Source organism: Bos indicus x Bos taurus, chromosome 18 (genome assembly GCF_003369695.1).
Source record: "Bos indicus x Bos taurus breed Angus x Brahman F1 hybrid chromosome 18, Bos_hybrid_MaternalHap_v2.0, whole genome shotgun sequence".
Classification (NCBI taxonomy): domain Eukaryota; kingdom Metazoa; phylum Chordata; class Mammalia; order Artiodactyla; family Bovidae; genus Bos; species Bos indicus x Bos taurus.
This window is the reverse complement of record NC_040093.1, coordinates 37,622,787-37,694,875: the sequence shown is the minus strand read 5'-3', so window position 1 is coordinate 37,694,875 and position 72,089 is coordinate 37,622,787.

The following is a 72,089-nucleotide window of genomic DNA, read 5'->3' as shown; positions in this document are numbered from 1 at the left end:
ATAGCTGGTTACAAGAAAAGGCACAGGAAAGTCACACTAGGGAACAATAATTCACCTTGTGTGATTATCAGAGAGCAGTAATGGGGAAGTTTCTAAAATGCCAGTGTACACAAGATATTGTTGTGGTAAGATTAATGAGCCTGGGGGAGAAATACCCTTCACGAAGGCTGACAGTTGCCAAGTGCTCTGACATTTTACCGTGTGGCCACAGTCTCTCACACTCCTTCACATGCTTGTCCTCCACTGTAAGATCAGAAAGGCAAATGAAGACAAGAGCAGAAGTTCACTCTTCTTACAAATTCAGATTTTTCCCAGTCTAGCTTCTGGGTCTCTAATTGCTACTGCCAATAATGCTTGGCTTTCTTGCTGGTCTTTTGTCTGTCAGGCTCCTCAGGAAAGGTTTTCAGCCCTGTAGAAGCAGAAGATTTCAAAACAACAGAGCTTCTCTATAACTAAGCATCTTTATGAAGTGTAATGTAGCTTCTAGTTTTCTTCCTACTGCCTCAAGTGTTTAACCTGACTTATTTTTTTCCCCAAAGTTGACCTATTTATCCTTTGGTCATTCACTCTTGCATCATCTTCCTGCCATCCAAACTTGGCATCAGCCCAGAATACAGTCTCCTAATTCTTCTTTCCTGTGGTCACCTATCATCAGGTTCCCAACTTTTTGGCATCAGGGATCAATTTCATGGAAGACAATTTTTCCACAGACTTAAGTGAGGTTGGGCTTCCTGGGTAGTTCAAATGGTAAGGAATCTTCCTGCAATGCAGGAGACCTCGGTTCGATCCCTGGATTGAGAAGATCCCCTGGAGAAGGGAATGGCAACCTACTCCAGTATTCTTGCCTGAAGAATCCCATAGACAGAGGAACCTGGAGGGTTACAGTCCATGGGGTCAAAAAGAGTTGGACACGACTGAACAACTAGCGTAACGTGGGCTCTGGGAGATGGTTTGGGGATGATTCAAGCACCCTACATTTTCTGTGCACTTTACTTCTATTATCATTACATGTCAGCTCCACCTCATATCATCAGGCATTAGATCCTGGAGGCTGGGGACCCCTGACCTACACAGACAAGAGTATGTAGCTTCTCTTTTCTTCTGACTCTCTTTTCCTCCCCCTGTTTCTGATTAACAGGGGAGAGTAAGATAGTGTCCAAACTATACTATGATGAAGTGACAAGCATTTCAGAATTACATGAAATTATCACACTTCTCGTCCCCAGACTGGGATTTGTAAATGCCCTTGGAAATAAGGAGATGGCACCCCACTCCAGTAGTCTTGCCTGGAAAATCCCATGGATGGAGAAGCCTGGTAGGCTACAGTCCATGGGGTCGCTAAGAGTCAGACACAACTGAGCGACTTCACTTTCACTTGGAAATAATATATGGATTCTTTCTTTTGACACATGTTCTTACTTTTTCTTCCCCCTGTGCTTTGGTCTAAGCACACATTTCTTTCTCCTACAATCTAAACACCATGGCATCTTAATAACCCTTAAAATGAATGTATTTCATGCAAGCAAGCAGCTTGGCACAGAACAAGGTGCTTCCTTATTCAAGGGGTCAATTTGCATAAATGTTGAGCACTGCATTTTAAGATTTCTCTCACCATTCATTCCACCCACAGAATGACTCTCACAGCCCTCTTTGATCAACTTTCCTCAGGTTGGGAAAACTTTCAGGATCTTCAAATAGGTGACTTGGTAGGTCAGCAACTGGATTATTGCTAGAAGTTGAGTCCCCTTCATTTCCAGTGGCAGTGTTCCTGCCACCTCTGTCCCTCCCTCCCTTTTTCTAATTCTGCCTTCTGCTTGCAGGACTGTCTCTTGCCCTTTGAGGTTTTCACTCCCCACAGCATTTTATCCCAGGATAGAAAGCCCCCTGTATCCTTTGAACTATATATTGTTGTTGTTCAGTCTATCAATTGCATTTGACTCTTTGTGACCCCATGAAATGCAGCACACCAGGCTTCCCTGTCCTTCACTATCTCCCAGAGTTTGCTCAAATTCATGTCCAATGAATCAGTGATGCCATCCAACTATATCATTCTCTGTCATCCCCTTCTCCTCCTGCCCTCAATCTTTCCCAGCATAAGGGTCCTTTCCAATGAATGGGCTCTTCCTATCAGGACTTGCAAGTCCTTCAGGTGGTCAGGTCTCCTAATCTTGATGAGCTTCTCTGGTCCCTTTAATCTTGCCTGAGGTGGTTTCTTGGCTGCCCCTCCCTTGCTTAAAAACTGTTTGAAACCACCCATTGGAACTCAGGGATGGTCATGGAGGCAAGAAATGGGAGACAGAAAGGTCTCTGTGCCTGGGAGCCCCATCAGCCCTGTTTGGTTTCAAAATTTCATTGGATCATTCGTATCCTTCTTGACTTCTCCTATGTCTCTTTCCTGTGCTTGTACAGAATGTAGACCTGTCTGCTTGAGTAGCTCCAGTTTGAATATAGACATTTTTGTCGTTACAGAAAAAACAATTTTGATGCACAAGAAGATCTCTGGAATGGGGAAGTGAATACTTCCAAGGACCTGTTTGTAGGATCCCCCAACATTGTATATGTTAGCCCCCTCCCCTGTCCCCAGCCCTCATGGATTACCTCTAAATATGTCTGTGCCTATAGGTTCTGCTTTCCTCTGCTGCTCAGTGAATGCCAGAACTGGGGCAAGAATAATAACAATTGGAATTTTTTAAAAATATATTACTCATGTCAGATACTACTGATGATTTAAAACATTTTATCTTTTAATTCCTCTTTTAATTCTTCATATATGAGAAAACTGAGGCTCAGAATTTTGTTAATCCACCCAAGGTGACAAGGGGATGACGTGAAAGAGCCAGCGTTCAAATTAAGTCTAATTCTCAAGGTCCTTGTTCTTAACATTAATGTCAAAGCAACATTAGAAATGCTTGTCCAACTGCAACGAGGTCTTAAAGGAGAGAACTGCTTTTTTGAACATACACTAAAGGGTACTGGGAGAAATATCACTACTGAATGAACATCTGAAACATGGCAGATGCTCCATACATATTTACTGGGTAAATGAAACCTAAGGCAGTCCAATAAAAAACAGAATTGGAAACAAATATAGGAAATTTAATCTGACAGATTTCTCTTAATCCCTTGGCAAGGGAGTGTGGTTTGTGGATCAGTATCATGACTTCTCCTAAAACAAGTTCGCTAGGAATGCAGACTCTCAGGTCTCACCCCAGTGGCAGGAAATACACACTTGCATTGTAACAGGATCCTCTGGTGAATTGTATGCAAATTAAAGTTGCAGAAGGACTGGCCAGATCTTGGTCAGAGACTTGGAGTCAGAATGTCTTTGGACGTCCCCTTAACTACATTAAAAAAAAAGAAAGAAAGAAAATGGACCTCTAGCCCGCCAGGATCCTCTGTCCACAGAATTCTCCAGGCAAGAATACTGGAGTGAGTTCCCATGCCCTTCTCCAAGGGATCTTCCTAACAGAGAGTGAACGTGACATCAACAAGTGATTTTTTTGCCAAAGTTTTACTCCCTTTCCTTTGTCCCACCATTAACAAAAGGGCATCTTCACATACATGGGAGTGATTAGGTACGTTGGAAGGGGAAGGAATTGATGTAACAAGAAACAAGAAATCTCTCTCTCAGGCTGTATGAGATCTTCAAAAAAATTCTCATGAAAGATAAAGAGCCATACAACCAATAAATAGTTTACTATCTATGTGGCCCTCCCTTTTGTTCTTTCTATTTATATTACCTGAGAAATTTAGGTAACTTTGGTAAAGAACACATGTCTGTTGGTGGGGGTAGTCTTTTGCTAGTTTTCTAATTATATAACTCACAAGCTTAAAAAAATTAACATGTGTTCAGTATCCATACTTTTAAGAAAACAACAATTTCATTCAGAGTCATTGACAGAATACACAAAGACAGTGTAATCTTGGGCTGAAGCAAAAACAGACAAAACTTTTCTATATTAATGCTCAGTTGATAAGGTCTTTTCTGATCCCTAAAATAATATTGCTAGACATGAAACAGTGAATTCAGTTCTGGCTGTAATACTTAAAAATATGGGCAAATTGGAATTCCTTTAGTGGTGAGGTACCAGGATAGTGAAGATGAAACTGAAAAAATGATGGAAGGAACTAATACTATTTCAGAAGAAGACAGACTCTAAAAGAGATGCTTATATGGCATATACTATAAAAAGCAGAGACATTACTTTGCCAACAAAGGTCCGTCTAGTCAAGGCTACGGTTTTTCCAGTGGTCATATATGGATGTGAGAGTTGGACTGTGAAGAAGGCTGAGCACCAAAGAATTGATGCTTTTGAACTGTGGTGTTAGAGAAGACTCTTGAGAGTCCCTTGGACTGCAAGAAGATCCAACCAGTCCATCCTAAAGGAGATCAGTCCTGGGTGTTCTTTGGAAGGACTGATGCTGAAGCTGAAACTCCAGTACTTTGGCCACCTGATGCGAAGAGTTGACTCATTGGAATAGACCCTGATGCTGGGAGGGATTGAGGGCAGGAGGAGAAGGGGACAACAGAGGATGAGATGGCTGGATGGCATCACCGACTCGATGGACGTGATTCTGAATGAACTCCAGGAGTTGGTGATGGACAGGGAGGCCTGGCGTGTTGTGATTCATGGAGTTGCAAAGAGTTGGACATGACTGAGCGACTGAACTGAACTGAACAGAACTGATGGAGTAATTAGAGAGCCTATGAGTAAATTCACTGTACAGAGGGTTGAAAGACATTTGTAACAGTTACAACTATCCAAGAAAGTCTCTTGCTACAGAAAAAAATTCAGTGAGAGAATAAACAAATAAGGACAAGCATATTGCAGTGCTGGAGAGAGGGATGGTCAGTAACTGAACCTCATTCATCTTTATATCCAGGACTTGTTATTTAGTCAGTAGATGGTCATGAATTGTGTTATTTCTTGCCTCAGCTGGCCCATGTATTTGACCCTCATTAAAATCTCAGAGATGACCAGAGATAGACTAGTCCTTAGAGTTTGCTAATGGATTCACATGTGTTCCTGGTGGCTCAGATGGTAAAGAATCTGCCTGCAATGCAGGAGACACAAGAGACTTGAGTTCAATCCCTGGGTCAGGAAGATTCTCTGCAGAAGGGAATGGCTACCCACTCCTGTGTTCTTACCTGGAGAATTCCATAGACAGTGGAGAGTCATGGGCTACAGTTCATAGGGTCACAGAGAGTTATACATGACAGAGCAACTAACACTCAGATAAATGCCCTACCATTTCATCTATATGTGTACTATTTCTCAAGTTAAATAATTATATTACACCACCATGATTTTCACCATGCCTGCATTGTCTCTACTTATTTTCCTTTAAGTTCCTTTTTTTAAAAATGTAAATAAATGGAAACTTTATATAACTACAAGACAGAAATTAAGAAGTGTTAATAAAGTGTTAAAGACATGTTAATATAAAACTGGAGACTTTATTATGTAATTAGAATACATGAGAAAGGAAGTCACTGTCTCAGTTATTTGATGGCATTCAGTTCTAGTATCCATCTACCATGTAAAATAATTTCATGTATCATGCAGACTTTTGATGAAATGGTCTAAGTCTAGAGCACCACATTTATAATACCCATGGAGCTGAAATCTTTGGATCTGAGATCTAGTGTATAAAAAAAAAATTTGTTGTGATTTGTATTTTGCAGCTTTTCCCTTTCATACCAAACTCCTCTGGTGTTGTCCTTGGCCTGTATTGGGCATCAATTTGTTCCATGTTCTTTATTGTAGCATTTGACTTGAACTGGTGACTTTTTTTTTTTTTCCATTAGCACTTCCATTATGAAAGCCACTGACCTACTATTAATTTATTTGTGTTGTTGCTTTTATATCCCTGAGTCTCCAACATTTCATTCCATTTAAGCCTATTGATGTCACTATCGATGACAAAAATGGTAAGATTCTTTTTTTTTTTCCCTTTGGGGGAGCTTTTAATTTTTAAGTTAATTAAAAATTAGGAGTATAGTTACTTTATAATATTGTGTTAGTTTCTGCTCTACAGCGAAGTGAATCAGCTATATATATACACACACACACACACACATATATATATTCCCTTTTTTAAAAAAAAATTTCTTCCATTTAGGTCACCACAGAGCACTGAGTTTCCTGTGCTATACAATTCTCATTAGTCATTTATTTTATACATATATAAATAGTATATATATGTCAATCCCAATCTCCCAGTTCATCCCATCCCCCTTCTTTCTCCCTTGGTATCCATATCTTTGTTTTCTTGTCTATGTCTCTGTTTCTGCTTTGTAAGTAAGATCGTCTATTCCAGTTTTTTCAGATTCCACATATATGTGTTAATATATGATATTTGTTTTTGTCTTTCTGACTCCACTCTGTATGACAGTCTTTGGTCCTAAAGATTCTTAATTTTTTTTTTTTTTTTTGGCCATATTGTCCCTTGCAGTGGAGATGCAGAGTCTTAACCACTGGACTGCCAGGAAAGGTCCCTTAAGATTCTACTTTTAATACTTACCTGATTTCTCTAGATAAAGTCTGACTAGTTACTGGTAATAAAATTTTGGTTAGGATAGCATTCAGATCAGATCAGATCAGTCGCTCAGTTGTGTCCGACTCTTTGCGACCCCATGAATCACAGCATGCCAGGCCTCCCTGTCCATCACCAACTCCCGGAATTCACTCAGACTCGTGTCCATTGAGTCAGTGATGCCATCCAGCCATCTCATCCTCTGTCGTCCCCTTCTCCTCCTGCCCCCAATCCCTCCCAGCATCAGAGTCTTTTCCAATGAGTCAACTCTTCGCATGAGGTGGATAGCATTAGAGGTGAATCTGTTCTATACAGTTCAAAAATGGACCTATCATGGGAAGTGTAAATTCCATTCTCATGTTAGACTTCTTGAGTCATGTGCTGCGTTGTGTGAGAAAAAGGCAAAATGATTAATGGCAGTGTCTTGCATGCAGAGGGGGATAAATTTTTGTGCTGAACATTATGATGATAAATGCTAAATCTGACATGTGTCTGTGATTTTACCCCATTATGGTTGGAATTCTGCAACTTCCAGGGACTGTGTGATATTACATATAAAACATAGGCCTTTAAATCTGACAAGCTGAGTATGAGTCTAATTTCCCAACAAAGGAACTCCGAGACCCGGTCTAGTTGGTGAATCATTCTGTGCTTTATTTGCTTTCTCAGAATATTGAAATAAAATAGCCTTCATGTGTGGTCAGGAGGCATTTCAACATATGTCCCAATGCCTCTCAACTAAACCTTCTTTAATACCTGTAGAGGGTTACATAGTAGGCCTAAATCCCTGTGTGTCTCATAGTGGGACACAAAGACTAATGTGAAAAGGATCTTGGAAGGATAATTAGAAAATATTAACTACTTGATTCTTTGGGCAGAGGCAATAAAGGAATCTCAGAAAATTAATCCTATGTGAAAAATGAGGTTGCTATTCATCACCTCTGAAATGTAAAAACACAACGGACTGTTCAGAAGGCTGTTTTAAAAAGGGGTGCTTCAGTTCAGTTCAGTCGCTCAGTTGTGTCCAACTCTTTGCGACCCCATGAATCGCAGCACGCCAGGCCTCCCTGTCCATCACCAACTCCTGAAGTTCACTCAGACTCACGTCCATCGAGTCAGTGATGCCATCCAGCCATCTCATCCTCTGTCGTCCCCTTCTCCTGCCCCCAATCCCTGCGAGCATCAGCGTCTTTTCCAATGAGTCAACTCTTCGCATGAGGTGGCCAAAGTATTGGAGTTTCAGCTTTAGCATCATTCCTTCCAAAGAAGACCCAGGGCTAATTTCCTTTAGAATGGACTGGTTGGATCTCCTTGCAGTCCAAGAGACTCTCAAGAGTCTTCTCCAACACCACAGTTCAACAGCATCAATTCTTTGGTGCTCAGCTTTCTTCACAGTCCAACTCTCACATCCATACATGACTACTGGAAAAGCCATAGCCTTGACTAGACGGACCTTTGTTGCAAAGTAATGTCTCTGCTTTTGAATAGGCTATCTAGTTTGGTCATAACTTTCCTTCCAAGGAGTAAGGGTCTTTTAATTTCATGGCTGCAGTCACCATCTGCAGTGATTTTGGAGTCCAGAAAAATAAAGTCTGACACTGTTTCCTTTCTTTCCCCATCTATTTCCCATGAAGTGATGAGACCAGATGCCATGATCTTCGTTTTCTGAATGTTGAGCTTTAAGCCAACTTTTTCTCTCTCCTCTTTCACTTTCATCAAGAGGCTTTTGAGTTCCTCTTCACTTTCTGCCATAAGGGTGGTGTCATCTGCATATCTGAGGTTATTGACATTTCTCCCAGCAATCTTGATTCCAGCTTGTGCTTCTTCCAGTCCAGCATTTCTCATGATGTATTCTGCATATAAGTTAAATAAACAGGGTGACAATATACAGCCTTGACGTACTCCTTTTTCTATTTGGGACCAGTCTGTTGTTCCATGTCCAGTTCGAACTGTTGCTTCCTGACCTGCATACGGGTTTCTCAAGAGGCAGGTCAGGTGGTCTGGAGTTCCCATCTCTTTCAGAATTTTCCACAGTTTATTGTGATCCACATAGTCAAAGGCTTTGGCATAGTCAATTAAAGCAGAAATAGATGTTTTTCTGGAACTCTTTTGCTTTTTCTATGATCCAGTGGATGTTGGCAATTTGATCTCTGGTTCCTCTGCCTTTTCTAAAACCAGCTTGAACATCTGGAAGTTCATGGTTCACATATTGCTGAAGCCTGGCTTGGAGAATTTTGAGCATTACTTTACTAGCATGTGAGATGAGTGCAATTGTGCAGTAGTTTGAGCATTCTTTGGCTTTGCCTTTCTTTGGGATTGGAATGAAAACTGACCTTTTCCAGTTCTGTGGCCACTGCTGAGTTTTCCAAATTTGCTGGCATATGGAGTGCAGCACTTTCACAGCATCATCTTTCAGGATTTGAAATAGCTCAACTGGAATTCCATCACCTCCACTAGCTTTGTTCATAGTAATGCTTTCTAAGGCTCACTTGACTTCACATTCCAGGATGTCTGGCTCTAGGTGAGTGATCATACCATCGTGACTATCTTGGTCATGCACATCTTTTTTGTACAGTTCTTCTGTGTATTCTTGCCACCTCTTTTTAATATCTTCTGCTTGTGTTAGGTCCATACAATTTCTGTCCTTTATTGAGCCCATCTTTGCATGAAATGTTCCCTTGGTATTTCTAATTTTCTTGAAGAGATCCCTAGTCTTTCCCATTCTGTTGTTTTCCTCTATTCCTTTGCATTGGTCACTGAGGAAGGCTTTCTTATCTCTCCTTGCTATTCTTTGGAACTCTGCATTCAGATGTTGTATCTTTCCTTTTCTCCTTTGCTTTTTGCTTCTCTTCTTTTCATAGCTATTTGTAAGGCCTCCCCAGACAGCCATTTTGCTTTTTTGCATTTCTTTTCCATGGGGATGGTCTTGATCCCAGTCTCCTGTACAGTTACAAACCTCAGTCCATATTTCATTAGGCACTCTATCTATCAGATCTAGTCCGTTAAGTCTATTTCTCACTTCCACTGTTTAATCATAAGGGATCTGATTTAGGTCATACCTGAATGGTCTAGTGGTTTTCCCTACTTTCTTCAATTTAAGTCTGAATTTGGCAATAAGGGGTTCATGATCTGAGCCACAGTCAGCTGCTGGTCTTGTTTTTGTTGACTGTATATAGCTTCTCCATCTTTGGCTGCAAAGAATATAATCAATCTGATTTTGGTGTTGACCATCTGGTGATGTCCATGTGTAGAGTCTTCTCTTGTGTTGTTGGAAGATGGTGTTTGCTATGATCAGTGCATTCTCTTGGCAAAACTCTGTTAGTGTTTGCCCTGGTTCATTCCGTAGTCCAAGGCCAAATTTGCCTTTTACTCCAGGTGTTTCTTGACTTCCTACTTTTGCATTCCAGACCCTATAATGAAAAGGACATCTTTTTTGGGTGTTAGTTCTAAAAGGTCTTGTAGGTCTTCATAGAACCGTTCAACTTCAGCTTCTTCAGCGTTACTGGTTGGGGCTTATACTTGGATTACTGTGATATTGAATGGTTTGCCTTGGAAACGAACAGAGATCATTCTGTGTTTTTGAGATTGCACCCAAGTACTGCATTTAGGACTCTTTATAACTATCTAAATAACCAACATAAACTGCATTTGTAGAAATCATATCCTCCAATGAAGGAACTATATTCTTTTTTTTTTTTAACTACAGGTCTTCCTTTCTTGACCCTGTTTAATATTGATATCTAATTCTTAAGAAAACAACGTGTAGAAAGAAGATGAAAATAGAATGTGAATTATACAGTCAGTCTTCTAAAAGACTTTTAAAAGCCCTATGTGTATGCTCTGTATGCACTCACACCAAAGACACACAAACACAGCACGCAGACAAATAGCTTGCAAAAATGCTCCTTGATATTCTGATTATGATGGTTAAGAAAAAATTGAATGTGTTTGGGAATTACTGTTTAGCCATTTAGAAAATGGGATTCAGGATTGATTTAAACAAGATAAGGACCTTTCAGTTCTTTTCCCTCTTGTTTTATATGGTTGCATTTTCTAATAATCATTTCTTTTGGCCCAGTAGTATACCCCAGGTAGATATCTACATGTTTGACATAATGAAACAATGTCATTAGTCTGTTCTGAAAAACTCCCAGTGTAATAATAAGCCAAACAACTTCTCATCCATTGCACACATCTGTGTCCAAAGAGGATGGAGAATTACGTAGACTGGAGCTATTTCCTAGTCCTCAGACTTCCGTATCTGGAAGTCATTTTTCATAGTGTAAGCTATAAATTGAATGGCATAATTTGATGATGGACATAGAACTGTGTATTAGTTTTTATTTTGACAAAATCATTAAACATCAGATAGGTTGAAAAATGAATCACAGAGCCCTAAGCCTGCCTTAGAAGATTGCACTTCATAAACTGAATTGCTCACATGGGCATCATTTTGGTGGGACTTATAGATTTTCTAGCATATCTCTGATAGATAGGACTAATATAACTTCAATAAAAACTCTGGATATGTCAATATAAAATTTTCCCTACCATTGAAAGACGTAAGGTACTCCAACTAATAAATTGGATGACAACCTATTCCTGAAGGTATACTAACATACATATTGGGTTACAACAAGCAACAAAATCATTGAGGTAATAAACCACAGTCACAGAGGAGCCATTGAATGTTTCTCTCTATTGCAAGAGCCCAGCATGATGACTGTAGGCATAATATACCCCCATAATGTTAATTTCCAATAATTAACTTTGCTACATGTGCAATGATTTAGCACTACATATAAACTGTACCTGAATGTCATATATGCCACTTATATTTATGACACTTCACATGAATTGTATCACATAAACTAGTTCAGTTTAGTTGCTCAGTCATGTCCAACTCTTTGCACCCCAAGGACTTCAGCATGCCAGGCTTCCCTGTCCATCACCAACTCCCAGATCCTACTCAAACTCATGTCCATCGCGTCGGTGATTCCATGGAATTCTTCAGGCCAGAATACTGAAGTGGGTAGCCTTTCCCTTCTACAGGGGATCTTCCCAACCCAGGGATCGAACCCAGGTCTCCCACATTGCAGGCTGATTCTTTACCATCTGGGCCACAAGGGAAGCCCAAGAATACTGGAGTGGGTGTACCCTATCCCTTGTCCCAGTGGATATTCCTGACCCAGGAATTGAACCGGGTCTCCTGCATTGCAGACAGATTCTTTAGCAAACCGAGCTATCAGGGAAGCACATAAACTAGTGGTGATGAACAAATCCATTAGGAGCCTTCAACTCAAAAACATGTGAATTATGCACTTTGAGTTTAATGTATATGTCCATGATATATGAGCTTGATATCTAGACATCTAGGTTTCTGGTTAACTGGTAGTGGTGCCCTTGGGTGAGTGAGACCTGTTTAATCAAATTAGGCTTGAAGTGCTAGGTCAATTGAAAAATAGAACAAAGTTAGGCATTTCCCCCAAATTTTGTGGTTGCATGAGACTATATTACTTAGCTTTACAGGCCTCCATATTGTAAACTACAAATTGGCACTTACCAAGAGCATTGCCTCTTGAGAAACCTGTAGGCAGGTCAGGAAGCAACAGTTAGAACTGGACACGGAACAACAGACTGGTCCCAAATAGGAAAAGGAGTACGTCAAGGCTGTGTATTGTCACCCTGCTTCTTTCACAATATGCAGAGTACATCATGAGAAACGCTGGGCTAGAAGAAGCACAGCTGGAATCAAGATTGCTGAGAGAAATATCAATAACCTCAGATATGCAGATGACACCACCCTTATGGCAGAAAGTGAAGAGGAACTAAAAAGCCTCTTGATGAAAGTGAAAGAGGAGAGTGAAAAAGTTGGCTTAAAGCTCAACATTCAGAAAATGAAGATCATGACATCTGGTCCCATCACTTCATGGAAAATAGATGGGGAAACAGTGGAAACAGCGTCAGACTTTATCTTTTTGGGCTCCAAAATCACTGCAGATGGTGATTGCAGCCATGAAGTTAAAAGACACTTACTCCTTGGAAGAAAAGTTATGACCAACCTAGATAGCATATTGAAAAGCAGAGACATTACTTTGCCAACAAAGGTCCATCTAGTCAAGGCTATGGTTTTTCCAGTAGTCATGTATGGATGTGAGAGTTGGACTGTGAAGAAAGCTGAGGGCTGAAGAATTGATGCTTTTGAACTGTGGTGTTGGAGAAGACTCTTGAGAGTCCCTTGGACTGCAAGGAGATCCAACCAGTCCATTCTAAAGGAGATCAGTCCTGGGTGTTCATTGGAAGGACCGATGCTAAAGCTGAAACTCCAGTACTTTGGCCACCTCATGCGAAGAGTTGACTCATTGGAAAAGACCCTGATGCTGGGAGGGATTGGGGGCAGGAGGAAAAGGGGACAACAGAGGATGAGATGGCTGGATGGCATCACCGACTCAATGGATGTGAGTTTGAGTGAACTCCGGGAGATGGTGATGGACAGGGAGGCCTGGTGTGCTGCAATTCATGGGGTCGCAAAGAGTCAGACACAACTGAGTGACTGAACTGAACTGAAGAGCACTGCCAACAACTGAACAACAAAGGCGTTTGCCACCTGCCTCTGGAGATTGAACCCCGCACTGCTATAGCTGTTGACCTTCAACAACAAGGGTGGAGTGAGGCACTCTGCTCCAGGGAATCTGGTGGGACAGGTCTTTAGATAGTTGGATGTTTTTAGGAACAGATTTTATGATCTCAATCCTTGCATTTCCTCATATCTAGAGAAGCACTAAATCCCTTCATGGTGACATTAGATCCTCATGCCTAACAAAAAACCTTTTGTAAAATGAGTGCCTCATGGTATTGAACTCCCCCTTCACCAAAACCTTATATATTGTCTTTCCCCCACTGCTGCTATCTGAGATGCTGCCTCCCAAGCTGCAGTCCTCATTTTGCCCGAAATAAAACTTAACTCACAACTCTCAAGTTGTACACCTTTTTAGTTGACAATATCTTTACTTGAAAATTGAAGATGATAATATCTCATAGGGAGGCTATGGGGGTAAATTTTGAAGCAAGTAGCACAATGCTTGGTAGCTAAGACATGTTCATTTCTTTGCCTCATCCATACAGATCACTTTTTACCTTTATGACACACACTAATATGTCATTGATGGTGTGCCTTATTTACGATCCATTAGTTGATTTTCTCTTTATTTCTGGATAATTATTCCTTTCTCACTTTGTGTTAGGGTTCTCTAGAGAAATGGAACCAATAGGAGATAGATAGATTATATATATATATATATATATATATATATATATCTGGGCTTCATACACAGATAGATAGGACTAATACAACTAATAAAACAGAAAAGCAACCAATATATATATCTATATATATTTGTTTAAGGTAATTTATTCTGAGGAAATTGGTTCACAAGACTATGGAGATGAGTAAGTCAAATCCAAAGGTTATCTGTTGTCAGAATTCTGTTGTTTGAGAAGGTGCTCCTTAGTTGAATTAGGGCACTCAGCCAGTTGGACAAGGCCCACCATGTCAGGGAGGATTATCCACTTTATTCAAATTCTACCAGCTTTAGTGCTAATCTTGTTTAAAAATACCTCACAGAAACATTCAGAAGAATGATTCAGAATAAGGATTCACTCCATATCTGGTCAGCATGGCCCAGCCAAGTTGACACAAAGTTAACTATCACACCTTCCTATGCAGAAACCTATCACTCTATTTCCCCATCACACATTCTTCATCTTTGTCCACAAATCTACTCCTGGACAACTGAGCTTCAGATTTACTAGATTTTGTTAGCTGATATGCATCAAATTATAAAATAATAATTTTTTAAAAATTAAAATCCATATAAAATGCATTTAGTAAGAAGGTAGGTTTTACTTTTATACTTTGTGGGTTCTAGTCAGGAATTTTGATTTTCAGAGGTCTAAATTTACATTATCTGGAATATATTAAAAAGCTCTAAAATACCAGCTTCTATGAAAAATTAGAAGACTTTTTATAGTTTACTTTTCTAGTAATTTGTCCATGAGAAACTTATTTTAAATTGAGTATGCTTTTTCAGCAAACATAGTACCCACTTAAAAGTTATTGCAAAGTCAGAAAAGTTAACCTACCTAGAGCATGCCTTCAGTGAGACAGTTATTTTGTGACAGCTAATTTAACAATTTATTCATTTAAAAATTAATGCATTTTCCTAATGTTATATTTTTAGACACTTAAATATTAATTATTATCTATGCTTTAGTGTTTTTGATGTTAACCTTTTTTTTTTTAACCTTTGAATTTCAAAATTGAGAATATTAGTGAATATCTCTTAGGGAGGTCACAGGGGTTAATCTTTGAAACAAACAGCACAATGCTTTTAAACCTAAAAATCTTGTGTCTTTATTTCCTCAAAACAGAGTATATTTCACCCTGCAGTGACTTGACTTTTTCTTTCAGATTCTGTTTGTGGAACGTTCATAGGTTGTAGGCATCGTGAGGATCATCATTAGAAAACCCCAATTTTATTTTGCTCTGAATTTGAAGAAACCATGTAGCCTGTTCTCTGTTATCTCCTGCAGCCATAGTCCCTGAACAATATAACTCTCCACCCTTCTAGTAATTGAGAACAAAAATGCTATGCTATGCTAAGTCACTTCAGTCGTGTCTGACTCTGTGTGATCCTATAGACGGCAGCCTACCAGGCTCCCCTGTCCCTGGGATTCTCCAGGCAAGAACACTGGAGTGGGTTGCCATTTCCTTCTCCAATGCATGAAAGTGAAAAGTGAAAGTGAAGTCACTCAGTCGTGTCAGACTCTTAGCGACCCCATGGACTGCAGCCTACCAAGGCTCCTCCGTCCATGGGATTTTCCAGGCAAGAGTACTGGAGTGGGGTGCCATTGCCTTCTCCGGAGAACAAAAATAGGATTATCTTAATGAGTAGTCCCTCCTTTATTTCTAAAGATATGTATATAAGTAAGTTTATGAATGTCGGGGTTTGGACTACAGTCTAAAGTAAAGTTTAATTCCTTCCATATGAGGCAATTATCACCACCTGATCTTGTACAAGATCATACAAGAATGATCTTGGTAATCAGCATCAAAGATAAAAGACTGAAATGACTCCTAATTTTTTCTCAGCAGCTGTGATAGTTAATGGCCTCTCAAAATTGACTGCATCCTATTCTAGAAAATACACCCATTCTAAAAAAATGGCAATCCCCAAAACTCGGATTTATTTTTCTAGATTTAGTTTTCCTGAAAGACCACCTCTTGGGGAGGAACAATTTTTCTTCCGTGCTTCTAGGTTTTCTGGATGCTCAAAAAATAAAATTGACATAGAATAATAGATTAGCTTATTTGTTGCATCAGGTCTTAATTGCAGCACTTGCATCATGTGAGAGCTTTTATTGAGGTGCACAGACTCTCTAGTTGCGGTGCACATTGTCCAGCTGTTGTGGCGCATGGGCCTAGTGGCTCTGTAGCATGTGGGATCTTAGTTCCCCAGCCAGGGGTTAAACCCGTGTCCCCTGCATTGCAAGGCAGATTCCTAACAACTGGACCACCAGAGAAGTCCCAACAGATAGAAATTGAATTGCTTATGTACAGGGGCTCCACAAAGACAATGAGACCTAAGGACAAGCTGGGCAATTGATATGCCATCCTGAGCTAAGGAATGGGACAGGGGCCTTGAGCTTCAAAGGGGAGGGTGAATCACAGGACTGTAAGGAGAGAAGGTATTTGGTGATTAGATGTTTATTCTGCCATGCAAATAGGCCATTCAGAGAAAAAGTGATCTCTTGGAAACAACTCTCTTTCTGGGGGCAGGCCCTCTATCTAAATTATTTTAGGTAGTTAAGGGAGAGGTAAACCTTTTTTTGCCTTCAGCTCAAAATAATCTGCATTCCAAAGTGCCACCATTTTGGGGAGGTTCATTCAGAACCCCTTCAGGCTCATGTTAATTGCCAGTCTTGTCTTGCCTGGTAACAAAAATCGCTTAACAAAGTAACTCAATCATTCCTTGCTGCTTCTGCTTTGACTGACTCAAAGTTTAATTAGTCTGTCTCAAAACTTTTAAGTTCAATTTAATAAACCACACTCATGTCAGATGTTCTCAGAATCAAAAGGTGTCCAGGAGGTAGGAATATCCTCAAGTAGTTCCAATTGAATTGAAGAGATAAGATTTCAATGCCCTCTGGGATTCTAACTATGAAGGGAAGAGATGAAACCACAATGAAAAACAACGCACATAAATCTATATTAAATTTAAAGTGTACTAGTGGCCTAAATGCTTAATGGAAATATAATGACAGAGACAAGATTGATTTTCCTCTGTAGTAGGTAGAATACTGTCTCCCCTAAAGATGCCCAGGTTATAATTTCCAGAACTTGCAGATATACGTTACTTTGCATGGCAGAAGGTATTTTGAACTTTGTAGATGTGATAAATCAAGGCACTTTAGATGGGAAGATTATCCATGATTCTTCAGGGTAGGGGTCCAAGGTACTTACAAAGGACTTTCTCAGAAGGTCAGATTCTGAGAGAGAGCTGAAAACTATACATTGCTGACTTTGAACAGGGAAGAAAGGGAACTAAACGATTCAGGCAGACTCTAAAATATGGAAAGACAAGGAAATGCATTTTCCCTTAGAGCTTCCAAATGAGTGCAGCCCCAAAACCTTGATTTTAGCCCAGTGAGACTTCTGACCTACAGAACTCTGAGGTAATAAATTCATATGGTCCTAAATCAGTTTGTGTCAATTTCTTGCAGAAGCAAGAGGAAACAAATGCACTATTCAGGAAAACCTTCAGAGAGAACCTGGCATTTAGGTTAGGTTTTCCATAGATAGAATGGAGGGTGGAGAGAACCATAATTAATACTGTTGAAAGGAGTTTTTTGGTTTTGGCTGTGCAAGGCTTCTCTAGTTGCAGCACATGGACTTAGTTGCCCCACAGCATGTGGGATCTTTGTTCCTTGATCAGGGATTGAAGCAGTATCCCCTGCATTGGTGGGTGGCTTCATAACCATTGGACTGCAAGGGATGTCCCAAAGGAGGATATTTTAATAAATTCCAATAAAACAGTGTCAATGATATTAGACACTGAAGGGCATTTATAGAATAAAGTCTCAGTTCAGTTCAGTTGCTCAGTCGTATCCGACTCTTTGTGACCCCATGAACTGCAGCACGCCAGGCCTTCCTATCCATCACTAACTCCCACAGTCCACCCAAACCCATGTCCATTGAGTCGGTGATGCCATCCAACCATCTCATCCTCTGTTGTCCCCTTCTCCTCCTGCCCTAAATCTTTCCCAGCATCAGGGTCTTCTCAAATGAGTCAGCTCTTCACATCAGATGGCCAAAGTATTGGAATTTCAGCTTCAACATCAGTCCTACCAATGAACACCCAGGACTGATCTCCTTTAGGATGGACTGGTTGGATCTCCTTGCAGTCCAAGGGACTCTCAAGATTCTTCTCCAACACCACAGTTCAAAAGCATCAATTCTTTGGCACTCAGCTTTCTTTATAGTCCGACTCTCACATCCATACATGACCACTGGAAAAACCATAGCCTTGACTAGACAGACCTTTGTTGACAAAGTCAACATCTGCTTTTCAATATGCTGTCTAAGTTGGTCATAACTTTCCTTCCAAGGAGTAACCATCTTTTACTTTCATGGGAGCAATCACCATTTGCAGTGATTTTGGAGCCCCCCCCCAAAAAAAGTCTGACACTGTTTCCACTGTTTCCCCATCTATTTGCTATGAAGTGTTGGGACTGGATGCTTAAAACCATGATCTTAGTTTTCTGAATGTTGAGCTTTAAGCCCACTTTTTCTCTTTCACTTTCATCAAGAGGTTCTTTAGTTCTCCTTCACTTTCTGCCATAAGGGTGGTGCCATCTGCAAATCTGAGGTTATTGATATTTCTCCCGGCAATCTTGATTCCAGCTTGTGCTTCCTCCAGCCCAGCGTTTCTCATGATGTACTCTGCATATAGGTTAAATAAGATATAAATAAGTTAAATAAGAATAAAGTCTATCTAGTGTTAAAATTGTTTTTCATGTCCATTTATTCAATGGAAAGTCATTGGAGATGGGGATGTACACTCACCCACCCACGCCCACATCCACACTTGCACCCACAGAGGCAAATGTGCACACATATATAAACTATTGTATCACCTGTGTACTGCCACTGCAGGCATCTCATCATTGTTCTCCCTTGTTATCATGATAAGCCATTCAGCAGTTGTAGTTATTTTTATATCAGTATTATCATTTTCATTATTATTTTACAACTGAGTTTGTTCAGGCAATACTAATGAAAGGTGCCCGAAAATGGTCAGCCAAATGCTAAGCATTGCCTTCAGTATCCTGGGGTAATCTGGGAAGGAAACAGGCAGAAGTCAAAATATTTTATGTATATGGACATGAGTTTGAGCAAACTAAGGGAGACAGTGAAAGACAGGGAAGCCTGGTGTGACACAGTTCATGGGGTCACAGGGAGTTGGACATGACTTGGAGACTGAACAACAACATTGCTGACTTTATTTTTTGACTTATTTTCTTCATATGTAGAATGAGATTAACAAATACTGTCTCAGATGTTCATTCGTTCATTAGTCGTGTCTGACTCTTTGCGACCCCATGGACTGCAGCACACCAGGCTTCCCTGTCTACCACCAATTCCTGGAGCTTACTCAAACGCATGTCCATTGAGTCAGAGATGCCATCAAACCATCTTATTCTCTGTCACCCCCTTTTCCTCCCACCTTCAATCCTTCCCATCATCAGGGTCTTTGCCAATGAGTCAGTTCTTCACATCAGGTGGCCAAAGTATTGGAGTTTCAGCCTTAGCATCAGTCCTTCCAATGAATATTTAGGACTGATTTCCTTTAGGATGGACTGATTAGAAATCCCTGCAGTCCAAGGGACTCTTAAGAGTCTTTGCCAACACCACATTTCAAAAGCATCAATTCTTTGGTGCTCAGCTTTCTTTACAGTCCAACTCTCACATCTATACATGACTACTGGAAAAACTATAGTCTTGACTATATGGACCTTTGTTGGCAAAGTAATGTCTCTGCTTTTTAATACGCTGTTTAGGTTGGTCTTAGCTTTTCTTCATTATAGACATTAAAAGATGAAGTTCTTTTGATATTACTGACAGGGAGAAAAAAAGGAAAGAAATTTTATTAGACTTGTTTTCCCAGGTGTCACTAGTGGTAAAGAATCCCCCTGCCAATGCAGGAGACATAAGAGACATGGGTTCAATCCCTGGGTTGGGAAGATCCCCTGGAGGAGGGTTAAATAAGAATAAAGTCTATCCAGTGTTAAAATTGTTTTTCATGTCCATTTATTCAATGGAAAGTCACTGGAGATGGGGATGTACACTCACCCACCCACACCCACATCCATACTTGCACCCACAGAGGCAAATGTGCACAACCCACTCCAGTATTCTTGTCTGGAGAATCCCATGGACAGAGGAGCCTGGCGGGCTACAGTCCATAGCGTTACAGAGTTGGACACAACTGAAGCGACTGAGCACACACACACACACACACACACATTTATTACTCTACTACTCAAAGAGTCGGACATAACTGAGCGACTGAAATGAACTGAACTGAACTAAACCACACAATTGCACTCATCTCACAGGCTAGTAAAGTAATGCTCAAAATTCTCCAAGCCAGGCTTCAGCAATACATGAACCGTGAACTTCCAGATGTTTAAGCTGGTTTTAGAAAAGGCAGAAGAACCAGAGATAAAATTGCCAACATCCGCTGGATCATGGAAAAAGGAAGAGAGTTCCAGAAAAACATCTATTTCTGCTTTATTGACTATGCCAAAGCCTTTGACTGTGTGGATCACAGTAAACTGTGGAAAATTCTGAAAGAGATGGGAATACAAGACCACCTGACCTGCCTCTTGAGAAACCTATATGCCAGTCAGGAAGCAACAGTTAGAACTGGACATGGAACAGACTGGTTCCAAATAGGAAAAGGAGTACATCAAGGCTGTATATTGTCACCCTGATTATTTAACTTCTATGAAGAGTACATCATGAGAAACCCTGGGCTGGAAGAAGCACAAGCTGGAATTAAGATTGCCAGAGAAATATCAATAACCTCAGATATGCAGATGACACCACCCTTATGGCAGAAAGTGAAGAGGAACTCAAAAGCCTCTTGATGAAAGTGAAAGAGGAGAGTGAAAAAGTTGGCTTAAAGCTCAACATTCAGAAAACTAAGATCATGGTATCTGGTCCCATCACTTCATGGCAAATAGATGGGGAAAGAAAGGAAACAGTGTCAGACTTTATTTTTCTGGGCTCCAAAATCACTGAAGATGGTGATTGCAGCCATGAAATTAAAAGATGCTTACTCCTTGGAAGGAAAATTATGACCAAACTAGATAGCATATTCAAAAGCAAAGACATTACTTTTCCAACAAAGTTCTGTCTAGTCAAGGCTATGGTTTACCAGTAGTCATGTATAGGTGTGAGAGTTGGACTGTGAAGAAAGCTGAGGGCTGAAGAATTGATGCTTTTGAACTTTGGTGTTGGAGAAGACTCTTGAGAGTCCCTTGGACTGCAAGGAGATCCAATCAGTCCATCCTAAAGGAGATTAGTCCTGGGTGTTCTTTGGAAAGAATGATGCTAAAGCTGAAACTCCAGTACTTTGGCCACCTCATGTGAAGACTTGACTCACTGGAAAAGACTCTGATGCTGGGAGGGATTGGGGGTAGGAGGAGAAGGGGACAACAGAGGATGAGATGGCTGGATGGCATCACCGACTCAATGGACGTGAGTTTGAGTGAAATCTGGGAGTTGGTGATGGACAGGGAGACCTGGCGTGCTACAATTCATGGGGTCGCAAAGAGTCGGACACGACTGAGTGACTGAACTGAACTGAACTGAACTGATGAGCTAGGATTAATGCTATGACTTGTACTATGTTTATTTCTCAACAGAACATATATTTGGTAAAATTTACCCTCTGATTTCCCTAATAAACTTTCTACTCTAAAATCCTAAAGAATAAGAACATTGCTGATTAGGGAAATATTGGCATCTGTTTACAAATCGACATTTAAATTTATAGTAAAAACTTCATCTTAGTAAGCAAAAATTAAAAAAAAAAAGTCCTCTGTAAACAAAAAGTTGCAGATCTTCTCTGGTAGAAAGAACTGATCTTGGGTCACTGGAACTTTTTTATCCCTAGCATATGTTGATTTAGGGAGAATAAAGGAATTTCAAAATAAAACAGAAATTATTTCCCATTGACAAAACCAAAATGATTTATTTTAAAGTATGAATTCATAATTAAGTTGCAAACAACAAGGATAAAAGTTCCAAATTGCTAAACAATTTGGAACAATTCTATGAAGTGGTTTAGTTAGCACTCTGAATTTTGCAAGAGAATGAAAAATTTTATCGAGGCCAGTGGAAATGTTTTGCCTTTCATTTAATATCAGGATTAAAAGGGAATGGAGAATTAGCTAAAATGACTTAAGACAGAATTAAGAAGAGACAACTTTGAATCTGCCTAAGCGTAAAACATGACATGAGAGCAGGAGGAATTCTAATTCTATTAAACATAGTGTCGTCAGAAGGAAAATTGAATTGGTCAAGACTCGTCAGATAATATTAAGTGAAAGAAGATGGCTAATGGCGTGTCACAGAGATCGATGCGTGGCCCACCTCTGCCCACCTATCGGCATGGCTTCCCATTGCAGTAGACAGATGTGTAAACCACAGGAAATTGGAAAATACAGTCAGCTGCCCAGAGAAAGGTTTGAGAAACAAATTCCTTTAAAATGGCAATACACTGCCACTCTTAGCAAGATTTTCAGTTTATAGCAATGAGTTTATAAAACAAAGGAATTTAATACCGTTTGCATAAATGGTTGTATTATAAATGTTCCATTATGAAAACTGACTTAATATTGACCCACTACTTTGTATTCAGACTTACTCAAGTTAATGCAATCTACATGTGGAAATACTAGATATTAACAGATAGGTTAGTCATTTACTGTTAGCTACTATTATTAAATAAGTAATATTAGTCTCCACTATTGCTTTTAATTATTTTGTATCATTATATTCTTGTAAGAACTTCTAAAGATGGTGACATTACTTCTATTCTACATATTTGAAGACTGACTTTTAGGGAGCTTATGACTGATTGATACTTATGCTGCTAAAATGATAGCAGAATTAAGATTCTAATCTCAGTTTGTCTCATCTTGGAGTTTAAGGTTTTTAACAACTAAATGCAAATACACATGTACACACAGAGCCTATCCTGCGTATGTGTGTATATATGTAGATAGGCATGTATCTATCTGTCTGTCTATACATACACTGTTGGTTTGAATTGTTCTTATATATCTTTTAGAACTGCTCCTCACCAGAGCTATTTGAGGAAGTGATAGGTACTATTCTTCAGGTGAGAATAGAGTGGCCTTGGACAAGGAGATCACTCAGGTAATAGGGAGAGATAGGAAGAAAGAAAAATCACTAAGGCTTATTTCTACTATGAGGAGGTAAAAAGAACCAAGGTTGCAATTTAAAGTCCCATGTATCTTTCAAAGCATTCTTAGAGGCACATTAAGCCAAAGTGAGAAATTGATATGAGATCTCACTGACGTAGTCAGAATTTCCAGACTGAGGAAAGTAAGTTCTGAAACTTACCTTCAGTTCTTTGGATATGAAAAAATCTCATTCTCCTCCACTGACACAAAACATTCTTTTTAAATACAAAGCACTTTTCCCAAATGCAGTAGTAATTTTTTGCATATAAGTTCTATGTAAGTATACTTAGGTCTATGAATATACGTCAAGACACATCTCTCTGTAATATAGATGCATAAATTCCTGTAGAGACCTTCTGATGAATGGAGTGATAAGGCAGAAATCTAACAGTGATAGCTTTGGGTTCAAATCCAAATTCTTAGCAAGAATTAGTATTTTACTATGAAAATGGACATGTATGACAAATTTCTTAGGATTCTTAGGAAAAAATAAAATCATTAAAATATACACTACGTCTCAGAGTAATGACAGGTCTTATCATGGTTTAAAGGTTTTCTTTTCTTTTTTCAGTCTTCTTCAAATCGTATAGTTGTATCAAGGGACATGTGAAGAGAGATACAGTGTTTCTTTGTTCAAGTTAGAACTTTGCAGCCTCAGATGATTATTTCAAGTCACCCAAAGGGGAACGAAATAACAGTGTGCATAGAGTGTGTGCTCTCAGTCACTTAGTCATGTCCGACTCTTTGTGACCCCAAGGATTGTAGCCTGTCAGGCCCTTCTGTTCATAAAATTCTCCAAGCAAGAATACTCGAGTGGGTAGCCATTTCCTTCTCCAGAGGATCTTCCCGACCCAGGGATCAAACCCAGGTCTCCCACACTGCAGGCAGATTCTTTACCTCTGAGCCACCAGTGCTATGAGTGCATGCATTAAATTACCTCTGACTTCGATTGTGACTTGAACGAACATGCAACAGCATCTATCTCTGTGCCTGATACATCCTGGACAGACAATATTTTGTAGTTAATACATCTAGATTTATTGGCCATATGTGATATTCTGGCTTGTAAGTACAGGTTTATACCTATGGATACAAAAACAAATATAACATGATTCATATTCTCAAGAACTTCAGAGTATTGGACAATAATGAGAGAGATTCAGTTTAGCAAGTACATCATGTTAAATGTTAACAATAGGATATGTACAAAGTTCTTTGCGGACAACCAACTTTATCCTTTGCAAATGTTGGATATCCTTATCCTCAGACCATGTTATTTCTTAAAATTCTGCATTGCTCACAAGTTAATTCAGGATTAAAGCCCAAATCCTTAACCATAACCTACAAAGCCATATGCATTTGTTTTCTCCATACAGCTCAATGCTTCCCATCTTGTAATCTTTCCCTCTTATCACTCCAATCCAACATTTTTGCTATTTCTTAAATATGACACATATACTCCTATCTTAGGCTAACTGTACCAACTTACTTCTCTACCTTGACCACGTTTTTAGTGACTCACTTGGTTTATCCTCTCAGCTCTTTCAAGTTTTTGCTCAAATGTCACCTCATCAGTGAGGCCCAGTCTGATCACCCATCCAATCCTTTCAGTTCAGTTGCTCAGTCATGTCCAACTCTTTGTGACCTCATGGACTGCAGCACGCCAGGCCTCCCTGTCCATTACCAACTCCCGGAGCTTGCTCAAACTGATGTCCATCGAGTTGGTGATGCCATCCAACCATCTCATCCTCTGTCATACCCTTCTTCTCCTGCCTTCGATCTTTCCTAGCACCAGGGTCTTTTCAAATAAGTCAGTTCTTCACATCAGGTGGCCAAATATTGGAGCTTCGGCTTCAGTCCTTCCAATGAATATTCAGGATTGATTTCCTTTAGGATGGACTGGTTGGATCTCCTTGCAGTCCAAGGGACTCTCAAGAGTCTTCTCCAACACCACAGTTTAAAAGCATCAATTCTTTGGCACTCAGCTTTCTTTATAGTCCAACTCTCACATCCATACATGACTACTGGAAAAACCATAGCTTTGACTAGACAGACCTTTAATGGCAATGATTCTGCTTTTTAATATGCTGTCTACGTTGGTCATAGCTTTTCTTCCACAGAGCAAGTGTCTTAATTTCATGGGAGCAATCACCATTTGCAGTGATTTTGGATCCTCCAAAAATAAAGTTTCTCACTGTTTCCACTGTTTCCCCATCTATTTGCCATGAAGTGATGGGACCAAATGCCATGATCTTAGCTTTGTGAATGTTGAGTTTTAGGCCAACTTTTCCAATCCTCTTGGCACTTCCTATTTCTTACCTTCCTCTGCTCTTCCTTTTGGTCTCATAGACTTTTAAATGTATTTATTTTTATGCCAATTTTCTTTCTTCCTCATTACACTATCAAACTCATGAAGACAAGAATTTTTGTTTTGTTAAGGTTTGTTTCCATTTGTTAAGGTTTGTTTTCATTTCATTTGTTTTATTCATCTAAGCACTTATAGTTGTACCTGGTACCAAGTAGATTTTGAATTAATATTTGTAGAGTGAATGGAATAACTACCTGGATTGTGGGAGTTATGCACAGTTTCACAGAGACAGTTAAAATTGATGTGACTCTTGTGAATGAAAAAGATTACTAGCCAGTTAAAGAAATGCTTTCAGGCAGAAAAAATTATGTGACTATAATGATGTCTTTCAGTTCAGTTCAGTTCAGTTCAGTCACTCAGTCACGTCCGACGCTTTATGACCCCATGAATCGCAGCACACCAGGCCTCCCTGTCCATCACCATCTCCCGGAGTTCACTCAAACTCACATCCATCAAGTTGGTGATGCCATCCAGCCATCTCATCCTCTGTCATCCCCTTTTCCTCCCGCCCCCAATCCCTCCCAGCATCAGAGTCTTTTCCAATGAGTCAACTCTTCGCATCAGGTGGCCAAAGTACTGGAGTTTCAGCTTCAGCATCATTCCTTCCAAAGAACACCCAGGGCTGATCTCCTTTAGGATGGACTGATTGGATCTCCTTGCAGTCCAAGGGACTCTCAAGAGTCTTCTCCAACACCACAGTTCAAAAGCATCAATTCTTCAGCGCTCAGCTTTCTTCACAGTCCAACTCTCGCATCCATACACGACCACTGGAAAAACCATAGCCTTGACTAGACGGACCTTTGTTGGCAAAGTAATGTCTCTAAAGAATGTTACCAGGAATAAATAAGAATTATTTTATTACCTATTTGTATGTATTTGTCTTTTTACTCATTTGTCTACCTACCTAGCAATCAATCCATAAATGTTTCTACTAATTTCCTCAGTTAACTCAGAAGAAACTAGGCAATCTGATAAAAAAAAAAAAAGGCAAAAGTTTTCATCAGACACCTTACCCAAAAGGATATTTAACATTACTGTTCAGTAGGGAAATGCAAATTAAAACCATACACAGATACATTAGACACCTACTGGGATGACTAAAATTGAAATAATTTTATTATTTACCCAACAGAAATATAATCAAATATATGTAATGCATATTTATATGAGATCATTCATAGTAACCTGAACTAGAAACATCTCATAGCAAAGGAGTGATCAAACCACTGCCTCTATTCTGTATGTCATGGCATTCATAAATATCACAAACATAACATTCAGGAAAAAATATTCAAAAGGATACATATGACTCCATTGGTAAATTTTCTTAAAAACAGGCAGAATTAATCTTTTGAGATATTACAGGTGCAGTTTCAATGGCAACCCACTCCAGTATTCTTGCCTAGAGAATCCCATGGACAGAGGAGCATGATGGGCTACAGTCAACAGGGTCGCAAAGAGTCGGACAGGACTGAGTGACTTCACTTTCACTTTCACTTTCCTTTGGGGGCATCATCATTGGCATGGAGCATAAAGAAAGCTTTTGGGTTGCTAGTAATGTTCAAATTTGGTCCACATTGTGATTAAATAAGTATAAGCACTTTTCAAAAATTGACCCATTTATGCATTGTGCACACTTTTTTGAATATATGTTTTATTCCACCAAAATGTATATTGTTTAAAAAGTAATCTACACAATATTCAGAATCAGATTTTATCAGAAAAATGTTTTGAACATTTTTTATTTTCATATAAAAAATTGTAAAGAATATATAAATTTTAGACAGAGAGACATATTTGCCACTTTATTCCAGAAAAATAAAATCTTTGAAGTGTAGTTTCAATGATTTTTGAAAAAACACCATAGTTATTTTCTTTATAAAAAGCATTAGCACTGAAAAATAGAAATTGAGTATGAAAAATGATGGAGAATTTAGTGTCACAGGAAGAGAGTTACATCATTGCAAATTATAAATACCATAATACATTTTTAATCACAAAACTGCTTCCGTCTACCTTCCCTCCATTTAACATCTTTATTTCAAACTGAGTAAAACACTCCAACTGTGAGAACTGTTTTGCAAATCTGGTCTTTTTTTTTCTCTCCTTTTTATTAACTAATGCATAGTTTGGGTCGAAACAATTTCTATCTTTTAAATTTACACAAATTATTTTGGATATTACTAAAGTTAAAAATGCATGCGAATATTAAACAGAGGGAGAGAGAAATAATGTTGCTGAATGTTTCATGATCAGCCTTTCCAGTTCTGCTTGCAAGTAAATACAAATGACACCCTGTCTCTGATTATGGACCACAAGTCTTACACAGTTGGGCAGACTTCGCTTCTTTGTGTTAATTTCTGCCCTGTGTGAAATTCCATAAATGTCACATCTGCCACATGTCCCTTTCTCAGTCTAACATATGCTTTCAGTGAAGCTAAATGTTCATCATTATCAAATGAGAAAATCTATATGGAAGTGCTTTGGAAACTATATAAATTGCTGAAGAAATAGATATAACCTTCTGTTGTCACTGAGGGGTCCTTTGTTTCTGACTTAGCAAATTAAGGCCACAGGGAATTCCTGGAAAAAGGGGAATCCTGTTCATTGGGAGATAAAAGCTCGCTTCACCAGTAATTCTGAGACCAGGTGGAGGACTGAGCCTTTTCAGAGGCAGAATGGTACCAAGGTAGGTTAACTGGTACCATTCACTTTCTTTCTGTAGACTGAGAATGTTTGGAATACAGACAAGAAAACTCAAGGAAAAAGATAGCTTTCTCTTCCAATTACAAGCAGGACATTTTGATGAAAGATACTTATAAACCTTGTTCAGTGGGGTCTTTGCTTTAATATAAAGCTAAGATATGGGTGACAAAAACCATTGAACCCTGAACCAAGGAGACTAGCAGGCTTCATTTTCCACAGAAAGATTACTCTGTTTAATCTGCTTTTCCCGAATGTAAACCTTTCCCCTTTCTCCCACCAACACCCTCCCCATCACAACACATAGAAGTATTTAACACTCAGGAAGGAAGTGATCAGGCAATTAAGGTGTTTAGCTATCATTAGGTGCTCAAACTGTTTCTTCCTGTTATTGCACACTTCCTATCTCGGTAGATGAAATATCTAAAAACAATCATTGCAAGGAAGAACTTTAAGTAAAATCAGATATAAGCAACTAAAATCCTGAGAAGCACTGAAACTTCATGAATAATTCTTGAATAGCGTGGTGTGAATGCTGCCTTGCTCGACTCAGGGTCTTTCAAGATGTTAGTTTCATGTTTTATTTAAGCTCAACATAAATGTTAACGTGGTCCTCATCAGATTCCTTTTATCTAACTCTGAAGATTGATGTGTTGATGTTGTAATACGGGAAGAAGGCCTTGGGGATAGACCTTAAATACCCATCCAGGTATTCTGCTAGGAGTTGTCACAAGTGAATGTATTTTTCAGGAGCTGAGTTGTACAGGAGTTTGTCTCCCTGTACTACCTTGGCAGGGATATCTCTAATCAGTGTTAATCAGTCTTCTATTTTCCAGTGTGTAATCTACCTAAGTTTTATAGAGATATAACTGGTGAAATATTATCAAATGAATTTTTTTTTTCTGGAAAGATTCTGCTAAATAAGTGACTAATAAATTGTATGTAATGCAAACATAAATAAAAGGGAATGTCATTAAAAGTTTACCATAGCAGAGTCTCCACTGTGAAATAAAACTAATCTATTGGCCTATCTTCATTATGAATGGCTACTATTATGATTATTTCATGACCCTACCAGTCAGTAGTCCTCATGAGATATTTAAGCCCCTGAGTTATTTACAAATTAAGCTTTAGACCCCAAGTTATTTGTAAATCAATTAGTTGCTTGTTTCTTAGCTTAATATCTGCTTTGAGGAACACTGTTCTATTTGGTAATTAGGGCCCCTGGCTATTCTGAATGGTGTGTTGCCATTAGATCTGAATAATGAAGAGGAAAACAAAGACGATATTTTCATGATGTCTGTGTTTGGATCATTCTTACTACAAAAGTATTTCATTAGTGTCATGAGTTACTTAATGGAAACCTGATAAGGATCATGCAACTTTTTATCTGACACTTGACAAAACATGAAACTAACATTTGGTTATGTTTATCAATGCAGCATTCACACTAATTGTTTTAAGGACAATTTTTTCAAGATTTCTAATTTTAGAGTCTGCTGACTGCTCTGTATATATCAAGAAAGTGATTCAAAGAGATTCTGAGCAGCTTTTCCCAGAATGCAGTTCAGTAGGTTACACATACAGGATAACTACAAAGTAGACATCCCCTGAAGTTAAATGATTTATTTTGGATGGGTTAAGTGATGTTCCCATAGGCCTGATGCCAACTTTATTAACAATATATTATCCATTAGAGTACCTAGTCAGAATAGGTTCCTTAGTAATCTTGTGTAGAAGAAAGTCTTTGGTCTAATAGTGGTGATCTTCCAGAGGTTATTTAGTTAGAACTAACACACGCATTTTGTCTATGTCCAAATATTTACCACCCTGTACATGACTTACAATGTGGTTTTCATTTGATTGAACTTTAGAAGACTGCAAAGGATTTGGAATTCAATATGTCAAAACAGACCATCTGCCTATGTGTTTGGAGCTAAGGAGACAGTGAATTTTTTGGTTTATGTTCATTTATTATTATATGAGCATTTACCAATTTCTTTTTAAACCTCTTGATTATGTGAAGATGGAAACCACACTCTTATAAAAGGTAGATGAATTCATCCATCTAATGTGCTGCAACCAAGGGCAAGGCAAAGTCTCTTTATCATCATTAACAATAATACATAATAATAATTGCTAATATATATTAAGGATGACTTTGGACTTGGAGAAGGAAATGGCAACCCACTCCAGTATTCTTGCTTGGAGAATTCCATGGACAGAGGAGCCTAGACAGTGGGATAAACACTTGAAGTGCACACAACACATTTAATCATCACAAATGTATGAGTTTGGCACTCTTACAATTCAAACTTTTCAAATGAGACAGCTCAAGTATAGAGAAATCAAGTAATTTGTCCAAGGTGACATAAACAAAAATTTAAAATCAGGGACTTTTAAAATTTGTGTATAGTTGATGTACAATATTATATAAGTTTCAGGTGTATAACAGAGTAATTCACAATTTTTAAAGGTTATAGTCCATTTATAGTTATTATATTAGCTGTATTCCCTATGCTGTTCAGTATATCTTTGCACCTTGTGAATTTTATATGTAGTAGTTTATACCTCTTAATTCCCTATTTGAGCCCTCTTCTTCCCTCTGCCCACTGGTAACTTCTAGTTTGTTCCTTATGAATCTGTTTTTTTGTTAAAGTCACTGATCTGTTTTACTTTTCAGATTCCACATGTAAGTGATATTTGTCTTTCTCGTCTGACATTTCACTTTGCCTAATATCCTCCAAGTCCATCCGTGTTGTTGCAGATGTCACAATTTCATTCCTTTCAATGGCTGAGTACTATTCCTGTGGGGGTGTGTGTACACACATCACATCTTATTTATCCATTCATCTGTTGATGGACATTTAGGTGTTTCCATATCTTGGCTATTGTTGCCAAGATATGGAAATAAGGTTGCCATGAACATTGGGATGCATAGATCTTTTCAAATTAGCATTTTCTGTTTTTTCTCTTCTTTTGGATAAATACCCAGTAGTAGAATTCCTAGTTCATATGGCAGTTGTATTTTTAGCTTTTTTGAGAAACTTCAACACCGTTTTCTATTCGTGGCTGCACAAATTTACATTCCTACCAACACTGCATAAGGATTCCCTTTTCTCCACATCCTCATCAACATTTGTGGTCTTTTTGATGATAGCCATTTTGACAGGTGTTAGGTGATATCTCTTATGATTTTTTAAACATTTATTTGCTCTGGGTCTTAGTTACAGCATGTGGGATCTTCACTGTGACATGCGGGATTCATCATTGTAGCATGCTGGATCTAGTTCCTCGCCCAGGGATCAAACCTGGGCCCCCTGAATCAGGACTAGAGTCTTAACTACTGGACCACCAAGGAAGTCCCTCTCACCATGATTTTAATTTGCATTTCTCTGATGATTCACAATGCTGAGCATCTTTTCATGTGAAATTAGGGATGTTTAACTCCAGTGGAGTGGTTGAACATCTACACTGACACTGTACAATGTCACTTTGTGACATAACCCACAGAGAATATTAGAATTCAGTCTGAAAATGGTTGTGATATCTGAAACCATTCATCATCAGTAGTGGGGGCTCAATAAAAAACTTCAAGAGATCATATTTGAAGTTTTCTTTGAATATATGCTTGATTTGTGGGTCATCTAGGTCACAGACTAGAACAAAAAGGGAAGGGCTAATGCTGGGAGACAGGCAATCTCTTTCCTCATTCCTACTCTTACTAGTGATGTGACCTTAGGCAATTCCCATGCCCTCTTTGAACTGCAGCATCCTCATCTTTTAAAATGAAGAGACCAGACTACATGGTCTAATTCATTTCCAGCTCTGACCTTCTGTTTCTAGAAAATGATATCCTTTACTTTCACCAAGGGACAAAGACATAAAAATAATAATAAATGTGTGTACATACCCTTACAGATTTTGCTAACCTTGCACTCCACTGAATAGCTACTCTATTGCATTGTCTGAAATATAATCATGCATTTTCCCCCGGAGCCCGGGTTGACACATGCTAATTAGAAGGAAAAATGTCTTTCTAAGTGAAGTGGTCCTCTTCATCTTCCACTCACCATATGACTCCTGGGCTCAAAGAAACATTTTATGGGCATTTTTAAATATGCTACTGTTGTAACCTATTGACCTTGTCTTGGGCACTTTATTTTCTGTCTTCAGCTTCAATATTCATTAGTAATACTGTGACAAAAAGGAATATGAATGGCATTAGGAAACTGAGCCTTACTCAACCTAAGAAACTGATGTTAGTGCTTATGTATTGCAAAATAGCATAGATGTTTGATGTTTCCATACAAAAAGCTGGTTTCAAATAATTGTGAAAGCATGTGGAGACTTTTCATGTGAACAGCACATTTAAAGACAAATAACTCTTTAAAAGTAACAACAAAGGCAAAAGGTACTTCCCCACCCCAAGTTAAAACTTCATTAGGTGTCCAATATATTCTTTGGGGCTGGTATGGAGTTTGACATACTAAATGTTCTGACCGTTGTAGTGTATGCATAGATAATATATAGCTCATACAACTTTCATAAGCCCTCTCTGCTGATTCTCTTCTAATATCTCTCTAAAGACATTTGTGGTATCATTCTTCATTTATTTTGCATGCTGCTTTCACCCATTGTGGATAAACATGAATAAAAAATACTGGAGGTATGAACAGTTATCTTTGCTGATGCTTGGTGAGGTTTTAATAAAATATACATGACATCAGCATCTAGACATGTATCTATGAATTAAATAGCAGTGAAGAAATCCAGAGATAATTATGATCTTTTATGAAGATGGGGAAATTAGCACCTCTGTAATATGCGATGTAAAGTAGTGTGGACAGAGTCTCCTACTTGCCCTTGAAACATTTGATAGGAATGCAAATAACCAACACGTAGCATTCTAATTTTGAAGAACCTATTCAGGAATGTTAAGAGATGCAAAAAAGTGGAAAGAAAAGGACTTGTATAATTTACCAGGGAAAATTCTCAAGTAAGTTAGTATAATAATTGGTGCCAAGCCATCTCCCACCTGAAAATGAAGGATCTCAAACGAGAATGCCAGGACCTCCTGGCTTAAAAAAGGATTCCTTCATTTCCCTCACTTCACCAGTGTTCCTCAGCTCTGTATATTCTGTATAAAAAGCAAAACTCTTCATATACCGTTAGCTAAGATATTTATGTATGTTCCTGGGATTCCCTAAATTTATAAAACAAAATCAAATGCACGCCTATAGTTTTTGGCTTAAGAAGAACATAGTCCATTTCCAGCATCAGTCAATTTCAGTGTGCACTAATGTGAAGACATCTGAATCATTAAAGCTAGGCCATGATTACAGCACTTAGCAGACCAAAAATAACCAAAACTTTGTATTGGGGAAAGAGATCATTGCATAATAAAATGTAACTGTGGTTACTTTTGTGTGATCACTGATTTTCTTCATAGTTCTGTATTTGATATACATTAATTTTCTATTATACATCTATAAATAGAAACTTACATAAAATAATTACATTAAAATACATTAAATTTACATAAAATACATAAAATTACATTAAAATTACATAAGTTAATTGAATAACAAGCTAACAAAATTAATGGCAGCTTTGTGACAATAAGTGTATCTTCTTTGATTGCTCAACTTAAAAGCTGTCAGTAAGTATACACCATGCTATTTATTTACATATATATAGGGCATAATGTAGGGCATAATATACATAATATAGGGCAGAGACATTTGTCAACAAAGGTCTGTCTAGTCAAGGCTATGGTTTTTCCAGTGGTCATGTATGGATCTGAGAGTTGTACTATAAAGAAAGCTCAGCGCAGAAGAATTGATGCTTTTGAACTGTGGTGTTGGAGAAGACTCTTGAGAGTCCTTTGGACTGCAAAGAGATCCAACCTGTCCATCCTAAAGGAGATCAGTCCTGAGTGTTCATTGGAAGGACTGATGTTGAAGCTGAAACTCCAATATTTTGGCCACCTGAAGCAAAGAGCTGACTCATTAGAAAAGACCCTGATGCTGGGAAAGATTGAAGGTAGGGGGAGAAGGGGACGACAGAGGATGAGATGGTTGGATGGCATCACTGACTCGATGGACATGGGTTTGGATGGACTCCGGGAGTTGGTGATAGACAGGGAGGCCTGGCATGCTGAGGTTCATGGGGTTCAAAAGAGTTGGACATGACTGAGCGACTGAACTGAACTGAATATAGGGCTTCCCTAGTAGCTCAGTTGTTAAAGAATCCACCTGCAATGCAGGAGCCCCTCATTCAATTCCTGGGATAGGAAGATCCGCTGGAGAAGGGATGGGCTACTCCAGTATTCTTAGGCTTCCCTGGTGGTTCTGCTGGTAAAAAGTTCTCCAGCAATACAATAGACCTGGGTTTGATCCCTGGGTTAGGAAGATCTCCTGGAGAAGGGAAAAGCTACCTGCTCCAGTATTCTGGCCTGGAGAATTCCATAGATTGTATAGTCCATGAGGTCGCAAAGAGATGAACACGACTGAGTGACTTTCACTTTCATATATAACCTGAAAATATTTAGTACATATTACATCCCAGAAACTGTGGAAAATGTCATGTTATGAGTCAACTCAATTCTGTATGGTATTTCTGGAAGAAAGACATTATATCTGTATTATAGGTGAAGAAATATAGATTCAGAGACTTTTTATGCACTTGTAAGCAGCAGTATCACTAGATCTATTAAAATTTGTATCAGATCATTAACATTCTGTTTTCTCTTGGAAGATACCCAAAACCATGCTCTACAGATGTATTCTTCAACCAATAGCTCAAAACCATAGCACGACCAGAAACATGAGAGTTTGTTTTTATTTCTGGAGAAGATTTCTAAAGCTTAACTGGAATGTAATTTTTTTTATATTTCTTAAGCACTTTTACACGGCTGCTACTGCTGCTACTGCTAAGTCGCTTCAGTTGTGTCCAACTCTGTGCGACCCCATAGATAGGCAGCCCTTCAGGCTCCCAGTCCCTGGGGTTCTCCAGGCAAGAACACTGGACTGGATTGCCATTTCCTTCTCCAATGCCTGAAAGTGAAAAGTGAAAGGGAAGTTGCTCAGTCGTGTCCGACTCTTCTCGACCTCATGAACTGCAGCCTACCAGGCTCCTCCGCCCTTGGGATTTTTCCAGGCAAGAGTACTAGAGTGGGTTGCCATTGCCTTCTCTGCTTTTACACTGAAATATGTTCATTTTGGCCAGTCATATGATTGTGGTAGATGGCACATAACTGAACAATTCCAGACATCTGGTTTTGGCTTACTACCTAATGACAGAGGAGACTTTTCTTTTTTAAATCAATGCATCCTTTTATTAGTTCAATTCTGCTTCTTAAAACTTTGATATTTCACTCCTAGCTCTACTATCTGGAGTCACATGAACGTCTTGTGTGGGAAAAATACTTTGATTTAAGTATTTAAATGTTCTAACCATGACCTTCACCATCTCAGATGCTCTCAGGATGTTTAGCGTGGAGATGAAGAGACAGGAGTTATTTTATTGATTCCTCATAAGTTATAGTTTCTACAACCTTACACTCTGTTTAGTTGTAAGAGTCAAGTATTAGGTAGGCTCTGAAGTTGAACTTACTGGCATGAACTAGTCCATGCTATTATGACTTCGGATAAACAACTCATTCATTGTGCTCCCTTTGCTCATTGTAGAAGAGAGATTAAATTAGGCAACCTGCCTTTGTTAATATGGTGAAATTAAATAATTTACCTAGTACATAGTAAGTGCTCAGTATGTTGTTAATATGTTTTTTATTTTTAATAGCCCCTACACATTTTCTTGATTGTCAGAAACCTTCATACAGCATAAACCTTTCAAAGTGTGGCACTTCTTCTCATCTTAGAATGTTCTCTTTTCTCTTTAGTACTATCTTGATCAGGGAGTACCATGTATTCTGGGAAGATAGGGTAAGAATTGAATTGTGTATCAACTCTCTGGATACTCTGTGCACAGCCCCCTGTACATCACTGTATACAGTGAGAGCATTTTAAACACTATAGAGAATGTCTTGTCTCTATTACTCCTATTTGATTCTGAGCCTCTTCAAGATTGGGACCGAAACATAAAAACCTGCCCCCTAAATTGGATAAATATAACATCACTACAGTTTATTAAGTCTGATACTATTAGAAGAAGAAAGTCAAAGATGGTCACCTTCTTTGATTTTCACACTATTCTTCTTTTAATTCAACCTAACCTTTTTATTTTTAGTCAGATGATACTAGTGGCAACTGGAACACCTGTTTCCTATGGCTTTCCATAGTCAGGACACAATCAAAGCTATAAAACAAAGATTTGCACACTATCAGAATCAGTCTTATCTTCTGGAATCTTAGTTGTGGAACAAAACAATCCAAGATTTCTATTACTGATATCGGAGATGATGCCCCTCAAAAAATTGTTAAAGTGTAACAGTAATAACTTCTACCCTGGGTGGTGTTCAGCTGTTCAGGAGAGACACTGGAGGTTAATCTATAGAAATGAATCAAAGGAACAAATGGGAGACTGGAGAAAACTGGGAGACTACAAGCCCCTCTCCAGCTTTGAGATTTTAGGCTATGCTCTGAAATCTTGAATAGTATGCTGTTGTTCAGTCACTTGGTCATGTCCAACTCTTTGCAACCCCATGGACTGCAGCACACCAGGCTTCGCTGTTCTTCACCATCTCCCGGAGCTTGCTCAAACTCATGTCCATTGACTCAGTGATGCCATCCAACCATCTTGTCCTCTGTCATCCCCTTCTCCTCCTGCCTTAAATTTTTCCCAGCATCAAGGTATTTTCTAATGAGTTGGCTCTTTGCATCAGATGGCCAAAGTATTGGAGTTTCAGCATCTGTCCTTCCAATGAATATTCAGGATCAATTCCTTTAGGATTGATTAGTTTGATGTCCTTACAGTCCAAGGGACTCTCAAGAGTCTTCTCCAACACCACAGTTCAAAAGCATCAATTCTTTGGCACTTAGCTTGCTTTATGGTCCAACCCTCACATCCATACATGACTATTCGAAAAACCATAGCTTTGACAAGACGGACCTTTGTTGGCAAAGTATTGTCTCTGTTTTTAATATGCTTTCTAGGTTGGTCATAGCTTGACTTCAAGTGGGCAAGTGTCTTTTAATTTCATGGTAGCAGTCACCATCTCAAGTGATTTTGGAGCCCAAGAGAATAAAGTCTGTCACTGAATGGTTCTAATTAAGTTTTTTTCTAAACATTTGGAAGGGATAATTATTAATAGAGATGTAGACTTTGATAAGCTGGAACACTGCCATTATAGTAAAATACACTCTATAGTAACTCATATTAAAAAACAAAAAAATTCCCTTGACTCAATGTTCCTCCAGCTACCACCACAATACTCTATGATCCTTTCTGGGTAAATGACTTAAAACTGCTTAAACCTACAGGTTTCCAGTCTTCATACTCATGATGTACTCAATACACTCCTCTTAGTAGTTTGGCTTGCACTATACTACTGTTAGTAGTTTGACCAGCTCTCCAAAGATCGTCATCTAGGTATGTCCAGTGGCAATTATCAGCTTCATCTCACTTGAACAAAGCAGCATTCCACACAGTTAATTACATCTTTATGAAGCACTGTCTTCTTTGCCTTCTAAGGATCCTCAGTCTCCTGATTTTCCTCTTACTTCTCTGGATACTGCTTCTCAAGTTATTCTGCTGGCTCCTTCTAACTTACTTCTGATGTTTACTTGGTGAAATCAGGGATAAATCTTTTGTCACTCTGTTCCAAATAAATTTTCAGTTAAAACTGCATCCAGACTCATAACTATACACACAAATGATATGTTGACAGTATATATACACATCTGTCTGTCTATGCCCAGGAGCAGGATTACAGGATCATATGGTAGCTCTATTTCTAGTTTTTTTAAGGAACATCCATACCATTCTCCATAGTACCTGTACAATTTATATTCTTACCAACAGTGAATGAGAGTTCCCTTTACTCCATAATCTCTCCAGCATTTATTGTTTGTAGTTTTTAAAAATTAATTTTAATCGGAGGATAACTACTTTAGAATATTGTGATGGTTTTTGCCATACATCAACATAAATTGGCCATAGGTATACGTCACCCCCAACATCTTGAAACCCCCCGCCCTCTTCCCTCCCCACCCAGAGACATTTTGATCATGGCCATTCTGATCTATAGGAGTGCTATCTCATTGTGGTTTTTATTTGCATTTATCTAATAATTGGTAATATTGAACATTTTTGGTGTCTACTGGCCAACTGTATGTATTCTTTGGAGAAATATCTATTTAGGTCTTCTGCCCATTTTTTGATTGTGTTTTTTTTGTTGTTGTTGTTATTGATTTATGTAAGCTGTTTGTATATATTGGAAATCAATCCCTTGTCAGTTGCCTAATTTGCGAATCTTTTCTCCCATTCTGTAGGTTGTCTTTGTTTTTATGATTTCCTTTGCTATGCAAAAGCTTATGTTTCATTAGGTTCCATCTGTTTATTTCTGCTTTTATTTTTATTGGGCTTCCCGAGTGGCTCAGCTAGTAAAGAATCTACCCGCAATGAGGGAAACCTAGGTTCAATCCATGGATTGGGAAGATCTATTTATTATTTCTATTGCCTTGGGACAGTGACCTAAGAAAACATCACTACACTTTATGCAGAAGGTTTTGCCTATGTTCTCTTCTAGGAAATTTGTAGTGTCATATCTTATATTAGGTTTTTAAGCTATTTTGAGTTTATTTTTGTGCTGGCACTTGGGTGTATTCTAACTTCATTGATTTACATGCAGCTGTCCAGTTTTCCAAACACCAATTGCTGAAAACAGTGTCATTTCTCCATGTCTATTCTTGTCTCCCTTGCCAAAGATTAATTGACTGTAGGCATGTGGGTTTATTTTGGGGCCCTATTCTGTTCCATTGATTCATATGTCTGATTTGTGCCAAAACTATGCAGTTTTACTATAGCTTTCTAGTGTTGTCTGAAGTCTGGTAGGGTTATGCCTACAGCTTTTTCCTCCCCCCTTAGGATTACTTTGGCAATTCTAGGTCTTTTGTAGTTCCATATGAATTTTAAGATTATTTCTTCTAGTTCTGTTTTTAAAAAAATGTCATGGGCAATGTGATAGGGATTTCATTAAATCTGTAGATTGCTTTGGGTTATATGGTTATGCTAATAATATTAATTCTTCTAATCCAATATCACAGGCTATCATCCCATTTCTTTAAATTATCTTCAATTTCTTTTATCAGTTTTTATATTGTCAGCATAGAAGTCTTTCACATTCTTGGTCAGGTTTATTCCTAAGTATTTTATTTTTTGATTCAATTTTAGAAGGGATTGTTTTATATTTTCTTATATTTCATTGTTAGTAAAGAAATGCAACAGAGTTCTATATTTTAACCTTGTATTCTACCATTCACTACTATTCCACTATTGTATTCTATTCTACTATTTCACTGAATTCATTTATCAATTCTAGTAGCTTTTGTGTGGAGTGTTAAGGGTTTTTCTGTCAATATATATGGGCTCCCCTCAGGGCTCAGATGGTAAAGAATCTGCCCGCAAGGCAAAAGACCCAGGTTTGATCCCTGGGTTGGGAAGATCACCTGGAGAAGGGAATGGCCACCCATCCAGTATTCTTGCCTGGAAAATTCCATTGACAGAGGAGCCTGGAGGGGCTACAGTCCATGGGGTCACAAAGACTTGGACATGACGAAGTAACTAACACTATCAATATATATAGTATATTATCTGCATATAATGACAATTTTGCCTCTTCCCTTCTGGTGTGGATGCCTTATATTTTTACTGTCTCATTGTTGTGGTTAGGACTGTGTTGAATAGAGTGGTTGTCTTGTTCCAGATTTAGCAGGAAGGACCTCAACTTTTTACCACTGAGTATTAAGTCGGCTGTGGGTTTGTCATCAATAGCTTTTATTATGTTGAGATATCTTCCTTCTATACCCACTTTGGTAAGTATGTTTATCATGAACAGATGTTGAATTTTATCAAATGCTTTTGTTGTGTATGCATCTTTTGAGGTAATCTTGTGGTTTCATATCCTTGCACAACATAACGTGTAAGTGTTAATAAGTCCCCTCTCCCCATCTTCTAGACCATCATGATTTCTCCTAACTGTTCTCTTGCTGTCCACTCTTTCCTTTGTTTCATTTATTTCCCCTACACAACAGAGTGATCTTTTTTAAGCCATAAATTAGTACAAGAAATGTTGCTGCTGAAGTCACTCCAAAGAATTTCCGTAACACTCCTCACACGTAACTCCTCACCGTCACTACTGGGCTTATGTGGCCTGCTGCTGCTAAGTCGCTTCAGTCATGTCCGGCTCTGTGCGACCCCATGGACTGCAGCCTACCAGGCTCCTCCATCCATGGGATTTTCCAGGCAACAGTACTGGAGTGGGGTGCCATTGCCTTTTCCCTTATGTGGCCTGTGTTCTGCTTATTTCTGGATTTATCACTTATCACATTCCTTAGTCACACCTTTTCAGTATTTTTACCACTCACTGGATAAGACAAGCTTATTGGTCCTCTTCTTTCCTTGGGTATTTACTTACACGGTTCCTTTTTTTCATTTGTAAAACTCACCTACCATCCCTGGACAAACCTGCACAGAGTCCACTTTGCCAGTGCACTGTTGTTCTACAACCTGCTTCATTTTCCCTGACAGAACTTTGACAGTAAATATTCCTCATAACCTGATGATTTCTGATTATATCCCACCAACCAGATTGTAAGCGCCATAGAAAAGATGCTTTTTTTTCCCCTCAATCTTGATCACTGCTGTATCATCAGTCCATAAAAAATCTAATAATATTTGTGTGAATTGACTCATGTTGGACTGAGCACTTGTTAATGTAAAAGCTGATAATTATCATATTAATTTCAGACAGAGATGCTGGTATCCCTCTGCACCTATTTTAAAGTTTAAAAATGTCTTAGTAGTTCTGTTATTCTAAATGCATAGTCTTTTTATGCTTTCAATATGTTCCAGCAATTTTAGTAAGCTGGGGACATGCTCTATTCCACTTCACACACTGGAAAATGCCTACGACCAACACCTTCTCTCTTTGGGGTGGCTTTATAAACCATCCTCTCATCCTGACAGGAAGAGAGCAACTACCAGGCTGAATTATCTGAATAATGGGAATGGGTGGTTCCAAGGTCTTTTTGAAAATAATTCTCAAGTATTCTATACAATGTTCTATTAAACATAGAAAGGGGGGATGGTGGTTCTAATTGGCCTTCAAGTATATAAGACATTCAATTCTGCAGAATATCAATATCTTTTTACAAGTACAAGTGTTAGTCGTTCAGTCATGTTTAGCTCTTTGTGACCCCATGGACTGCAGCCTACCGGGCTCCTCTGTCCATGGAATTTTCCAGGCAAGGATCCTGGAATGGTTTGCCATTTCCTTCTCCAGGGGATCTTCCTGACTTTCCTTTCAATCCCTGGGTTGAACCCAGATCTCCTGCACTGCCAGCAGATTCTTCACCAACTGAGCTACCAGGGAAGCCCCATCTTTTTACATATTCTGACTAATTGAAACAGCATAATTTATATTTACATATGTTTACATTAGTAATATCTATTTAAGTTATTATATCCAGAACTGGTCATTCTAATAAGTGAAGCATCTACTACTATAAAAATATTTCTATGAATTTAGATAGACAAATGTAGATATAACATATCCATGAGTTTAAAAAGTCTTATAGTCCCAACCATATTATTGTATTAACTTAATAGCAACATATTCTCTAGATTTAAAGCTCAAACTTTGCCATCCAATTATAAACATTGCTATTACTTAAGCCAGAGATATGTTTGATATTAGATATTTTAAATTTGTATAAAATAAGGTACTTTAAGTGATGAAAAAGCCCATCTTTGGAAAGAAAGTGTTGTGCAGATTAATGAAATTATGTGAGAGGCACTTTAGTCTCCTCAGAAAGATATTAAAAGGAAAATACATATTATTAACTGATTTAGAAACAGCTAAAATGGAACTTCTTAAATAGTAATTGCTGTTTTAAAATGCTTAGCGGACTCCAAGCATATAAAGTAAGAGCAGATGATTCTTTGTGTGGGCGCATCTCCCTTCTTTACGGTTCATGGCGAAGAGTCCCATGCACCGCTTCCAGTGACGGTCATTGTGGACATTTTCATAGACCACCCAGAGGGTTCTGCACTCCATCTCCATGCAAGCTGGTATCTGCCTTACTGCAGAGTAGGTGGTGGTGTGCTGGGCCTGACAAGCAGAGCTACACAGTAATTGCGGATGCCATTTCCTAGAGCGTCAATTTTACTAGCTGATTTTAGAGAAAACTAATGTTTTCTATATTTAAACTAACACGGCTGTATTATGAGTGGAGTATAAAATTTACATGAATTTTTCAAATAAATCCAGAGACTTAAAAGAAATCCCCCTCTTCTAGTGGGTTGAGAGCCTCTGGAGGTTCTCCCTCTCTCTTCTGCTATTAGAATAATTCAGTGGGAAAAGTTTGTGAAACATAGCATCACTCTTTGATATTCGACATTAAATAAAAATGAATCTCTGTCAAGATGGCAGCTATGCATATTCTATACAAACTTGCTTATTTCTCTTTCCTCAGGGCCAGCTCCAGCCTGAATTTTGGTTGGAAGAACTTCGTATTCAGGGAACTCATCCCTTTGTCTTTCTCTGCCTCTTCTTGCCTCTCCTTTTTCTCTTTATTTCTCATTAATCTCTATTTCTTATTCTTCCTTCCTCTGTCTTTCCCTTTCATTCTCCCATTCTCTCACTCTTTTTTCTTTCTTTCCTTTGAATATTTATCAGATACCTCGTATCTCAGGCACTGTGCTGGCACTGTGGTTATAAAGATGGGAGATGAGATCATCATTAAATTCTGCCATAAGCTCCAGAACAGAATGACCTGTATTTTTTCATGGTTATGTCACTTGTGTCTTACACAATGGATAGCATATATAAGATACTTAATATTTATCAATAAACAAATGAAGCAATGTGTGTTCATTAATATCCAAAAGGACATTACTAGAATACTGGCATTTTATTGATCCTATTTATGAAACTTGGACTCACTCATAAATGAGGAAAGAAGAACTGAGCATGTTGCTGCTTCCCAGAAAGTAGGCACAGCATTGAATCTTCATTTTGGTTTTGAATGAAATGAATGCAGTCTTGCAGGAATAATAAGAAAGAACATCCCATACAGGAAAGAAAGCACGTTCAAAGACAATAAGGCAGAAAATGGCATGGTGTGTTCAACAAATGACTAGACTTTATTTCATTGTGGTTTATTGCACAAAGAAGATAGGTGCATGAGAATCAAGTATAGATTGGTTGGTAGAAATAATGGAAAATATCTTGGCAAACAGAACGAAATGACCTTATGTCAAATATTTCTGCATCTCTTACCCTTGATGCTCATTTTCTTCCTCATGTTTTCACAGGGTTGTAAATAACAGTTACTCTATTCACACTGTTAAGTGTCAAATAATGACTTGATGGAGTTACAACTCACATTGCAGAGGGGTCATGCAGGCTACATTAACAGGTGGGGCTACTGGGAATAAATTTTAAAGAAGGTAGCTGATGGTTTCATTGCTCATGCCCCTGGTTAAAATGACAATACTTTTCAATTGTTTCCATGCAGGTATATGGGTAGAGGATCAGAGGTTATCAGGTATCTTTATTTTCAAAAGCTACTGGCTATCCATGCTGGAATATAAAGTACACAATGTTTAAATGTTCATCAACTACATTTTTATTGCTACTGTAACAAGTTGCTGCAAATGTGGTAGCTTGAAGCATATTATCTTATGGTTCTCCCATCTCAGATTCATAAGCTAACTCATATCAGCAAAGTGCTTTTGAAATGAGAAATAACATTCACAGGTTTCTGAGACAAGAATTCCAACATTCTGAGTGGTGGGGTGGGGAATCTGTCTACCATTCATGAGTTTGCATATCTGTTTTTATCATTGTATAAATCAATACCAATAGCCAGGGGAAACAAGCAACAATATCCAGGGTTTTAAAGCCAACTTTCATTCATACCTCGGAGAAGGCAATGGCACCCCACTCCAATACTCTTGCCTGGAGAATCCCGTGGATGGAGGAGCCTGGTAGGCTGCAGTTCATGGGGTCACAAAGAGTCGGACACGACTGAGCAACTTCCCTTTCACTTTTCACTTTCATGCTTACGAGAAGGAAATGGCAACCCACTCCAGTGTTCGTGCCTGGAGAATACCAGGGATGGGGGAATCTGGTGGACTTCTGTCTATGGGGTCACACAGAGTTGGACACGACTGAAGCGACTTAGCTTAGCATTCATACCTAATATAGCAATTATCTCAACGTTTTTTACTCTTCAGAAAGTCCAACTCCATGATTAAAGCTGAAGAATCCTTAAATGGAGAAATGCCTGTTATCCTCAACAGGTTGATTGACGGATTTTATTGCTTTGACTCCTTGTATTCATTTGTTCAGTGAATATTAAGTACCTATTGTTTTTGCTACTTTGGATTACAGTAATTAATGATTTTAAAAAATTGATGGATATGAGTTTCCAATTGGAAGATAACAACTAATCATTCTTGCCCTCTTTTGGTTTCCCCACTAGAATTTCAAATTTTCTTCCATGAAAGAATTCATGAGCCTTGGGTTTTTTTCTCTTCTCTCCCTTGTACTGTTTCACCCTAAGTAGTGGATCCGTGAGAAGTTTTGCTTACAAATCATGGTAAGTATTTTAAAGAGAAAATAATGTACTAATGAAGTAAATGTTCTCATTCACCTCTCCAAAGATTTGTCTGAGATGTTTTGCTAATTTGTCAAATTTAAAATATGCACTCAATCTCTATACATTTTTTTCAAGTTTTGTTAGTTTAAAATTATTCCAAAATAGATACTTGATATGACAGACATATATATGCAAAGTCCTTGCATATAGCTTCCGTGTCTTACTGACCTCTTTATCCCTAGCATATGGTATCATGCTTGGGATATGTAAGTTATCAGTGAATGTTGCTCATGGAAACTGATTCAAAGATGGAAAAGAAAGTGTGGATTACTCTGACACTTTTTTTTTCAATTCAACACTGTAAATCATCTTGTTTTTCATTTTCATGGAACTTTTCTGACACCTTCACAGGGGGACAGGGGACAAAGAAATGATATTTTACTTGCAGATAAGGGTGGTATCTGGTTCTTTAGAAAAGTCTAATCTCAAATCTAACTGCCTTTTTAAAATGTTTATTTTGCATTGGACTATAGTTGATTTACATTGTGGTGTGTCAGGTGTATAACAGAAGGATTCGGTTATATATATATTTATATTTTCAAATTCTTTTCTCATTTTGGTTACTGCTGAATATTGAAAAGAGTTCCCTGTGCTATATAGTAGGTCCTTGTTGACTATTTAAATAAAGTAGTATATATATGTCACCCCCAAATTCCCAATTTATTCCCTGACCCACCTTTGGCAACTGTAAGTTTGTTTTCTAAGTCTGTGAGTCGATTTCTGTTTTGTAAATACATTCATTTGTATCACTTTTTTAGATCCTTATATAAGCAATATCATATATTTGTCTGTCTTACTTTACTTAGTATGATAATCACCAGGTCATCCATGTTACTATTTTTTTTCTTTTTTAATGGTTATTTAACTAATTTATTTATTTAGTTAATTTAAGTAATAAATCATTATATATATGTACTACATCTTCTTTATCCATTTATTTAGTTATTTAGTTAATTTATTTAACTAATAAATCATTATATATATGTACCACATCTTCTTTATCCATTCCTCTGCTGATGGACATTTAGGTTGCTTCCATGTCTTCACTGTTGTAAACAGAGCTGCAGTAAACACTGGGGAGCATGTATCCTTTTGAACCGTGGTTTTCTCCAGACATAGGCCCAGGAATGGGATTGCTGAATCATATGATAGTTCTATTTTTAGCTTTTTAAGGAACCTCCATAGTGTTCTCCATAGTGCCTGTACCAATCTACATTCTCACCAACAGCATAGGAAGTTTCCCTTTCTGAATACCCTCTGCAGCATTTATTGTTTGTAGATTTTTTGATGTTGGCCATTCTGACAGGTGTGAGGTCCTATCTCATTGTAGTTCTGGTCTGCATTTATCTTCATAGCTAGCAGTGTTGAGCATCTTTTCATATGTCTCTTGGCCATCTGCCCGGGTCCAGGCCCGGTGGATCCAGGGAATTCAAAGGGGACACGGCTTCGGTGATCAGGATATAATAGAATTAAAGATATAAACAGTGGTTAAATAAGGATAGCTCAGTGAGAAAATTCAGTGGAGAAAAGAGGCTGAATAACTTGGTTTACGTGGAAAGGCAATAAAATTCCAAGACAAGGAATTTGTGTCACCTACGTAGGCTGCAGGCGTCCTCTCGTTCTCCCGAAGGAGAGGAGACACTAAGGCCTCCCTGGTCAGATCTTAGAAGCCCAGGCATAATTAGTAGGCTTGACGAGCCTCCACTCTCCAGATGGGAATTCAGCCAGAAAGTGAGAGAAAGAACGACATGAGGAGACCAGTCATTCTAGGAACTGATCCATTTCTTTATTTTCCAGGGTCCACTTTTATACACAGAGATGGAATACAAAAGTCACGTGGGGTCAGCAGTCCTGACTTTTATCAAAATCAGGTGCTTCATACAACTGTATACAAAGGTCTTAGGGGTGTTACATCAACTTCTGGCCAGGGGGCCTGTTAACAATTCATGACCCTCTCCTTGTGATAGCGGTCAGTCAACCAGAACACTTATTTCTCCAGGGGTGATTATTCTTAAAACAGACGCCACCTTCTGAAGGCACCAGAATGGTTACATTCTTATAGGGTGAGGGTGCAGTAGGTTTTAATTAAGGAAAGAATTTGCTTAGCCTAAAGTCTAATGTGATTAATATCAAAGGTCAATACTTATTTCTCCTATATGCTAGTTATATTCATTAATGTGTATAAGGGCAGGGGATGTGGAGACTTAGCAGCAAACATTGGTCCAACAAATGAAAACCCTTCACCAATACAATTTCTAATCAATCTTTTAACTGATCAAAGAAATCTGTATTTAGACAGTTTAGAACATCTCATGCCCCTTACAGTTGGGAGGCTCTGAACAATCACATGTGGCTGGAAGAACCTCTTCAGGCAGGCTAGAGAACTCCCAGAGGAGTTTGTGAACTAAAACACTCTTGTCACGCCCAGGAACTTTATTAACTGGAGCTGTAAGTTAACTCCTTTTCAGAGAGAGAGATGATGGTGGGGGACAGCCCCCCGTAAAGTCAGAGGTGTAGGTGAGAGCACAAAGCAGTAAAATAGGCAGACTCTGGTTTTGGGGGTAGATGCTCGAGAATTTCCAGGGGGAACTCCTGAGGCTCGATCCCACCTTTGCGTATCAAGAGCCTCCTTCCGCATGACCTTTGCCACAGGTGGAGTTCCTCACGCTGGCTCCCCGAAGCCATCTGTATGTCTTCTTTGGAGAAATGTCTGTTTAGGTCTTCTGCTCATTTTTATTCTCTTTTTAGAGCTGCAGGAGCTGTTTCTAAATTTTGGAAATTAATCCTTTGTCCACTGTATTATTTGCAATTATTTTCTCCCATTCTGTGGGTGGCCGTTCTTTTTGTTTATGTTTCCTAACCTGAGCAAAAAGCTTTTGAATTTAATTAGATCCCATTTGTTCATCTCTTTTTTTTTTTTTCCCCATTACTATAGGAGATGGATCAAAAAAGATACTGCTACAACTTATGTCAAAGAGTGTTCTGACTTCGTTTCCCTCTGAGAGTTATAGTATCCTGTCTTAGCTCTGGGAGTTGGTGATGGACAGGGAAGCCTGGTGAGCTGCAGTCCATGGGACCACAAATTATAGGACACGACTGAGGGACTGAACCCATTTTAGTTTTGTGTATGGTGTTAAGAATGTTCTAATTTCATTCTTTTACATGTAGCTGTGTGGTTATCCCAGCACTGCTTATTGAGGAGACTGTCTTTTCTCCGCGGTATATTCTTGCCTTTGTTACAGATTAATTGACCATGCATGTGTGGTTTTATTTGTGGACTTTCATTCTGTTCCACTGATCTATATTTCTGTTTTGTGCTACTACTATACTGTCTTGATTACCATAACTTTGTAGTACAGTCTGAAGTTAGGGAGCTTGATTCTTTCAACTCCATTTTTCTTTCTCAAGACTGCTTTGGCTATTTCGAGGTCTTTTGTTTTCTCCATACAGATTTTAAGATTTTTTGTTCTAGTTCTATGAAAAATGCCATTGGTAATTTGATAGGAACTGCACTGTATCTGTAGGTTGCCTTGAATAATAGTCATTTTGACAATATTGATTCTTCCAACTCAAGATCATGATATAGCTTTCCATCTGTTTGTGTCATCTTTGATTTCTTTCATCAGTGTATTATATTTTTCAGAATACAGGTTTTTTGTCTCCTAAGGTAGGTTTATTCCTGGTTATTCTTTTTCATGTGATGGTACATGGGATTGTTTCTTTAATTTTCTATGTCTGATCTCCCATGGTTAATGTATAGAAATGTAACAGATTTCTGTGTATTAATTCTGCATCCTACAACTCTACCAAACTCATTGATGAGCTCTAGTCATTTTCTGGTAGCATGTTTAGGATTTTCCATGTACAGAATCATGCCACCTACAAACAGTGACAGTTTTATTTCTTCTTTTCCAATTTAATACCTTTTACTTTCTTCTCTGATTACCAAGGATAGGACTTTCAAAAAAAAGTTGCAATGATATGGTGAAAGTAGACATCCTTCTGTTGTCCCTGACCTTAGATAAAAGGCTTTCAGCTTTTCATTGTTGAATATGATGTTGGCTGTAGGTTTGTCATATATTGCCTTTATTGTGTTGAGGCATATTCCTTCTGTGCCTATTTTCTGGAGTTTTTATCATAAATTGGTGCTGCATTTTCTCAAATGTTTTTATGCATCTATTAAGATGATCGTGTTGTTTCTGGACTTCAATTTGTTGATTGGCTGTATCACACAGATTGATTTGAGAATATTGAAAACTGCATGCATCACTGGGATAAATCCCATTCAATCATGGGATATGATTATTTCAATGTACTGCTGGATTTGAATTGCTAATATTTTGTTGAGCATTTTTGCATCTATGTTCAGTGATCTTGGCTTGTAATTGTCTTTTTTGTGGTATTTTTGTCTGATTTTGGTATCAGGGTGATGACGGCCTCATAGAATAAGTTTAGGAGTATTCCTTTCTCCACACTGCTAACCCTTTTATAAATGTTTGATACAATTTGCCTGTGAAACAGTCTGGTCCTGGACTTTTCTTTGCTGGGAGTTTTTAAATCAGTTTAAATTTCAGTGCTTGTGATTGGTCTGTTCATATTTCCTATTTCTTCCTGGTTCTGTCTTGGGAGGTTGTGTCTTTCTAAGAATTTTTCCCAAGTTGTCCCAGCTTGGGAACTTTGTCCCAACTTTATTGGCATATTGTTGCTTGTAGTAGTCTCTTATGATCCTTTGTATTTGAGAAGGAAATGACAACCCACTCCAGTATTCTTGCCTGGAGAGTCCCACAGACAGAGGAGCCTGGTGGGCTGCAGTGTGTGGGGTCACAAAGAGTCGGACACGACTGAAGTGACTAAATAATAATAATTCCTGTGGTATCACCTGAAACTTCACCTTTTTAATTTCTAATTTTATTGAGCAACCCCCCCCCCCCTTTTTTTCTTGATGAGTCTGGCTTAAGGTTTAACAATCTTGTCAATGAACCAGCTTTTAGTTTCATTGATCTTTGCTATTGTTTTCTTCATCTCTATTTCAGTGATTTCTACTCTGATTTTTATGCTCTTTCTGTTAACTCTGGGTTTTGTTTGTTCTTTCTCTAGTTGTTCTAGGTGTAGTTAGGATGTTTATTTGGGGATTTACTTATTTCCTAAGATTTTTTTTTGCCATATATTTCCCTTTTAGAACTAATCTTGTTGACCCCACAGGTTTAGATTATCGTGCTTTTATTTTCATTTGTCACTAGATATTTATTTTCTCTTGGATATCGTCAGTGATCCATGGGTTGCTTGGTAGCTTATTGTTTAGGCTCCACATCTGTGTGTGTGTGTTTACAGCTTTTTTTTTTTTTTTTCCTGTAATTGATTTCTAATCTCATAACATTGTGGTTGGAAAAGATTCTTGATATGATTTCAATTTTCTTTAATTTACCAAGGCTCACTTTGTGGCCCAGCACGTGATCAATCCTGCAGAATGTTCTGTGTGCACTTGAGAAGTATGAGAAGTACATGGATTTTGCTACTATTTGATGGAATGCTCTATAAATATCAATTAAGTGCATCTAGTCTAATGTGTCATTTAAGACCTATGTTTCCTTACTGATTTTTCTGGATGATCTGTCCACTGATGAAAGTAGGGCGTCAAAGTCCCCCCACCCCCACCCCCCAATATTGTGTTACCATCGATTTCCCCTTTTATGGCTGTTAGAATTTGCCTAATATATTAAGGTGCTCCTACGTTGGATGCACACATGTTACATGTTTTTGGATTGATGATAATTATGCAGTGTCCTTCTTTGTCTCATGTAACACTCTTTAAGGTCTATTTTTTTCTGATATATGTACTGCTACTTCAGCTTTCTTTTGATTTGTATGGTATACCCTTTTCCATCCCCTCATATTCATTCTGTATGTGTCCCTACATCTGAAGTGGGTCTCTTGTAGACAGAATACATACTTTTTTTTTAAAATTTACTGAGCCAGTCTATGTCTTTAGGTTGGAGCATTTGATTTGTTAATCTTTAAGGTAATGATCAATGGTTTGTTTTTACAGCCATTTTGTTAAATGTTATTGATTTGTTTTGTATGTCTTTTCTCTTCATTTCCTGTTTTGTCCTCCTGTGATTTGTTGCCCAACTTTGGCGAGTTTTTTTTTTTTTTTTAATTCCTTTTTATGTGTGTACCTATTGTAGATTTTCAGTTTGTGGTTACTCTGAGGTTTTTATATAACAGTCTATATACAAATAAGATTGTTTTAAGTTGCCAGTCTTTAATTTCAAATATATTTTCAATACCTTGCATTTTATACTCTCCTCATAACTGCTGCTGCTTTCGATATCATATTTGTTTGTGGGTGATTTCTGCCTTTACTGGTGAGCTTTTCCATTTGTAATTTTCTTGTTTCTAGTTGTGGCCTTTTGTTTTCTACTTAGAGAAGCTCCTTTAGCATTTGTTTCAAAGCTGTTCTGGTGGCACTGTTGAGTGGGGACATGTCCTGGTGAGAAAATGGCAGCTTCCAGGAGGGCTCATGCCAATGAGTATTCCCCAGAGTTACCACCAGCAATGTCTTTGTCCCCTCAGTAAGCCATAGCCGCCCCCTGCCCCCACCTCCACAGTAGACCCTCCAATACCATCAGATAAGTCAGACTCAGGCTCTAATGAAGTCACTGCCTTTCCCCAGCCCACCACCCCCCCCCCCCAGGTCCTGGGGCACACAACACCAACTCAGATATTTTCTAATCTATCACAGCATCCCAATTGTATTATATCTGCCCATATATCCCAACTGATGAACTGGAAAACTTGTCATTAAATACCAGGGAATAAATAGTTATCCCAGCAATTTCTGTTAAGTTTTTGCAGTACTTTGCTCTCTGGTACGGCAGTCACTAACCCTATGTCACTATGATTATTTAAAGTGTGGCTGCAAGTGAGCAAGGGACAAAATTTTTAAATTTTATGTGTTAATTAAAATTTAAGTAATCACACATAGTAAAGTCTACCATATTAGTGGAATGAAAGTTTCATGATTAAATATAAAGTATATGATCATCAAGACAGGTTATAATAACCATTCATTCAGTGTAACTACCTGTCATTGAAAGTGAAATCATGAGGATGTCTATGAGAAACTTTTTTTTTTTATTCTGCAAGTCCTTATGTAGTAGAGTTTTGAATAATAAATGGCATCCAGCCCCATCATTTCATGGCAATAGATGGGGAAACAGTGGCAGACTTTACTTTTTTGGGCTCCAGATCACTGCAGATGGTGATTGCTGCCATGAATTTAAAAGACGCTTACTCCTTGGAAGGAAAGTTATGACCAACCTTGATAGCATATTAAAAAGCAGAGACATTACTTTGCCAACAAAGTCCATCTAGTCAAGGCTATGGTTTTCCCAGTGGTCATGTATGGATGGGAGAGTTGGACTGTGAAGAAAGCTGAGCGCTGAAGAATTGATGCTTTTGAACTGTAGTGTTGGAGAAGACTTTTGAGAGTCCCTTGGACTGCAAGGAGATCCAACCAGTCCATCCTAAAGGAGATCAGTCTTGGGTGTTCATTGGGAGCACTGATGCTGAAACTCCAATACTTTGGCCACCTGATGCAAACAGCTGACTCATTTGAAAAGACCCTGATGCTGAGAAGGATTGAAGGTGGGAGAAGAAGAGGACAAGAGAGGATGAGATTGCTGGATGGCATCACTGACTCAATGAACATGAGTTTGGGTAATCTCTGGGAGTTGGTGATGGACAGGGAGGCCTGGTGTGCTGCAGTCCATGGGGTCGCAAAGAGTCTGACATGATTGAGCGACTGAACTGAACTGAATGGCTAGATATGAGGAAGTAAGTTAAGTGGCAAAAATGAATAAAATATGGTCTCTGACCTCAAGCTCAAAGTCTAGCTTTACCCTGCCTGTGAAAACTTATTTAATATTTATAAATGCTATGGAAAGTAAATCATTCTCCATTATTTAGCTACAGTAATGATCAGATTTCTAATAACACACAATATTGGAAAGTCATAAAATCAGAAAACAGAAGACTAAGTTGAGACAAGCTCAATTTCTAACACAACAAATCTCTCTCAGGGTGTGGTATTAGATAGGTGACAAGATGCAAGGAACTTTCTCATTGACTGAAAGCAATAATAAAAATATTTGGCCAGTGCTTTTAGTTTATGAAGTGTGGTCACAGTATTCAGACTCGCTTTTAAGGAGTGACATCTAAATTTTGGTATTGTGGAAAACAAGATAGGGTAGAGAAAGAAGAAATTTGACTGAACACAACTCAGAGTAGAGAAAAGGTCAAGGCATGAACAAGGAAGAAATTAATGAAAAGCAGATGCTAAATAAAGGTATCTTGTTCTTTTCATAAGACAAACAGAATAAAGAAAATAAAATATCTCCAACAGGTAAGACCAATAGTCTCCCTTTATCAGCCACCAATTGCTTTCTTAGGACAAGTTGGAGTAATTGAGAATATGAACATTAGTAAGATTACAAACATTGTAACAGATCTGAATGCATCTCTTCACAAGATTATTGTGTTTAAGTATTTATGCCAAAAAGTGTTTTTGAGTTTTAAATATAATAGCTCCTTTAATTCTTACAACCTTAATGACCTTTATCATCTCTGTCTTACGAACAATGATACTGGGTCACTATCTGATTAAGTAACCTATTAAAGTTACTTACCTATTACTTACCTATTAAGTGACTATTAAATGATATTAAGTGTACTCCATTATAAATGATATGTATATATTTTTTCATTTTATTTAAAAGATAATGACTGAACTATTTCTAAGTTTTTAAGTCTTTTATTATACTACTCAGTGGTCTAGTACATTTTTTAAACCATTGGGCACTCATTAATTATCTGATAAAAAATGTTTTTTCTGTACTGAGATTTCAGAAAGGCATAAGATGTGAACTCTGCTCTTTTATGAGCTTCTAAAAGTTTCTGCGTTTTCCAACTGACACCCCGATCAATCTGAAACTCTCTTCTTCAAACTGAAATACTAATCTGAAATACTGTTGTTTTTAATTGCTAACTTTGAAGATGATGCCAACTTCCAACCTGACAATTCAATGTTATTTTGCAATCTCTTGCCTATTTATTATTACCTATACTACTGTTTCTTAATACTGGTCTCAGGAAACAGACATCCTTATTACCTTAACCTCCCATTTCTGAGAACAACTGGTGATATATCAGGACCTGATTAACATGCAGGGGGCAGCAAGCATTTTCTGCGAAGAATCAGTTGTTTTAGGCTGTTTTATGGCACTCATCCCCAACTTTTTTGGCACCAAGGACTGACTGCAGAGAGACAACTTTTCCACAGACCAGGGTTGGGGGTGATTGTTTTGGGATGATTCAAGAACATTACATTTACTGTACACTTTATTTCTAATCTAATGCTATAGAAAGTAACTCTGGTCCTTGGCCTGGAGGTTGGGGTCACCTGCTTTATGGTATACATCTCTGCCATGAGACTTGTCCTTTGCAGTGAATGAAGCAATGGACAATAGTAATCAAATGCCATGAACATGTTACAATAAACTTTTATTTCACAAAAGCTGGCTGCCTGCAGATTTGGCCTGTGGGTTGTACTTTTCTAATCCTTGAATGAAACTGCAGCATAGAGAAAGCCCCCCTTCACCTATAATAAAGTAACTGAATTTGGGTTCTGATCTTCTGTGATCTTTCTTTTGGCTAGGCATATGAGGTATCTGAAAGTATACTCATGCAATGACCTGAAGGTAAGTGAGGAGTAGACAACTACGTTTATGGGAAATTTACAAAGACTGAACACACTTGAAGAGTAGAACTTGGGATGATGACATTCACTTCCTCTCCAGCTGCTCAGTTTATTCCTTCTTTATAAACTTGGAAGGGTTGTGTAATTTTATTCAAGTAATTGGTGAATTTCTCTCTATTATTCAGCTTTTTGGCCTTTAGCACCAGTTAAAATTGCTTTAAAAATGTAGATCTAATGAGTCTAGGAAAAGTGAGGATTCAGTTCATTATATCTGTAGGAGCAAAGAAAGGGGAAAAAAAGAGTCATGAAAGATGCTGAGATGCTGATGATATCTGGTGGCAGATAATGATATGTTACTGTATTCTGGATCAGTTAATTTCTCTGCATCGTCTTTCAACTATTTATATTCTTAGGCTCTAGAGAAAATGGAGGTATACATGTGCTACCTATTGGGTTAATGATACTCACTCTTATTTCTTATACTGAACTTTATCAAGATTGACGAGGAGGTGTTTCATTTGCTTCAACAACTGTTGGAATGCCCAATCTGTGTTCAGTCTCCCGAGTCCTCTTGTGATGTGCTAGGCTATAATCATCCACCCCCTAAACTATCATCATGTTGGTTAAAGATCTAATCCTCTTGTGACTAATCTCAGACTCAGGCATTGTCAAGATATTTTCCATCTAATTTAAGAATGTAGAGAAATTGTTCTGGGAATAAAAGGGGTTCAAAAACTTGGGTTACCTTGAAATCACTGTTCCTTTTGAGTTATTTTGCTTCAGAAACTAAGATCAGTCAATCACTCCATCATTAAGAAACAGATTTATCAAAGCACCAGACATAATATTAAGCCCTCATGATAAAGTGTTGAGTAGAATAGGTATTATTATACTCTCTTAGAACTTGAGGGGCCAGTGGGGAAGAAAAAAAAAATCTTTCTTTGCCATGAACATATCTGAACCATGCCTGCTGCCTCATTTGTTTGTTTATTGTTAATGATACAGCATGCCAGGAAGACTTACCTGAGAAAGGACATTTAATCCAAGACCTGAAGAAAGAGTGGGGATCACCAAATAAGAAAAGGCAAGAACATTCTAATCAAATTCAATAGCACAGGTCACATTCTTGATATGAAAGAGATAGAGGAGGGAACAGGAGAAGTATTAACAAGAAATGAGAGGTCCAGTGAGACTAGATGAGAAAGACATATGGCAGTTCTCAAAGGTGAAGAGATGGGTGGGTGGAGCTCATCTAAGGTTATCTAGCTACTTATTTAAAAAGGATGGAAAAGGGACCACTGAAAAGTTTTGAGAAAGAGAATGACAAACAGAATTGGCTCTTGGAGTTGTGACTGGTATTAGACCATTCAGGTATGACCTAAATCAAATCCCTTATGATTATACAGTGGAAGTGAGAAATAGATTTAAGGGCCTAGATCTGATAGATAGAGTGCCTGATGAACTATGGAATGAGGTTAGTGACGTTGTATAGGAGACAGGGATCAAGACCATTCCCATAGAAAAGAAATACAAAAAAGCAAAATGGCTGTCTGGGGACGCCTTACAAATAGCTGTGAAAAGAAGAGAAGTGAAAAGCAAAGGAGAAAAGGAAAGATATAAACATCTGAATGTAGAGTTCTAAAGAATAGCAAGAAGAGACAAGAAAGCCTTCTTCAGCGATCAATGCAAAGAAATAGAGGAAAACAACAGAATGGGAAAGACTAGGGATCTCTTCAAGAAAATCAGAGATACCAAAGGAACATTTCATGCAAAGATGAGCTCGATAAAGGACAGAAATGGTATGGACCTAACAGAAGCAGAAGATATTAAGAAGAGATGGCAAGAATACACAGAAGAACTGTACAAAAAAGATCTTCATGACCCAGATAATCACGATGGTGTGATCACTGACCTAGAGCCAGACATCCTGGAATGTGAAGTCAAGTGGGCCTTAGAAAGCTTCACTAAGAACAAAGCTAGTGGAGGTGATGGAATTCCAGTTGAGCTGTTTCAAATCCTGAAAAATGATTCTGTGAAAATGCTGCACTCAATATGCCAGCCAATATGGAAAACTCAGCAGTGGCCACAGGACTGGAAAAGGTCAGTTTTCATTCCAATCCCAAAGGCAATGCCAAAGAATGCTCAAACTACTGCACAATTGCACTCATCTCACAGGCTAGTAAAGTAATGCTCAAAATTCTCCAAGCTAGGCTTCAGTAATATGTGAACTTCCTGATGCTCAAGCTGGTTTTAGAAAAGGTAGAGGAACCAGAGATCATATTGCCAACATCTGCTGGATCATGGAAAAAGCAAGAGAGTTCCAGAAAACCATCTATTTCTGCTTTATTGACTATGCCAAAGCCCTTGACTGTGTGGATCACAATAAACTGTGGGAAATTCTTCAGGAGATGGGAATACCAGACCACCTGATCTGCCTCTAGAGAAATTTGTATGCGGGTCAGGAAGCAACAGTTAGAACTGGACATGGAACAACAGACTGGTTCCAAATAGGAAAAGGAGTATGTCAAGGCTGTATATTGTCACCCTGTTTATTTAACTTATATGCAGAGTACATCATGAGAAACGCTGGACTGGAAGAAACACAAGCTGGAATCAAGATTGCCAGGAGAAATATCACTAACCTCAGACATGCAGATGATGCCACCCTTATGGCAGAAAGTGAAGAGGAACTCAAAAGCCTCTTGATGAAAGTGAAAGTGGAGAGTGAAAAAGTTGGCTTAAAGCTCAACATTCAGAAAACAAAGATCATGGCATCCAGTCCCACTACTTCATGGGAAATAGATGGGGAAACAGTGCAAACAGTGTCAGACTTTATTTTTCTGGGCTCCAAAATCACTACAGATGGTGACTGCAGCCATGAAGTTAAAAGACGCTTACTCCTTGGAAGGAAAGTTATGACCAACCTAGATAGCATATTCAAAAGCAGAGACATTACTTTACTAACAAAGGTTCGTCTAGTCAAGGCTATGGTTTTTCCTGTGGTCATGTATGGATGTGAGAGTTGGACTGTGAAGAAGGCTGAGCGCCAAAGAATTGATGCCTTTGAACTGTGGTGTTGGAGAAGACTCTTGAGAGTCCCTTGGACTGCAAGGAGATCCAACTAGTCCATTCTGAAGGAGATCAGCCCTGGGATTTCTTTGGAAGGAATGATGCTGAAGCTGAAACTCCAGTACTTTAGCCACCTCATGCAAAGACTTGACTCACTGGAAAAGACACTGATGCTGGGAGGGATTGGGGGTAGGAGGAGAAGGGGACAACAGAGGATGAGATGGCTGGATGGCATCACTGACTCAATGGACGTGAATCTGAGTGAACTCCGGGAGTTGGTGCTGGACAGGGAGGCCTGGCATGCTGTGATTCATGGGGTCGCAAAGAGTCGGACACGACTGAGTGACTGATCTGATCTGATCTCATTGATGGAAAAATAGGCTGCAAGGAAGAAAACCAGTCTGAGGTCTACCACAGGATTCATAGTAAAATAGATGTGTTGAGAAGCAGATATGTATATTTCAGGGTTTTAGCCACAGGTTGTTGCTGGCAAAGCTGGACATGGATAACATTTTCATTCACCTACTATCACCTGGGAAGGTGCTTCTCATGCATGAAAGGCTTTTTCTTTCCCATTCCCTTTTAGAGTTAGGGAACAAGAGGGTAATGTCAGAATTTTGGAAATGAGAGATTTTGAGGTTACTCTCACATCACCTCCAAATTAAGAATACCATATTTAACAGGACACACTGAGATGAAAATGCATTCACTAGTAAATGAAGTAGAACAGAGTTTCTCAAGATTGATTACATAATGGATTATCTGGGATCTACCTTCAGAGATTCTGATTTATTGCTTTGGAGCTATATCCTAAGCCTAAGAGCACAGGCTCTTTTTTTTTTCCCTTTCCAAATCTCCCAGGGTGATTCTTAGGTTCATCTAAAGGTCTAGAACTCCTAGAGTGAAGGACAGGTGGACTACCAGTACTGTCATTACAATTCTGTCTTCTTTCTCATTTATCATTGTCCAGTTCCCCTATACAACAAGGCTGTGGCAAATTTCTATTCTAAACCAATTTCCAAATGATCTCTTTCTGCCCCTTTCTCTGAGCTCCTCCAGCTCTATTCATAATTTAAAATTTTGATATAAACATACATTTTACCATTTAAATAATTTTTAAACTGTATAATTCAGTGGTATTTAGTACATTCATGGTGCTTAGTATCTATCACCAGTATTGTTGTTAACGGACTTTTTGAAACAGGGTGGAAGGCAGCTTTTTCAAAACAGCAGACCCACCTTAATATCAATGAGCCTATGCAGGCTATTACTTTCAGACTGACCTTGGCCTCTTCCAATCTGAACAAAATTATTTAAAATATGTATTTCTGCTCTGCCATCCTTTTAGCACTGATATTACCACAGACATGCTTGTTGTAAGTACCCTTTGCAGCACCTGCAGAAATGAACTTGGAAAGGTTTATCCTGTATCAAATAAATGACCATATTTTCCCATGTTTAAATTCCACTGTCACATATTGGTTTCTCTAGAAGCAAGTGCTGAGCTGGAGATTGGTGTGAAAGATGGATACTAGAAATCAAAAACCTATAAAAGAAAGGAGGCAGGAATGAACACGGGAGAGAGCAAAGGTAATGCACTCTTGGCCATTTCTTGTGGGGAACAATGGGACAAAGTGACTGATTTCCCAGATCTTTGTGCAAGAAGTCTTAACTTATCCTATAAGAAACTTATTCTTTTTCTATGGAAGTACTATAGGTTTTTTTTTTTTTGGTGGTAAAAGTCATATAAAACATCCTATTATAACTACATTTAACTATATAATTCAGTGGCACTAAGTACATTCACATTGTTGTACAAATGTCATCATCATCCATCTCCCAAATTGTTCACCTTTCTAAACTGAAAGTCTGTCCCCATTAAACACTAACTCCTCATCTCCCTCCCTACTCCAAGCTCCTGGCATCTGCCAATGTACTTTTGGGCTTTATGACTATTCTAGGTACCTCATTTAAGAGCATACTGTTTGGTACTATAAAATTTTGAAGGTGAGCAACTGTGAGGCATCTTAATTTTCCTCATGGTATTAATCGTAGACCAACTCATGAGGCGATTCTTCTACTCATTCATCCTGAGACACTGCCAATGATCATCACTGTGGTCTTTTGTTCTGTCTCATAGTTCAGTGTGGGTTTCCAAACAAGCAGTTCCAGGTCATCTCAAGTGCATGTAGATTAAGATATAATCAACCTCCCTTGCAAATAGAAGTGCTCAAAAGTTGCTTATTGTCAAAGAATTAAAACATTATCTTTCACTCAAACATCTTTTCTCCTCCTCAAATAATGATAGTCTAGGGATTCTCAGGTAAAGAACCTGCCTGCACTGCAGGAGATCCACGTTTGATCCTTGGGTCAGAAAGATCCACTGGAGAAAGAAATGACAACTCACTCTAGTATTCTTGCCTGGGAAATACCATGAGCAGAGGAGCCTGGCAGGCTACAGTTCATGGAGTCAGTTGCAACGAGTCGGACACTACTGAGTGAGTGACCACGCATGCACACAATGATACTCTAAGTTCTTCTGAACTCATGTAGTAAGCTCCTTCAGGGAAGATACCATGCGTTTTCTGTCTTTTTATCCTTGGTACCTAACAGTGGTAATAACTAGTTCAGTTCAGTCACTCAGTCGTGTCCAACTCTTTGTGACCCCATGGACTGCAGCACGCCAGGCCTCCCTGTCCATCATCAACTCCCAGAGATTACTCAAACTCATGTCCATTGAGTCAGTGATGCCATCCAACCATCTCATCCTCTGTCGTCCCCTTCTCCTCCCACTTTCAATCTTTCCCAGCTTCAGGGTCTTTTCACATGAGTCAGCTCTTCACATCAGGTGGCCAAAGTATTGGAGTTTCAGCTTCAGCATCAGTCCTTCCCATGAATACCCAGGACTGATCTCCTTTAGGATGGACTGGTTGGATCTCCTTGAAGTCCAAGGGACTCTCAAGAGTCTTCTCCAACACCACAGTTCAAAAGCATCAATTCTTCGGTGTTCAGCTTTCTTTATAGTCCAACTCTCACATCCATACATGACCACTGGAAAAACCATAGCCTTGACTAGATGGACCTTTGTTGGAAAAGTAATATCTCTGCTTTTTAATATGCTGTGTAGGTTGGTCATAACTTTCCTTCCAAGGAGTAAGCATCTTTTAATTTCATGGTTGCAGTCACCATTTTCAGTGATTTTGGAGCCCCAAAAAAGAAAGTCTGCCACTGTTTCTCCATCTATTTGCCATGAAGTGACGGGACCAGATGCCATGATCTTAGTTTTCTGAATGTTGAGCTAATTTAAGCCAAGTTTTTCACTCTCCTCTTTCACTTTCATCAAGAGGCTTTTCAGTTCTTCTTCACTTTCTGCCATAAGGGTGGTATCATCTGCATAGCTAATAACTAGGTAGGTTTTATCAATGATTGCTGATCGAAAATAGCAATAATAGTAGTAAGTATATTTCCAGCCACTTTTGACATGTTTACTTTCCATGAGGTATATAGGTTTATTTATAGATTAGATAATTACAGAGAAAAATACACTTTTGTAAGATTCATAAGTTAAAAAAAAAACTACAGTTAGGACAAAAAACTATTGGCTCCAAAGTTCACATTTTCTGTTGCTCTTGAATAGTGCCCACTGGGTACTGGACAGGTAGGAGAAAAAAAGACAAGAAAGGGAGGTAATAAAATTTGAATGAAAACATAATAGTTGAATGAATAACTAGGGGCACCTTTTAAAATGACACAGAACATGTGTTATTGCAAAAGAAAGCAAACAGTACTTTGTATTAATAATACCAGCACAAGGGCAGCCAGTTAGTTTTGATCGTTTACAAAAAATAAAAAGTTGACAAACAAGGCAGAGATCTGAGAATTGGAGTGGAATAGATCAAGGGCTTGAAATCAGGCAACTGCTTTTTGAACTTCCTGTTTTAGGCAGTGAGGGTACTTCATAAGGAAGGCAGCACTATGGTCAATGGGATGAGAGAGGATTCAGCATTTGATAAAGCAAACTCTGAAATTGCTTCTACTCATATTATCATTCACTGCAGAGGACTTTGGTCTTATCTCTTTGAAAACATAAAAGAAAGCTAATTCATTTTAAAAGCAGTTTTCTATTTGTCCCTCTGCAGCCCACTCAATGAGCTAATGTATTTAGGGAGCTTTTATCATGGAGCCAGCTTGGTTTCTCCCTTCTTCATACTAAGTAAATTTCAGTGAATTAAATGACAAAAAGCCATCTGCTTTCTATAAATAAGCTCTCCTAATACCTGGCAAATCTTAAAAGTCAAACTGACAAGGAATCCCAGCATGATCAATGATCCAAACTATAATTCATCCTCCACTGAGGACCACTGGTCTTGTTGTGGTCAACAGGAAGAGAAAGTGTCCATCTTTCTGATTTGGAGGGCAGTATTTTTTAAGAAACTCAATTTGATAATCATTACACATGCTGTTCCAACAGTCCAGGTTAGGTATCTTTTGCTACAATGTTGAGACAGAACCTACTTAAACAGTCATCTCAAATGCATCTTCCTCATGATATCTGCTCTAATTCACTAGTATGTAATTATTTTCATAATAATAAATGTATTGGTAGCAATAATTATCATTTAATTATTAAGAAATTAATATGGGATAGCCATTTACATGTGTCATTTACATAAATTTCACATGACAACTATTGCAGGTAAATATCAGTTTGATTAACTGTATGAGGAAAATAAGGCATAGAACAGTTTAAAAGTTCCCCAAATTACACAGATATGTAATGGCAGAACAAAGTGTGGAACCAGAGCAACCTGGAATCAAAGCTACAGTAGTTCTATTTTTACTTTTTTAAGGAACCGCCATACTGTCCTCCATAGTGGCTGTACCAATTTACATTCCCACCAACAGTCCAAGAGGGTTTCCTTCCTATTCACACCCTTTCAACATTTGTCAACAGATTTTTTGTTGGCCATTCTGACAAGTATGAGGTGATATCTCATTGTAGTTGATCTGCATTTTTTTAATAATTAGTAATATTGATCATCTTTTCATGTACCTCATGGACCTACAGTCTGTCAGACAGAGTGAAGTCATGGGGAGGGAGGTGGGAGGGGGGTTCAGGATGGGGAACACATGTACACCTGTGGTGGATTCATGTCAATGTATAGCAAAACAAATACAATATTGTAAAGTAATTAGCCTCCAATTAAAATAAATAAATTTATTTAAAAAAAGAGAAAAACAAATATTGTATATTAATACATATATGTGGAATCTAGAAAACTGGAACAGATTAATGTATTTGCAGGGCAGGAATAGAAATGCAGACATAGAGGACATAAGGGTGGACAGGAGGAGGGGGAAGAGGAGTGGGATGAATTGGGAGGTTAGGACTGACATATAAACACTGCCGGATGTGAAATAGCTAGCTAGTGGGAACCTGCCGTATAGCATAGGGGACTCATCTTTCTGCTCCGTGGTGACTTAGATGGGTGTGATGGAGGGCTTGGTGCTGGTGGAAGTTCCTAGGGGGAGGGGAATATATGTATACGTATAGCTGAATCACTTTGTTGTTTGACTTCCCTGGTGGCTCAGACAGTAAAGAGTCTGCCTACAATGCGGTAGACCCAGGTTTGATTCCTGGGTCAGGAAGATCCCCTGGAGAAGGAAATGGCAACCCACTCCAGTACTCTTGCCTGGAAAACCCCATGGATGGAGGAGTGTGGTGGGCTACAATCCATGGGGTCGCAAAGAGTAGGACACAACTGAGCAACCTCACTTCACTTCACTTTGTTGTTTAGCAGAAACAAATACAAAATTGTGAAGAAATTATACTCCAATTTTTAAAAAATTGTGTTAATCACTATGCTATGAACATGCAACTACAGCACTTTCCTAATTATACTATAGTATCTTTGTTTGTATATGTCTGTCTACCCCAATAAAATAGAAATGCTTCAAGGGGAGAGACCAGCTATCATTCATTTTTATTTTAGCATCCTCTACAATAGTGACTTGCCTATAGCAGATACTCAGTTAAATTTTTCTAAGCATCTTCCATTTTACAGTTGAGAGACTGGCAATAACAGGCACTTTATATTTTGCTAAGAGGATTCTATGAATTATCACATAAGATTTCAAGAGTTGTTCCTGAATATAAGTTTGTAATAAATAGTAACTACATAAAGGAGGCTGAGACAAAGTCTCAGTAGAAGTGTGAGATCTTTCTGATAAAATGATGACCTCTGGATAGTTAGAAGAAAAGTTTATTTGTGTTACCCTTCCTCCTAAGAATATTTGCCTGGAGAAATGACAGAATATTCTGTTTGGACTAAGTTGTATGTTGTGTAGTGGTTCAGTAAAAAAAAAAAAAAAGAATTCCAAAAAAGAGGATTCCTAGAAAATTTATGTTCTATTTGATACCATACCTTGTAGATATCATGGGCAAGATAACAGGCGTCTGGATCTTTCCTGCCTGTGTTCTTAGAAGTCATGTGTGTATCTAGTCACCTGTTCTTACTGGTGTCAGGAAGTTTGTGCTATGCCTATGGCTATGAACCATTCTCTTTTGCTTTTCTCTTCAACAAATATTTATTGAGTTTCTATTCTGTGTTAGGAGCTGTTCTAGGCACTAGATACACTGTAGTAAAAAACAGGAAGGGCCCAGCCCTCATGAAGATTCCTCAAGCTTCCATGGTGGCTTGGAGGTTAAAGCGTCTGCCTCCAGTGCAGGAGACCTGGGTTCAATCCCTGGGTCGGGAAGATCCCCTGGAGAAGGAAATGGTAACCCACTCCAGTATTCTTGCCTGGAGAATCCCATGGACAGAGAAGCCTGGTAGGCTACAGTCCATGGGGTCGCAAAGAGTTGGACATGACTGAGCGACTTCACCTTCACCTTCATGAAGATTACAACCAGCTATTACTGTTCATGGACTCTCTTTTTTATGTTTTGGTATTTGTCCTTAGTAATGTAATGTTATGTAAAAGGTATATATTCTAGGTATACTTGATATACCATAAATCAAAATTTTCTGGGCAGTGGCTTGACTCCTCACTTCAATAATTGACTGTATTAATCTTAAAAATGTTTTAGAAATTCCAATGCTCCTTATCCTTTTACATATGGAAACAGAAAAAGTGTGGCAGGCAACAATACTAAAAACATCCCTCACACCAAAAATATTAGACTCAAAAATGTTAAAGAAGGATATTCCCACATAAAAACAACACTTCAAGGCCACAGCAGATAAGTATTTCCTATAAATTCACAGAGTCTGAGGAATATCAGTAAAATGAAGAAGCAGAAAACCACTCCCAATTAAAAGACCAAGAGAAATACCCTGAAAGAACACACAATAAAAGCCCTTTCCAGTCTACTAGATCCTGAGTTCAAACAGAAGGTAATAAAAGTGCTGAAGGAATTCAGAAAGGCCATATATAGAAATGCAGATCATTGTAATAAGGAACTAGAAATTACAGAGTCAATTAAAATTAAAAATTCCTTTGCCAAGATGAAAGCTGAGCTGAAGGCAATAAACATCAACTAAATACTACAGAAGAATGAATAAATGATCTAGAAGAATGTAACTCACCCAGTAAGAACAGTAGACAGAAAGACAAACCAAAGTGAAAGCAATATATGAGACCTATGGAGTATAAAATGAGCCTATTTACACATAATTGGGATCCCAGAAGGAGAGTAAAAAGAAAGAAAAGGGGATCAAAAATATATCTGAAGAAATTAAATTCACACACCTAAAGTAGGTAACCAGGTTTGGGAATCAGAGAAGGTCTGAAACAAGATGAACATAAAAGACCTACATCAACACATATTATAATTTACATGGGAAAAAATAGAAATAGAGGATCCTAAAGGCAGAAAGAAAAAAAACAAAAACAGTTAATTACAAAGTGAACCCAATAAGGCTATTTTCTCTACAGAAAAGTTGCAGGCCAGAGGGAGTGGCAAAATATATTCAAAGTCCTGTAAGAGAAAAATCTGAAACCTCGGATACTTCACCCAGCATTATCACTTAGGATAGAAGGAGAGGTAAAGAATTCCCCCCAAAGTAAAAGAATACAGCCATACTAAACCCATCCTAAAGGAAATATTGAGAGATCTTATCTACATAGTAGAGAATCAAGAATCTAAAGGAAACAGGAAATCATATTTGGGAAACAAATCATTTAAGCCAATATATAGATTAATTTTTTGTGTGTGAAAGTGATAACTACAATGTACAGCAAAAAAATAAACATGAAGGATGACAGAAAATCATAAATATGTGGAGGAGGGGAGGAAGAAAATGAAAGTTTTTGTTTTTTGAAGAAGATGTTTGAGCCTTTATGACTACCAGTCTAAAGCAAGCAGATATACGAAGGGGTTAACATACTTGAAAAACAAGGTAACCACAAATTGAAAAACATAGCATAGATTCACACACACAAAAAGAGAGAGGGAACTCAAGCATGATACAAAAGAAAACCATAAAAGATAAAAAGAAATGCAAAATCCACTGAAAGATTTAAAATGGCAATAAGTACTTATCTGTCAATATTTACCATAAATGTCAATGGACTAAGTGTCTCCTGCATTGCAAGCAGATTCTTTTCTTTACTTTCTGAGCTACCAAGGAAACCCAAGAATATTGCAGTGGGTAGCCTATTCCTTCTGCAGGGGATCTTTCTGGCTCAGGGATTGAACTGGAGTCTCCTGCATTGCAGGTGGATCCTTAACCAGCTGAGACACCAGGGAAGGCCAAATAAAAAGAAGAAAGCAAAATCATCTGGAAGATTGAGGCCATAAAGAAAGATAAGGAAGGACGCCGTATAATGACAAGGATCAATGTAGAAGATATTACACTTGTGAACATATACACACCCAATACAAAAGCACTTAAATATATAAATGGAGAAGGAAATGGCAACCCATTCCAGTATGCTCACCTGGAAAATCCTATGGACAGAAGTACTTGGTGGGCTACAGTCCAAGAACTTGCAAAATAGTTGGACCCAACTTAGAGACTAAACAATAAACATATAAAATATGGACAGAAGGGGAAAGAACAGACAGGAATACAATAGCTGTAGGAGACTTTAATATCCCACTCACATCAATGGATAGATCTTCTAGAAAGAAAAGAATAAAGCAATAAAGATCCTTAATGACACAACACTTGAACTTAATTGATATTTTCAGGACATTACATACAGAAAAAAAAAAAAAAATCCCAGAATACACATTTTTTTAAATTGCACATTGAACACTCTCTAGGCTAGACCACATACTAGAGCAAAACACAAGCCTCAATAAATTTAAGAGGATGAACATTTCAAGACTCTTTTCTGAGCACAGTGGCATGAACCTAGAACTGTACACATATTTTAAATGAATAACCAGTAAGAACCTACTGCATAGCACATGGAACTCTGCTTAATATTATATAACAACTAAATGGGAAAATAATTTCAAAAAGAGCATATATATCTATATGTACAACTGAATAACTTTCTTGTACACCTAAAACTAATAGCATTGCTAACTAACTATACTCCAATATACAATAAAAAGTTAAAAAAGAGAAAAGAAATCAAACACAGAAAAGAAACAAGAAAAAAATTATTTACATGGAGACAAAAAAAGAAAAAACACAATGGTCAATGATGAAATCAAAGGGGAAATTAAAAGATACTTTGAGACAAATGGCAATAAAAATACAACCATACAGAATTTATGGAATACAGCAAAAGCAGTCCTAAGAGGAAAGTTCATAATGATATAGGCCTTCCTCAAGAAAACAAGAAAAATCTCAAATAAGAAACCTAACCTACCACTTAAAAGAATTAGAAAAAGGACAAGCAAAAACTGAAGTCTGCCAAAGGAAGGAAACAATAAAGAGTAGGGGAGAAAAAAACACATGAAAAGATGCTCAACATCACTCATTATCAGAGAAATGCAAATCAAAACCACTATGAGGTACCATTTCACACCAGTCAGAATGGCTGCAATCCAGAGGAAGGTAAACTTCCAAACTCATTCTATGAGGCCACCATCACCCTAATACCAAAACCTGACAAAGATCCCACAAAAAAAGAAAACTACAGGCCAATATCACTGATGAACATAGATGCAAAAATCCTTAACAAAATTCTAGCAACCAGAATCCAACAACACATTAAAAAGATCATACACCATGACCAAGTGGGCTTTATCCCAGGGATGCAAGGATTCTTCAATATCCGCAAATCAATCAATGTAATACACCACATTAACAAATTGAAAAATAAAAACCATATGATTATCTCAATAGATGCAGAGAAAGCCTTTGACAAAATTCAACACCCATTTATGATAAAAACTCTCCAGAAAGCAGGAATAGAAGGAACATACCTCAACATAATAAAAGCTATATATGACAAACCCACAGCAAACATTATCCTCAATGGTGAAAAATTGAAAGCATTTCCTCTAAAGTCAGAAACAAGACAAGGGTGCCCACTTTCACCATTACTATTCAACATAGTTTTGGAAGTTTTGGCCACAGCAATCAGAGCAGAAAAAGAAATAAAAGGAATCCAAATTGGAAAAGAAGAAGTAAAACTCTCACTATTTGCAGATGACATGATCCTCTACATAGAAAAACCTAAAGACTCCACCAGAAAATTACTAGAACTAATCAATGACTATAGTAAAGTTGCAGGATATAAAATCAACACACAGAAATCCCTTGCATTCCTATACACTAATAATGAGAAAACAGAAAGAGAAATTAAGGAAACAATTCCATTCACCATTGCAACGGAAAGAATAAAATACTTAGGAATATATCTACCTAAAGAAACTAAAGACCTATATATAGAAAACTATAAAACACTGGTGAAAGAAATCAAAGAGGACACTAATAGATGGAGAAATATACCATGTTCATGGATTGGAAGAATCAATATAGTGAAAATGAGTATACTACCCAAAGCAATCTATAGATTCAATGCAATCCCTATCAAGCTACCAACAGTATTCTTCACAGAGCTAGAACAAATAATTTCACAATTTGTATGGAAAAACAAAAAACCTCGAATAGCCAAAGCGATCTTGAGAAAGAAGAATGGAACTGGAGGAATCAACCTACCTGACTTCAGGCTCTACTACAAAGCCACAGTTATCAAGACAGTATGGTACTGGCACAAAGACAGAAATATAGATCAATGGAACAAAATAGAAAGCCCAGAGATAAATCCACGCACATATGGACACCTTATCTTTGACAAAGGAGGCAAGAATATACAATGGATTAAAGACAATCTCTTTAACAAGCGGTGCTGGGGAAACTGGTCAACCACTTGTAAAAGAATGAAACTAGAACACTTTCTAACACCATACACAAAAATAAACTCAAAATGGATTAAAGATCTAAACATAAGACCAGAAACTATAAAACTCCTAGAGGAGAACATAGGCAAAACACTCTCTGACATACATCACAGCAGGATCCTCTATGACCCACCTCCCAGAATATCGGAAATAAAAGCAAAAATAAACATATGGGACCTAATTAACCTTAAAAGCTTCTGCACATCAAAGGAAACTATCAGCAAGGTGAAAAGACAGCCTTCAGAATGGGAGAAAATAATAGCAAATGAAGCAACTGACAAACAACTAATCTCAAAAATATACAAGCAACTCCTCCAGCTCAACTCCAGAAAAATAAATGACCCAATCAAAAAATGGGCCAAAGAACTAAATAGACATTTCTCCAAAGAAGACATACAGAGGGCTAACAAACACATGAAAAGATGCTCAACATCACTCATTATCAGAGAAATGCAAATCAAGACCACTATGAGGTACCATTTCACACCAGTCAGAATGGCTGCGATCCAAAAGTCTACAAGCAATAAATGCTGGAGAGGGTGTGGAGAAAAGGGAACCCTCTTACACTGTTGGTGGGAATGCAAACTAGTACAGCCACTATGGAGAACAGTGTGGAGATTCCTTCAAAAACTGGAAATAGAACTGCCTTATGATCCAGCAATCCCACTGCTGGGCATATACACTGAGGAAACCAGAAGGGAAAGAGACACGTGTACCCCAGTGTTCATCGCAGCACTGTTTATAATAGCCAGGACATGGAAGCAACCTAGATGTCCATCAGCAGATGAATGGATAAGAAAGCGGTGGTACATATACACAATGGAGTATTACTCAGCCATTAAAAAGAATACATTTGAATCAGTTCTAATGAGGTGGATGAAACTGGAGCCTATTATACAGAGTGAAGTAAGCCAGAAGGAAAAACACCAGTACAGTATACTAACGCATATATATGGAATTTAGAAAGATGCTAACAATAACCCTGTGTACGAGACAGCAAAAGTGACACTGATGTATGGAACAGTCTTATGGAATCTGTGGGAGAGGGAGAGGGTGGGAAGATTTGGGAGAATGGCATTGAAACATGTAAAATATCATGTATGAAACGAGATGCCAGTCCAGGTTTGATGCACGATACTGGATGCTTGGGGCTAGTGCACTGGGACGACCCAGAGGGATGGTATTGGGAGGGAGGAGGGTTCAGGATGGGGAGCACATGTATACCTGTGGTGGATTCATTTTGATATTTGGCAAAACTAATACAATTATGTAAAGTTTAAAAATAAAATAAAATTTAAAAAAAAAGACAGCAAAAAATAAATAAATAAAAACTATATATGCAAAAAAAAAAAAAAAGAATGGCTGCAATCCAAAAGTCTACAAATAATAAATGCTGGAGAGGGTGTGGAGAAAAGGGAACCCTCTTACACTGTTGGTGGGAATGCAAACTAGTACAGCCACTATGGAGAACAGTGTGGAGTTTCCTTACAAAACTGGAAATAGAACTGCCTTATGATCCAGCAATCTCACTGCTGGGCATACACACTGAGGAAACCAGAAGGGAAAGAGACACGTGTACCCCAATGTTCATCGCAGCACTGTTTATAATAGCCAGGACATGGAAGCAACCTAGATGCCCATCAGCAGATGAATGGATAAGAAAGCGGTGGTACATATATACAACGGAGTATTACTCAGCCATTAAAAAGAATACATTTGAATCAGTTCTAATGAGGTGGATGAAACTGGAGCCTATTATACACAGTGAAGTAAGCCAGAAGGAAAAACACCAATACAGTATAATAACGCATATATATGGAATTTAGAAAGATGCTAACAATAACCCTGTGTACGAGACAGCAAAAGAGACACTGATGTATACAACAGTCTTATGGACTCTATGGGAGAGGGAGACGGTGGGAAGATTTGGGAGAATGGCATTGAAACATGTAAAATATCATGTATGAAACGAGATGCCAGTCCAGGTCCGATGCATGATACTGGATGCCTGGGGCTAGTGCACTGGGACGACCCAGAGGGAGGGTATGGGGAGGGAGGAGGGAGGAGGGTTCAGGATGGGGAACACATGTATACCTGTGGCAGATTCATTTTGATATTTGGCAAAACCAATACAATTATGTAAAGTTTAAAAATAAAATAAAAATAAAAATAAATAATAATAAAAGAAATTAATAAAACCAACAGCTGGTTCTTTGAAAGAGTTAAAAAAAAAAAATCAAGAGACCTCTGGACAGGCTCACCGAGAAGAAAAGAGAGAGGACCCAAATAAACAAGAAATCAAAGGAGAGAAATAACAGTTGATACCACAGCAATACAAAAAACAAACAAACAAACAAAAATGAGAATCCTATGGACAATTACATGGCAACAAATTGGAAATCTAGAAAAAATGTACAAATTTCTAGAAACATATAGCCCACCAAAACTGAATCAAAAAGAAATAGATAATTTGAACAGATTGATCTGGCACCCCACTCTAGTTTTCTTGCCTGGAAAATCCTGTGGATGGCGAAGCCTGGTAGGCTGCAGTCCATGGGGTCGCTAAGAGTCAGACGTGACTGAGCGACTTCACTTTCATTTTCACTTTCATGCATTGGAGAAGGAAATGGCAACCTACTCTAGTGTTCTTGCCTGGAGAATCCCAGGGATGGGGGAGCCTGGTAGGCTGCCATCCCTGGGGTCGCACAGAGTCGGACACGACTGAAGGGACTTAGCAGCAGCAGCAGCAGATCACTAGAAGTGAAATAGAATCTGTAATTAAAAACACACAAATTCCCTGCAAACAGAAGTCCAGAATCAGATGGCTTCAATGGGGAATTCTGACCAATGTTCAAAGAATTTATACTGATCCTTCTCAAACTC